The following is a 59,161-nucleotide window of genomic DNA, read 5'->3' as shown; positions in this document are numbered from 1 at the left end:
GCCTTTTTGGCTTTGCGCCAATTTCCCTAGCCCTATCAGTAACAAGTTCAGAATATGTGGGTGTCCAACCCTAGCGCTTTCCAGCCTTGGAGGTAACAACTTCTCTTCCTCTGGACTATTGTTTTTTCACCTATGGCCAGAAACAAGCTGTATGTCCCTATGTGCATCTCACAGCTTCCCAGTGTTAATAAACCATGCTATCTCTCCTGGTGCCTTCCCTGTTTCCCCTCCTACCAGTGATTTCCCAAGCTCATTTTTCGATCAAAGAGGCAATTCAAGCTGTTAAAAAAAAAAAAAAAAAAAATATTATTATTTTAATACAGGATTTCAGGGACCCCCTGCTTCCGGAGATACTTACCTCCATATTGGGTGCGAGTAGTCACTCCAGGGTTCACATTACGGAAAATGTTCAAAGTTCCCGTGCTCCGCGGGCCAATAGGAAGTCGTGACGTCATCCGGTGCAGCTTCCTTTTGGCCCATGTGACGCGGGAGCTTTAAACTGCAGAGAGATTCCGGCGCCCGCTTCGGAGATAAGTATCTCTGGAAGCAGGAGGTCCCCGGAGCTGAAATTAATGGGCTTCAGGTCCAGAGACCATTGCTTCAATCCTCTATAATTATTATAATTTTTTTTAAACTGCGTGGATTGCTCCTTTAATGCACTTGAATGGGCATCAACTCCCATTCAAATAGGAGGGGAAAGAAACAGGTACCGAACTAGATAGAATAGATGGGGAAAAGCAAAGGGGTTATGGAGGTAGAATGGGGGCAGGTGTGAGTTTGGCAAGCAGCGAGACACTCATAGTAAATACAGAAAATACTAGAAAACTTCTAAAGACTAAACCCAATGGACACTGAAAAGCAGGAGCAGATAAGATAATAGTACAGGCTGAAAAAAACCCAGAAATGCATGCGTGCTAATGCAAGAAGCCTGACAGATAAAATGGGGGAGCTTGAATTAATACCTGCAAGGGAGCAGTATGATATCATAGGCATTACTGAAACATGGTGGGATGAAACTCATGACTGGGCAGTTAATTTAGAGGGTTATTCCCCTTTTTATAAGGATTGTTACGATTGTGCTCGCCACAAACCGGGACCGGACCGCGGGTGGGGTTATATAATCACCGACCTTAGTCCGCGCAGACTGATCCGGAGTGCGTAGTTCGTAGTCGTACGTAGCAGGGTCAGGAGTGGAGAAGGCAGCATCGTCGTTATTCAAGCAGGAGTTCGGCAACAGGTAGTCAGGAGTTCCCCGCTTCAGCTTAGGAGCGTGAGCGCGGGAGTGACCTCTTCGTGAGGAGCGGCCTCGGCCCATGACGCCGGTCTCAGCAGGGGGAGACAGCAGGCTGGCCGAAGTACACCGCAGAGCAGCGTCGGGAAACCAACGCTTCAGCACAGAAGTCAGGAACGGGCCCCTGCATGGAACTAGCAGGCGGCCTCAGGAAACAACGCTTCAGCAGAGAAGTCAGGAAAGGGCCCCCGCATGGAACTAGCAGGCGGCCTCAGGAAACAACGCTTCAGCAGAGAAGTCAGGAACGGGCCCCCGCATGGAACTAGCAGCAGGCCTCAGGAACTAGGGACAAGAGCCAGAAAGGTTAGTACACCAGGATACAAGCCAGGGTGGCTTGTGGCAGAGACAGTAACGTGTCCAGGGTAGGAAATTATGCTCGGCGCTGTTTCAGTGCCAACGCCCAGGATATAAAGGGCGGAGATCCAATCACAGGAGGAGGGTGTGTGAGTATTTCTCCAATGATGGAGCACAGGGCAGAAGCTGCAATGAGAAGCAGCACATGTGCCATTGATTGCCAGAGGAAGCTTTTGCAACTGCAGAAGTCTGCAAAAGCTATAATGAAAGCCAGGAGTGGATTCCTTACAAGGATCTAGCAAATAGAAGGGGAGATGGAGTAAGTTAAACTGGATCTAAAACGTATTATAAGGGAAGATGTTTATGAAGGGAATGATGAAAGACTTAAAGACAATTACATGACCCAAATTATTGAGGAATCAACCAGGAGAGGGGCAATACTGGATTTGGTAATATCAAACAATGTAGAAGTAATAACAAATATTCAAGTCCAGGAACATTTGGGTAACAGTGATCATAACCTGGTCTCATTTGAAATAAATGATCAAAAAACAGATTATTAGTAATAGTCAGCATGGATTTATGAAGGAAAGAAAGATAATAAATGCTGCACACTAATAAAAAATCAAAAGGGGATACAACTACCGGTGCTCCTGGTTCAGGATTCTCTGTGTCAATCCAGGGTAAACGAAAGGAAGAAAATCAGGGCTCCATGGATTTGCTCAACAAACTAATTTATTGCCAATAGACTTGACGTTTCGGCCACACAGGCCTTTCTCAAAAGCAGTTTGGCATATGAAGGATAGATCATGCCAAACTAACCTTATTTGTTTCTTTGAGGAGGCAAGTAGGAATTTAGACCACGGTAATGCAGTTGATGGGGTCTACTTAGATTTTGCAAAGGCTTTTGATACGGTTCCACACAAAGGTTGGTGTACAAAATAAAGCAAATTGGACTCAGCGGGTTGTCATAAATGGAACTCTTTCAGGTTGGGCTAAAGTCGTGAGTGGAGTACCTCAGGGATCGGTACTGGGACCCCTGCTTTTTAACTTGTTTATTAATGACCTTGAGGTTTACATAGAGAGCAAAGTCTCTATTTTTGCTGATGACACTAAATTGTGTAAGGTAGTAGAATCGGAGCAGGATGTAATTTCTCTCCATAAGGACTTGGAGAGACTGGAAACATGGGCAGGTAAATGGCAAATGAGGTTTAATACAGATAAATGTAAGGTTATGCATTTGGGATGCAAGAATATACAGGCGACATACAAATTAAATGAGGATATATTAGGGGAATCCTTGATGAAAGGTGAGAGGAAAGAAAGAACCCCTTTAGTGTAGCACTAAGGAAAGTGCACCCTAATTAAAACTTAAATTTTATTGTAAACTGATTAAAATAGACTGTTTGGAGAAACCACATACATAAAACAAACAAACAAATAATAATTAAAAGACGGAGAGGTGTGGTAGGGTGTTTAATGGAGGTGTTATTATATATAAGTACCTCTTTAATCAAATCTTAATAGACCCTAGAATATGGGTGGTCTCTATACCAAAGGTAAGTATGGGTACTCACAGTGATAGGATATCTCTGAACCCCTGTGACCATTACATTTGAATGGGGTAAAGGCAGTTGAATGTATTTGTCTGCTGGATGAAAAGTAAGGCTGTACACATCAAGCAACAATATATATCAATATAAATTCGACCAGGCTATTGTAAGACCAGCCACACTCACTGCAGAGATAGGAGAGATCAACCCTGAGGTCTGAGTGCTTTTGCTGCCCACGGACGCAGTCTATGAAGCACTCAGACGGTACACAGCCCACACCTCACCGATGAGCCGATGTACCCTATGTACGTTTCATCGTAACTGGCTTCATCGGGGGCCAGTTACAGTGAAACGTACGTGGGGTACGTCTGACATCACCGTCACGTGACATCGGCTCATCTTACAAAAGACTGGTCAAATTTATATTGACATATATTGTTGTTTGAGATGTTTTGTGGCTGCTTCACTTCAGCCATTAATGCATACAGCCTTACTTTTCATCCAGCAGACAAATACATTCAACTGCCTTTACCCCATTCAACTGTAATGGTCACAGGGGTTCTGAGATATCTATCACTGTGAGTACCCATACAGTACTTACCTTTGGTATAGAGACCACCCATATTCTAGGGTCTATTAAGATTTGATTAAAGAGATATTTATATAATAACACCTCCATTAATTAAACACCCTACCACACCTCTCCGTCTTTTAATTATTATTTGTTTGTTTGTTTTATGTATGGGGTTTCTCCAAACAGTCTATTTTAATCAGTTTACAATAAAATGTAAGTTTTAATTAGGGTGCACTTTCCTTAGTGCCACACTAAAGGGACTCTTTCTTTCCTCTCACCTATTATCAATCCATTCCCTGTGAGCACCACCCTCTCAGTAACTGTTTGGATAATTTTCCCTCCCTTTGCTTGAGCCGAGTAAACTCTGCAGCCTTCACCTGCATGCAGATCCCCTTGTCTGTTAGAATCCTTGATTTAGAAGGATTTAGGAGTGCTTGTAGACAGCAGGCTTAGCAATAGTGCCCAAAGTCATGCAGTAGCTGCAAAGGCAAACAAGATCTTATCTTGCATTAAACGGGCAATGGATGGAAGGGAAGTAAACATAATTATGCCCCTTTGTAAAGCGCTGGTAAGACCACACCTTGAGTATGGAGTCCAATTTTGGGCACCACTTCTTTGAAAATACATTGAGGAACTAGAGAGAGAGTAAAGAAGATCCACAAAATTAATAAAGGGGATGGACAATCTAATTTACGAGTAGAGGCTAGCTAAAGTACATTTATTTACATTAGAAAAGAGGCGTCTAAGAGGGGATATGATAACTATATACAAATATATCTGGGGACAGCACAGGAGCTTTCAAAAGAACTATTCATCCCAAGGGCAGTACAAAGGACTCAGGCATCCCTTAAGGTTGGAGGAAAGGAGATTTCACCAGCAACAAAGGAAAGGGTTCTTTACAGTAAGGGCAGTTAAAATGTGGAATTCATTACCCATGGAGACTGTGATGGCAGATACAATAGATTTGTTCAAAAAAAGGTTGGACATCTTTTTAGAAAGGAAAGGTATACAGGGATATACCAAATAAGTAAACATGGGAAGAATGTTGATCCAGGGAATAATCTGATTGCCAATTCTTGGAGTCAGGAAGGAATTTATATCTACCCTTATGAGATATCATTGGGTGATATACAGTAACACTGGTTTTTTTTTGTTTGCCTTTTTCTGGATCAATATACTGTAAGTACGGATATAGGATAAAGTATCTGTCGTCTAAATTTAGCTTAGGTTGAACTTTATGGAAGCATGTCTTTATTCAACCTCATCTACTATGTAACTATGTAAATCTGAAGTCTGGAGAACACTGGCTTTACTGCTAAATTATGTGGGCGACCCGGATTCTTATGTACATAAAAGTAACTACTTGAGGACACTAAGAAAATAAGCAAATCAATTGTATTTCATATTATTTTGTTTGTAGGTTCAGCACTTCGCTTATTGGACGGCTCCTTTAGCTGGGTTAGTATAGGATCAGTAGCATTGATACAGATGAGCAGGTAGAAGTTGATACATTGGCCTCTTTAGTATGTAAGATACAGAATGCCGCCTTCGCTCCAATCCTACACCTGAACACTCATTCTAACACCTACATCTTATAGGATAAGGAGCACCACGGACAGGGTTAGAAGGATGAGCCTTTCTGACTTTCCATATCTCCAGGAGCCGAACTGCTGAAAAAACGCATTGGTCCTGTCCCTCAATTGTAAGCCATTGGGGTAAAGCGCTTTCCCCCTCTTTGTATAAATATTCATGCAATATCTATGCCCTAAAAACAAGGGGTGACGGAACGTTTCTAATGAATCCTATTGCTTTAAAAAGAAGAAGCGGAACTGTAAGTTTTGTGGTACTCACTCTGGGTTTGTAAATGTAAAGATCGTGGTACTCTTTCGCCCGTGGTACCGTGACACATCAACGTCTGATTATCTGTAATCACTTTCCCCTGGAATTATCATTCTCCATTACGGATAACGCCCCCGAACTGACGTTACCGCCCATTGAGTTGAGTAGGACTTACCAGTAGGTGTGCTCATTTCTGAAATACTCTTAACCACCCTCCCTGGGGCAACTACAACCACCCCCTCTACCACCAAGAAACTGGGTACTGCTGTTTAACCCTTTCATTACCCTAGCCAATAAGGTAATGAAGCTCTGTTTTTATTTAAATTTTATTAACATAGTATGGAAGCAGGGGGTCTCCGGAGCTGAACCACATTATTTTAAGATCCGGGGACCCCCAGCTTCCCGAGGTACCAGCCCCAATATGGGGGGCTGGTATCGCCTGCAAGTTTAAATGTCCCGGCCATGGGGGGCCTTGACACGGGGCATTTAAACTGGCTGGAGATACCGGCACCCCATGCTGGGCCCTGTACCTCAGGAAACAGGGGGTCCCCAAACCTGAAATGAATGTGGTTTAGCTCCAAAGACCTCCTGCTTCCATACTATGTTAATAAAATTAATATAAATGCAGCGCAGTTGCCTGTAAAAGCTGTGCGGGGGGATGCACAAGCCCCCTCCGCACAGCTCTTCCAGGCTGGGGCAAAATCGCATGAAAAGCAAATTCCAACTCGTGCGGTACGTCATATCTGTACCAAGCTGTATTTACCAAGCGAGATACTGATTACTGAATACTGAATACCGTTTGTCACAAAATTCATACCGTTCGGTAGGAACATGCAAACACGTTCGATGTTGCAGTGATACCATTGAAGCTAACTGAATAGGCCCCTAAAAAATGAAATTACCTGATGGTAACCCTACTCCTGAAATGCCATAGCTTGACTTCTTTGCCCTCTTGCATTAACAGCTGAAGGGCTGTCTTATTTTGTTTTAACGTCCCGGACGTTAAATGAAATGTTAACGTACATTTAATGAACGCTCTCCAGCTGTGAAGGGGTTAATATACTCAAGCGGGACTTTTCTATACATCAGTGTGAAATTACCCTGTGCTAAAAATAAGAACTTAAGCAACAAAAACACAAACTGTAATAATCTGTACAGTAATAAAATATTTTTTTTTTAAACCCCCACAGTTACAAGGTCGCAGATACAGTACAAGGATTTACCTTTTTAATGTCTTTGCTGTCTGACAAATGTCAAATAAATGGGGGTAAGCTCATTGGACCTCATTTTATAAAGGTTATTACAAAATACTGTATGCTCTAACAAGAGTTCAAACCATGTTAAAGGTACATTTATTTATCTTTAGTAAAAAAGTGGATTCGCATTGAAAATAGTTTTTTTTTTAAAAGCAGTGGTATTCTGGGCAGTGCCAATCTGTGTCCCCCAGTAACGTCACACCTTGACCTTTGTTATAAGTTTGACAAATATTTCAAAATATTAAATGCGTGCTGGACTTTGTAAGGCGTTAGTTACCAGTACTGGAGGAGACTGCACCTGGACGTTGCTGAGCAGTTGCAAAATGGGGATAGAAACGTGGTTTTGTTGCAGACTGTAGAATTTTCAATACCTCTCACGCAATTACTCCTCCTTTATATGAAACACTTTCCTGGTTATAAAGCACAGCCCTTTACTGTGATACCCACCACATGTCTGTTACCTTCCTCCTTTGCATCTCCTCATCGCCCTCCTGTCTTCTGTCACTGACCTTTCCATCTAGTGGTCCTAATAATATGACTGTTAATAATCTTGCTGGACCTGTAAACTGTCACCTTCTCATCACTAATGGTCTTCACACACTGCTTTCCACCTGCACATACTCATACACCACCGTATCCCCCCCAAAACTGGCCACAAAGACAAACTGCCTCCCCCACACCTTTACGGAGGTGAATGCCCGGGCCTCCAGGATCCTCAGCTCCTGCAATGGCACTAAAGGTCCCTTCTGCCCCTCTCCATTTACCTCCTCCACCTCCCAGTGCTCCCACGTCTCCAGCCGGTACACCCAGGCATAACCAAAATCATGACCCAGAAGTGCATGCCACCTTTGTCCCAGCAGCAGGGGCTGGAAGACAAGGGAGCCCCTGGAGGGGAGTTGCTGGAGCTGCCGGAACATGGAGCCATCCCAACGTACCAGGGATGAGTCCCCCATGTATCGCACCAAGCAGGCAAAAACTCCGGCCTCCGGCTCTGAGAAATGCTTTACTGCGTACACGTCCCAGGCTTCAGGGATATCAGTGAGGCGCCGGAGATGCTTGTCCTCAAATCGATAGACCACAGGCCTCTGGGAGCCACTGCTCATAATGAGGTGAGGGGAGCCCGACAGGAGCAGTGGTTCAGCATCCGTATCACGGTGCCAGCGGGGCAGCCGCTGCTGAGGGTAGAAGCCACGACCATCCCATTTGTACAGGGTGCTGGCACCAGATTTGGCACTGTCAACCACCATAAAATAGTACTCGCCCTCTACCGTCAAGAAGGGCTCAATGTCATTGGGTTTGCGGACCTCAGACAGGTGCTGGAAGAGGCGGAAGGATGTAGTGCTTCCTGGGGAGGGGTCCCGACGATAAATAGAGGAGCCACCATACAGCTGGGCAACCACAACAAAAAGCTGATCACCGATGACCAGAGGCAGACAGGAGACAATAGAGACACCTAGACGATTGAGACAGGAAATATATGAGAACAGTGTGGTCTGATATTCTATCCAAATTAATCCCCATACTCATAGGGATGGTGCAGGTAAACCAGCCTGGAGTAGGCTCAATAATGGCCTGGTCAGCATCAGTATAAAATGCATCAATGTAATTTTCCCAGGGAATTACAAGTGTTTCCAAGATGTCAGGGACCTTGTTGACATTGAGGGTCATATTTACTAAGTGGTGCTGTGCCAAAGGACACCTTCAAAAGATCGGCAACATGTTAACAAAATGCTGCTATAATCTTTATAAGTAAATACAATTGGGTTGTCACCTATCAAACTGTGTTTACACTTACAGTACATAGTGCAGAAGAAACAGCACAAGGCTTAACCCATCTCATCACTTTCCATGCAGGATTTCCTCGGGGTTACTCAGCTGTGTATGCAGGAAAAGCACAGTTGACACAGGCAGTCTGGCCTCACCTTTGATGCTGTCATGGTGCCTGAAAACATAAGCCACGTGGTCCCACTCCAGGAAGGTGCAACGCCCCTCAAATGGATGAGTAATCACCACGTACTGGTCTGAGAGGTACTGGAAGGACTTCACAGACAAGGACGGGAGCCTGAAGGTCCAACGTGGAACCATCTCTATAAAAACAAAACAACACAGACCTGCATCAGTCATCATAAGATCAAATGCAAGGAAAAGACCAGTCATGTGATATGAACGGAATAGGCCACGGGTCTTTTCTGTCTCTTTTTTTTTGTTTCAAACATTTTTATTATTTTCTGACAGGAGTACATTCACATCACATGGTTGTTTATAGACAGTAAACTTAATTAACATATACATTTAAAAGTGAACAACCCGAAGCATCTCAAGGTTGATTGATCGAGAAGAGGCGATCTGCCCCTAGTATTTTGTAACCTCCTATGCATTTAGATTCTACTATGTAGATCCCGTCCGGGAGAATTAACAGTTTTAGGAGGATCTTAGATCAAACCCCTTATATTAGTACTGTAAAGGATAGGCAGAGAGAGAGAGGGGGAGAAGAGAGAAGAACAGAAGAAGGGGGGAGAGAGGGGATAAGAACGGGGAGAGCTAAGGGAAGGGGTGTAGTTGTCCTCCCCTCCACCTTGTCAAAAGACCCTGAGTAGACATGAACTCCCCCTTAGAGGGGTTAGTGGTCTAATGCAGAGTCCAACTGAAGCATCCATATCTCATTTTTAATCTCTTTAATTATAAGGCCACTGTGCCCAAACTTTCTCATATTGTACTATATTCTGTTTCAGGAGCGCCGATAGGTATTCCATAAGCTTGACCTCGCTTACCTTGCGAAGGACCATTTGCTTAGAAGGGGGTTTAATCTTTTTCCAATTAGCTGCTATTGAGCAGCGAGCCGCAGTCAAAATGTACGAGGCCAGTTTTTTAAGAGGGACAGAGATATCTTCAATGGGTTTCGCGAGTTGGCATATCAGCGGGTCCATCCGGACCTCAACTCCTACCGTCTCCTCAACCAATGAGCATATCATATTCCAGAAAGTCTGGATCTTTGGGCATGTCCACCATATATGCACCAGATCTCCTCTCTGGCCGCACCCCCTCCAACAGAGGTCAGATAGGCCAGGGAAGATCCGGCTCAGCCTACTCGGGATTAAGTACCATTGAAATAGAATCTTATATATATTTTCCTTAGTAGTAGTGCAAATAGAAGTTTTGGCTGCTGCTTCCCAAATATCCTCCCATTCATCTCTGTCTATATCAAGATTGAGGTCTTCAGCCCATTTCAACATATAATTGTGGTTGACGGGACTCCTGGACCGTGCTAGCCCTGCGTAAATCTCTGAGATCAGACCCTTCCGGTATGTGCCCACCATACACATCTTTTCAAAAGACGTTGGACCTTCAAATTTGGATGTTTGGGAAATTGTTAGGAGAAAGTGTCTGATCTGAAGATAACCATAAAGTGGGAGTTTCATGGGGAGGCATTTCTCCTGTAAATCAAGTAACGGAATAAGAGTCCCTTTGTCTATTAGATCTCTTGCTGATTTGATGTTAGCCAAACTAAATGCTTTAAGGTTCCCTGGAACACAACCCGGAGGGAATTCAGGGTTACCAAAAATGGGAGTGAGTATGGAGGGGGAAGACGTCAGTTTATATTTATTTCTTGTTTTTGTCCAAATTTTCCACGTGCATCTCATTGCTCCCAGGCCTGTTCTGTCCGATATTATCTTCTCTCCCCCTCCGGACCAAAGTATTGCCCCGAGTGAGAGGGGAGCGACACAGGAGGACTCAATTTCCAACCAGCCGCAAGACACTGGATCGTTGTTCCAAACTATCGCTTGTTTTAGGTGGGTCGCTTGATAATAATTAATTATATCTGGTACTCCCAGACCTCCACATTCCCGTGGTGCCAACATTACCGATCTAGCCACTCGCGGCTTTTTGTCCTTCCAGATGAATTGGAAAATACTATTTTGAATGCTTTTGAGGTCTGCCAGCGGAACACAGACCGGGAGGGTCTGGAAGACGTACAGTAGCCTGGGAAGGATGTTCATCTTAACAGATTCTTTTCTGTCTCTTAATGGATATGTATGGATGTGGGTAGCGTGAATGAACTGTATGATGCTTCTGTGTTTGTGCTACTTTGTGTGAAGGAGACAGCTTATATATACCATAGGTACTTTCTGTCTCAATGTCATTAAATGTTATTTGGTGCAAGATATATGAGCTATATATCCTTCTGCCCCTGCATCATTATGTGTGAAAGGGACAGATTAGACAAGCCCAATACCGATATATATGAAGGCAGACCATAGACTGAAAGTGTTATCGGTTCCTTCTGACGCTACAGTGTACATTACTTACTGCTGGTAACACAGTAGAAGTCACGGTCTGAGAGGTTGCTGAGACTGCGCCCTGTGTGTTTTTGGGGCTGCTCACATGGCAAAGGAGGCGAGACTGCAATGTTCTTCCCCACCCCACTCATCCACTGCACTATCCATCGTAGCCGGCAGTCACAATGCATGGGATTCCCACGCAGGTCCCTGGAATTAAATACAGGTCACAAAGTACTTGAAGACTCACCTGGGGGCTATTCATAAAACTGCAAGAGTGCAGATTGAGGCATTATCGCACTTCAATGGGAGTGTAATTGTGCCCCAATATTCAGTATTGCAGTTTAATGAATAACCCCCATCTGTCTCTTAATCCAACCCCCTTTCCCTCACTTCCCCTAACTCCTGTGGCATCTCTCTCCAACATCCTCTGCCTCCTTTAATCCGCTACCCCACTGACCCATCTTCTCCTGCTTCCTAAACACTCCAACATCTCGGTCAAAATTTCACTTGATTCCCCTTTACCCCCCTTCCAATTGGGGACGAGTGATTGGGCATATATGATTGTCAGGACAATCAAGTAATATTCCTGACCGAGCCAATTTGGGTTACTAACAACCACTATGATCTTTGGGCTAATGCACGTAAGGAGGCTATTTATAGAACATAGACACTCAGGATTTTGATTCTGATCTGAGGCGGTCAGGAGTTGGATCAAGAGGTGACACAATTCTAAGTGGCAGAATAAGGTTGATCCGGTACTCATTAAGAGGGTTATCATGCTATATTATAAATTGAGTGGTAACATTGTAACTCGTGGCTGGTAACCCATCTCTGTAGGACGTTTAGCAGTTGGGTGATTATCTGATGGTAGCTCATCTCCTCAGTGTCTCTCTACATTAAAAATTCAGTCAGTCATTCTCATACTCTGTCGTGTAATTGTCCCTAACTGCTCTCCCTACCTATTCTTCTCGTGGTCCCAAAGTTCTCCCTACAACTGGTTTGCTCTTCCAGCTCGTTACTCACCGGTATTGGACATTTGGTTGCAGCCATCTTGCCGTGACCGAGTCACCACTGGCGTGTGGCCGCCAAGAGGGTCTTCACCACAGCTGTTCCGCTGCTGGACACTCAGCCGTCGGCCATTTCACCAATAAGCTAAACTAACTAAAGCGTGTTAGCGGTTAGGGTAGGGGTTAAGGATAGGGGTTTTAGGGTGAGGGGGTTAGGTTTTTAGAGTAGGGAATTAGGGTAAAAGGTTAAGGTATTTAGGGTAGGGGATTATGGTAAGGGGTCTAGGGCAAGGGTAGGGTAAGGGCTTAGGTTTTTAGGGTAGGGCATTATGGTTAGGGGTTTAGGATAAGGGTTTAGGGTGATCTTAGGGGTTTTAGGGTGAGGGGTTAGGTTTTTAGAATAGGGAATTAGGGTAAGAGGTTAAGGTATTTAGGATAGGGGATTATGGTAATGGGTTTTGGATAAGAGTTTAGGATAAGGGCTTAGAGTAAGGGGTCAGGGTTTGTAAGGTAGGGGGTAGCTTTAGTATTAAGCGTTAAGATTAGGGGTTTTCAGGGTAAAGAGTAAGGTAAGGTGCTTAGCTTGGCTGGGTAACGGGCAGCGGTGAGACGTCCCTGCGGCGAGCTGAGTGGCCATTAAACACAAGTAGCGACTCGTTCGCATCAAAACAGTTGAGACCAAATGTCTTTGACCATTACTTGTCTCCCATGCCCTCCCATGCCCCACTGTGCCCCCCTGCCCGTTCAGTTGCACCCTTTTCTTACACATGTGTGACCGCTGGTAGATTCAGAAACAAGCCGCGTGGAAGAGACTCAAGATGATTATTTGCCAAACTCCTGCAGGAGTGAGAGATATATCAGTATGTGCTTTCAGATCTCACCATCTGAGCACGCGGAGAACTAGAGACGTGAAGAACATAGGGGCACAACCAGGAGATGCAAACGCCATGCGCCACAATCCCATTCACAGACTGAAACATCCTCAAAACTCACTGTCCCAGAGATGTTTCAGAGGCTGCAAGTCGGAGAGTCCGTGCAGTCTGACTAATAAAAAAGTGTCGAGTTGGCATGATTTTAGATGATTTTTGCACGTGTGTCTTCCAAGAAATATTAATTAGTGTAAAAGCCGTTGTTTTGATTTTATTTTAATTTAAATGTGTGACATTTTATTTTAAAAACGAGGGGGGACTTTTTAAACATCTCTACACGGAGCCATATTTTAATCATCGGACAGCTTTTTCTACCGGGTCGGCTCTTTATCAACATCTCCGGGCTGCAAAACCTGTACAAAAATGAGCACAAGAATTTTCAAAGAAAAAAAATTAAATGACTCAGCTGAAAAACTAGGACAAACAGATCCCAGATTTCTGAACAATAAACATTGCCCGCATTGCCAAAGGAATTCCATTGGACGCAAAATAGTTTATATATATTTTTGGTTGAATAAATCTTTAGCAGTTTTTTGCTCTGGTTGTGTAGCTGGAAGAATTTGATACACACCCCACCCCTATGGTAGATGTGTGTGGCAGCAATATTAAGGCAAGCCAGAAACACGCACACGCAGACACACACGCACATGCATCATCCTGTACTAGGAAAAATTATATAGTGTAGCATTGCTTATCCCAGGCTGTGCTGAAAAGCTGTGTGATGTGGCAGTCAGAAGCTTAGAGGGATCCATGCTAAAATGGATGAGAAGTAAAGAGTGACTCACTGTGTGTGCTCATTTGCATGTCATTACCCAGAATCCCTGGCTGCAGGGGAAGCACTGTTTGCTACGATTTGATGGGGAAACACAGGGTTGCAGACCTGTCTGAGACATGTGAATGCACCACAAGCGGTGTTTTTATTTACTGCACACCGTGGAGGGTTTCTGGCGGTTTTTTTTTAACCACCATAACTTTTTTCATAATAATAATATAGAGCGCAAACTGGAATCTTCACATAAACATAAATAAGTGACTCAGTGCCGCCTGAAGAACGGTCACTATTACCGTGTGAACATGGATAAACAAATAGTAAAGGCGCAAACAAGTGGAATCGTGCTGTGCACCTTGTGAACCGAAGCACTCACAGCTGGTATGTTGCAGTCAATTGTCCCAAATGCAGAATGGATGATGCTATCTGCCAGCTGGAGTCCTCCTCAAAGTGAAGCGACGAGAAGAACATTATTATGTATTATGCTGTGTTCTTCTCACCGTTTCCTTTTCAGGAGGACTCTTTTTCCTCCTTTTCCTTGTCTCCTATTAATTAAGTTCTGCATGAGAAACATACCTAGCAGGCCAGTGATAACATGTATCTCTGAATATCAAGATCCTCCCCGATAGGGCCTGTTGAGAAGGCACTCCACATGAGTGTATTTCTGCCTACACACACAGCGTCCGCCTACACACACAGCGTCCGCCTACACACAGAGCGTCCGCCTACACACACAGCGTCCGCCTACACACACAACGTCCGCCTACACACACAGCGTCCGCCTACACACACAGCGTCCACCTACACACACAGCGTCCGCCTACACACACAGCGTCCGCCTACACACACAGCGTCCGCCTACACACACAGCGTCTGCCTATACACACAGCGTCCGCCTACACACACAGCGTCCGCCTACACACACAGCGTCCGCCTACACACAGAGCGTCCGCCTACACACACAGCGTCCGCCTACACACAAAACGTCCGCCTACACACACAGCGTCCGCCTACACACACAGCGTCCGCCTACACACACAGCGTCTGTCTACACACACAGCGTCCGCCTACACACACAGCGTCCGCCTACACACATAGCGTCCGCCCACACTCACAACGTCCGCCTACACACACAGCGTCCGCCTACACACACAGCGTCTGCCTACACACACAGCGTCCGCCTACACACATATCGTCCGCCCACACACACAGCGTCTGTCTACACACATAATGTCCGCCTACACACACAGCGTCCGCCTACACACACAGCGTCCGCCTACACACACAGCGTCCGCCTACACACACAGCGTCCTCCTACACACACAGCGTTTGCCTACACACACAGCGTCCGCCTACACACACAGCGTCTGCCTACACACATAACGTCCGCCTACACATACAGCATCCGCCTACACACACAGCGTCCCCCTACACACACAGCGTCCGCCTACACACACAGCGTCCGCCTACACACACAGCGTTTGCCTACACACACAGCGTCTGCCTACACACACAGCGTCCGCCTACACACACACCGTCCGCCTACACACACAGCGTCTGCTTACACACACAGCGTCCGCCTACACTCACAGCATTCCGCTTACACACACACAGCGTCTGTCTACACACATAGCGTTCGCCCACACTCACAGCATTCGCCTACACACACACAGCGTCTGCCTACACACACAGCGTCCGCCTACACACACAGCATCCGCCTACACACACAGCGTCCGCCTATACACACAGCGTCCACCTACACACACAGCGTCCGCCTACACACAGCGTCCGCCCACACACACAGCGTCCGCCTACACACACAGCGTCCGCCTACACACACACCGTCCGCTTACACACACAGCGTCCGCCTACACACACAGCATCGGCTTACACACACAGTATCGGCCTACACACACATTCCTAATAGTTCTTTTTCTGTTTATCCTAAGCGGTCCGTCTTTGTTATCCTCTCTACTCACAGGTGGACCAGTGACTTCAACCCTCGGAAGGCATCCTTGGAAATGGATTTGATTTTGTTGTTTTCAATAAACCTGAGAAAGTGGAGAAACGTTAGAGCGACCCTAAAAAGTAGGGTTTATATATTGCACACATCATACATCGTATATTCTCCATGTTGCACGTTCCCAAATCAGGCTTCTTGATCTACATTCCCAAATATATATATATAATCATATAAATATCGCAATCCATGCATAGCGCTTTAGGCATGAAAATAAACACTAGGAAAAGGAGTCACTGCCCCGAAGAGCTTACAATCTAAGTGTTAAATATCTTACCATATAAATGAAAAGCTGACACAAGGTCAGCGAGACATCAAAAGAAAGTACAAGCAGTGGTGCACTCCCAGGCTAATTTCTAATGTGTAATTTTACATTAAGTGACTACATGGAGTGAAGACAAGTGAATTTGAATAAAAATACAAATATTAGAATGACACATGCTGCTGCTCTCTCTATAATAGTTTGCTGAAAGAGATTTAACTCTCTGTTAGAGTGAACAGGATGGTATGTGAGCTACAATTTGGAATAATTGTGGTGATCTATATACAACCATCTGGTCTACGTGTCATAAATTGACAACTGCCGTATATATATTTGTAGCGCTTGACCACCTGTGTTGTTAAGTGCTGCTTATCATTCAATTGTAATGTAAGCTCCTTTGATAAAGTAGGGAACAGGTGCCACGTTAATATTCCTCCAGGTTAAATAAACCGCATTGTGTTATCTCTAACATCCATGTATGCTAGACATTTATACTGCATATCCAATAGAAAGCTGTATAATCACCCCAGCAGACATTTGCCTGCACATTAGCCTATAGTAAGGGGCTTCAATACAGATTGCTTGCACATACAGTTTGGTAATGCTACACAGATGAGCCACATGATGTTAACTCATTATCCTTTACATAGGTTGAACCCCGATAACACATATCACCATAGAAAACTGTGTGGTGAAAACTGCAGCGTTCTGCCATTGAATTTACCCACAGTATAAAGCTTTGTTGCGTGTTGCTTGCTCAATTCATAAAATCAATGCTGCAAGTCATTAGGCAATGGACACAATGATATGTTTTGTGGGATAGCATAAGATTGTCTAAACTGCCATGTAAATGCTGTTTGTTGAACAGCGCAGCTGTAACATCACTGCATAAATTTACCATATGCCCATAGAAAAGCTATCCCACAATCTGCAACATTAGTGTCATTATGTAAGGAGTAACAGCGGTATAGTTAGCTACAATGTAGCGTCTGGAGGCAGAGAGCTCTTCACACAACAACAGACTGGATCTGCATGCACTACGTGATGTGACGTCAGTGTCTTTACTCACTGAGCCACTCTTTCAGCTACTCCAGGTATCCCTTAACCCTAGTACATAGGTTGCACCCATTGCCAGATTTGGGCAATTAGGCGTCACTTAAAGATTAATTTAATAATCTCTGTATTTTTTTCTCAGTAAGCGGTGTGCTCTCACTTTTGTGGTTTATTTTATACTAGCTGAGAGACCCGGCGTTGCCCGGGATGTAATTTTGGGGGGGGGGGGGGGGCGTACGACAGGGTTAGGCTTCCCCCCCCCCTTGACAGCTAGGTGGGTGACTGAGTTGACTGAGTGTGTGGGTGACTGTGTGGGTGGGTGGGTGACACTTGACTGAGTGGGTGGGTTGGTGACTGAGTGGGTGACTTTGGGTCGGTGACTGGGTGGGTGACTTTGGGTCGGTTTGACTTTGGGTCGGTGGGTGGGTGACTTTGGGTCGGTGGGTGGGTGACTTTGGGTCGGTGGGTGGGTGACTTTGGGTCGGTGGGTGGGTGACCTTGGGTCGGTGGGTGGGTGACTTTGGGTCGGTTTGACTTTGGGTCGGTGGGTGACTTTGGGTCGGTGGTTGGGTGGGTGAGTTGGGTCGGTGGGTGGGTGAGTTGGGTCGGTGGGTGGGTGACTTTCGGTCGGTGGGTGGGTGGGTGACTGGGTTGGTGGGTGGGTGGGTGACTTTGGGTCGGTGGGTGGGTCGGTGACTGGGTGACTTTTTCAGGGTCGGTGACTGGGTGGGTCAGTGACTGGGGTCGGTGACTGGGTGGGTCAGTGAGTGGGTAGGTGGGGTCGGTGAGTGGGTGGGTGGGGTCGGTGAGTGGGTGGGTGGGGTCAGTGACTGGGTGGGTGGTTTTGGGTGAGACTGGGTGGGTGAGTGTGAGACTGAATGGGTGGGTGAGTGTGAGACTGAATGGGTGGGTGAGTGTGAGACTGAATGGGTGGGTGAGTGTGAGACTGAATGGGTGGGTGAGTGTGAGACTGAATGGGTGGGTGAGTGGGAGACTGAATGGGTGGGTGAGTGGGAGACTGAATGGGTGGGTGAGTGGGAAACTGAATGGGTGGATGAGTGGGAAACTGTATGGGTGGATGAGTGGGAAACTGAATGGGTGGGTGAGTGGGAAACTGAATGGGTGGGAGAGTGGGAAACTGAATGGGTGGGTGAGTGGGAAACTGAATGGGTGGGTGAGTGGGAAACTGAATGGGTGGGTGAGTGGGAGACTGAGTGGGAGACTGAGTGGGAGACTGACTGGGTGGGAGACTGACTGGGTGGGAGACTGACTGGGTGGGAGACTGACTGGGTGGGAGACTGACTGGGTGGGTGAGTGGGAGACTGACTGGGTGGGTGAGTGGGAGACTGACTGGTTGGATGTGTGGGAGACTGACTGGGTGGGTGAGTGGGAGACTGACTGGGTGGGTGAGTGGGAGACTGACTGGGTGGGTGAGTGGGTGACTGACTGGGTGGGTGAGTGGGTGACTGACTGGGTGGGTGAGTGGGTGACTGACTGGGTGGGTGAGTGGGTGACTGACTGGGTGGGTGAGTGGGTGACTGACTGGGTGGGTGAGTGGGTGACTGACTGGGTGAGTGGGTGACTGGGTGGGTGAGTGGGTGACTGACTGACTGACTGAATGGGTGGGTGACTGGGTGACTGACTGAATGGGTGGGTGACTGAGTGACTGGGTGGGTGACTGAGTGGGTGACTGAGTGACTGGGTGGGTGACTGAGTGACTGGGTGGGTGACTGAGTGGGTGGGTGAGTGGGTGGGTGACTGAGTTGACTGAGTTGACTGAGTGGGTGGGTGGGTGACTGGGTGGGTGGGTGACTGAGTGGGTGGGTGACTGGGTGAAAGTGACTGGGTGGGTGTGTGGGTGTGTGGGTGGGTGTGTGTTGTGTGGGTGGGTGGGTTGGTGACTGGGTGGGTGGGTGACTGGGTGGGTGGGTGGGTGACTGGGTGGGTGGGTGGGTGACTGACTGGGTGGGTGACTGACTGACTGGGTGGGTGACTGACTGGGTGGGTGACTGACTGACTGGGTGGGTGGGTGGGTGGTTGGGTGACTGACTGACTGGGTGGGTGGGTGACTGACTGACTGGGTGGGTGGGTGACTGACTGACTGACTGGGTGGGTGGGTGACTGACTGACTGACTGGGTGGGTGGGTGGGTGACTGACTGGGTGACTGACTGACTGACTGGGTGGGTGGGTGGGTGACTGGGTGGGTGGGTGACTTGACTGGGTGGGTGGGTGGGTGACTGGGTGGGTGGGTGGGTGACTTGACCTTGACTTGACTTTGACTTGACTGGGTGGGTGGGTGGGTGGGAGACTTGACTGGGTGGGTGGGTGACTTGACTGGGTGGGTGGGTGGGTGACTTGACCTTGACTTGACTGGGTGGGTGGGTGACTTGACTGGGTGGGTGACTTGGTGACTGAGTGAGTGGGTGGGTGACTAAGTGAGTGGGTGGGTGGGTTACTGAGTGGGTGGGTTACTGAGTGGGTGGGTGACTGAGTGGGTGGGTGGGTGACTGAGTGGGTGGGTGGGTGACTGAGTGAGTGGGTGGGTGACTGGGTGAAAGTGACTGGGTGGGTGACTGAGTGGGTGGGTGACTGAGTGAGTGGGTGGGTGACTGGGTGTGTGGGTGACTGGGTGAAAGTGACTGGGTGGGTGTGTGGGTGACTGGGTGGGTGACTGGGTGACAGTGCGTGGGTGGGAGACGGTGGGTGACTTACCTTGACCCCGTGGCATCTGGCTGGGGCAGGAGGTGAGTTCGGGAAGCTGGGGGGGGGGGCAAGAGTGGCAGGAGACCCGCGCCGCGCTTCCCTTCCGTCCGGGAGCCGGCGCACGTGAGGGGGAGTCCCGCGCCGCGCTTCCCCTCTCCGGTAGCGGCGCACGTGAGGGGGAGTCCCACGCCGCGCTTCCCCTCTCCGGTAGCGGCGCACGTGAGGGGGAGAGCAGGAGGCCCGGGCCGCGCTTCCCCTCTCCGGTAGCGGCGCACGTGAGGGGGAGAGCAGGAGGCCCGGGCCGCGCCGCGAGGGGGGAGGAGCCTGGAGTTTGCTGCTGAGCAGGAGGGCCGCGGCGCACGGTGAGGGTGATGGTGCGGCTGGGGATGTTGCGGAGCGTGGGGATTTGGGTGAGGTGGGGGGAGAGAGTGAGGGGCACCGGGAGAGGAGGGGGGGTGTGTGTGTGGAAGGTGAGCTGCGGTCCAACTGACGGGGGAGAGTGAGGGTGTGTGTGTGTGTGTGTGAGGGGGGGTGTGTGGGGGGGGTGTGGGGTGTGTGTGTGTGTGTGTGTGTGTGTGTGTGTTTTTGCCCGTCACTCTGCCTCAGGACAATGAGAGGTGCGGGGGCGGGCAGGCCAAGGGACCAATGAGATTGCCGCTAGGGACGCAGACATACAGTGCTTTCAGAAATATATAGTAGATATCTTAGCATTATGAAACAATGCTTGAAAATGATTTTTTTACCCAACTTAATATTATTACCACTGAATATATCCCAGCTCCGCCACTCAGACCCTGTTTTAACCTGTGCAGGTAGTCCTCGTTATCCAACATTTCACTATACAATGAATGGCATATCCAATGCTTTACAATGCAACCCTAAGGGCCGTTTTTCGACCCCGAAATGCGTTATCCGACACCTGAATGCGTTATCGAACGCTCACAGCCACTGATTAACATGGGACTCACTTTACAACGGTTTCACCATCCAACGCAACTTCCAGAACGGATTCCGTTGGATAACCGAGGACCGCCTGTATAGCCTTATCTCACTGTACCTCTATATCCCAGCTCTGCCACTGGGTCTCTGTGTGACCCTGTACAGTCTTATCTCACTATACCTCTATATCCCAGCTCTGCCACTGGGTCTCTGTGTGACCCTGTACAGTCTTATCTCACTATACCTCTATATCCCAGCTCTGCCACTGGGTCTCTGTGTGACCCTGTACAGTCTTATCTCACTATACCTCTATATCCCAGCCCTGCCACTGGGTCTCTGTGTGACCCTGTACAGTCCTATCTCACTATACCTCTATATCCCAGCTCTGCCACTGGGTCTCTGTGTGACCCTGTACAGTCTTATCTCACTATACCTCTATATCCCAGCTCTGCCACTGGGTCTCTGTGTGACCCTGTACAGTCTTATCTCACTATACCTCTATATCCCAGCCCTGCCACTGGGTCTCTGTGTGACCCTGTACAGTCCTATCTCACTATACCTCTATATCCCAGCCCTGCCACTGGGTCTCTGTGTGACCCTGTACAGTCTTATCTCACTATACCTCTATATCCCAGCTCTGCCACTGGGTCTCTGTGTGACCCTGTACAGTCTTATCTCACTATACCTCTATATCCCAGCCCTGCCACTGGGTCTCTATGTTAAAAAAAAGGGGTGGGGGGTTGCTGGATGTTTCTGAGATACTGGTGCAGTTACCGGTGTCACATCTTGGTATTTAAATGGCCAACCAATAGGAAGCCACAACCAATGATGTTGCAGTTTACTATTGGCTTAAGATTTGACAGCCATTCTGCTTCCCCTGAGGGAGATTTAAACCATGTAACGTCACCAGTATCTCAGGTGAAAATAGTGGCATCTGGATCAGGGAGATCACCAGATCCCAACGTGTAAAAAAAATGGGGGCATAAAAACCCAAGTAACAGGAACTGCGCCCTTTTAACTTATCTAACACTTCTGATAACTCTGCCACTGGCTGAGTATAAGACCTTAGGTGCTGTTTAAAATGTTACTTACAGATACTCAAGGTACTTCAGCCCCATAAATGCATCATCAGCGATTGTATCAAAGGAACTTGATGTAAACAAGCTGTGAAAAGAGAGGGGAAACACCGTCAGGAAAACCTATGGGAGACCAAAGAGAGAGGAAGAGAGAAAAAGCAACAGAAGGAATGATGGACACAGAGAGACATAAAAGGAGAAAGAAGGTGAATGGATGGAGCGAGGAGGCAGAGGGAAGAGGCAGGTAATTAGTCATTTGTAATTGCTGCTAAATCCATTCCTCATTCAGGTGGCGTGAGTCCCTAATGATCCTTTATACACTGTATATTCTGGGATATAGCTATTTGGTATATCCCAATAAGTACAGCAAGGCAATATGCCGATTTTGGGAAAATTGGTGATTATTGGTGACTCTCAAAACCGCCACCAGTCTACGTTCTTTCAAACTAAAGCTGTCTCCCTTTTTAATGTGGTCTGTAACTGTGTCATATGCCTAAATGATACAATATGTTAAACTGTGCATGCAATGTCTTTATACATAATGCATAACCCTGTTCACTTAATGTAACTATGTATTTGTAACCATGTATCTGTCATCATAACTCTGTGCCCAGGACATACTTGAGAACGAGAGGTAACTCTCAATGTATTACTTCCTGGTAAAACATTTTATAAATATTATCATGGTTAATCAAATCATCGCAAAACCTTAAAAGCAAAAACATGAATGGGGAAGACTTTTGCCAAAGAAAAGCCCAATGGATTCTGGGAAATCCAAATAGCTAAAGATATACCTGACCCCAAAGAGAGGTTTCAGCCAGTCTCTCACACAGCACAAATAGCATTGTGTCTATTCAATGGAAACTCCCATTATGGAGGGATTGTGTCTGGTAAATCCGGTGCTGTCTATTCACTACTACAACATTAGAGCAATGCTACAGCGAGGGAACAACAGGAAGAGCAGGAGGGGAAATATATATATATATATATATATATATATATATATATATATATATATATATATGTGTCCCTTACAGGATGTGCAGGGTCTGTGAAGGAGAGAAGCTCCTGGGAGGGATAGAAGTGAAGGCGCATCGCCTGAAAGATCTGTGAGAAAAAAGAAAGGAGATATTATGGTTCAATAACTACACAGTGCTATGCCATAAGACAGGGGGGGCTCAAATCCAGTCTTCAAAGGTCATGTGTGGATACTCAGGTGTGTGTGGATACTCAGGCGTGTGTGGATTTTTAGGCGTGTGTGGATACTCAGGTGTCTGTGGAAACTCAGGCGTGTGTGGATACTCAGGTGTGTGTGGATACCCAAGCATGTGTGGGTTCTCAGGTGTGTGTGAATTCTCAGGCGTGTTTGGATAAACAGGTGTGTGTGGATACTCAGGCGTGTGTGGATTCTCCGGCGTGTGTGGATACCCATGCATGTTTGGACTCTCAGGTGTGTGTGAATTCTCAGGTGCATGTGGATACCCACGCGTGTGTGGATTCTCAGGCGTTTGTGGATTCTCAGGCGTGTGTGGATTCTTATAGACATACACAGGCTCTCTTACAGTGAGATGATGTTGGAGGAGTAAGTGCTGGGTATGAAGTTCAGGCCATCACAAAGGACACTATCGATGCTGCAGTTGCAGGGCACAGGGCATATCCACTTTGGCGGTCGTCTCCACTGGGTCTGATACAAAGACAAGAGACCCAAGAAAAAGACGGTCCCAAACGACAACCGGATCGAATGCTCCATCGTTCTTACTTATTTCCTCAGTTCATATCTTCTTGTTTTCTCCTTGTCTCTGCCTTCTCTTTTATCCCTTAAATCTGCCTCTCCCACCTCTCCTCACCACAGTCTGTCTTCTCTCTCTCCCACCTCTCCTCCCCTCTCTGTTTTCTCCCAGTCCCACCTCTCTTCCCCTCTGTCTATCTTCTCTCCCTCTCCCACCTCTCCTCCCCTCTGACTGTCTTCTCTCTCCCACCTCTCCTTCCCTATGTCTTCACTCTCTCCCACCTCTCCTTCCCTATGTCTTCTCTCTCTCCCACCTCTCCTTCCCTCTGCCTGTCTTCTCTCTCCCACTTGTCTCTTCTCTGGATTCTTCCTTTCTTCTTATCTTCTCATGTTATCACCCTCACCCTTTTCATATCTATCTCATTTCTCCGACACCCTTCTCTCTCCTTCGCTGTCTGTCTCTCACCCCACCCCTCTCTGGTGTCTTTCTTCTTCTTTCTCTCTCCTGGGTTCAGGGACGGGACAATTTTGAATCTGCAATCAGAAAAAAACATCAAATTAACTCTAATTTCTTCTATGATATGAAAATTCCAAAGTGTAAAACCCCCTCAGAATATTGTGGTGTGAAACTATGAGCAGCCTTTATATACATATACAGTATTTCCCTTCCTTCTGTTCCCTTCCTTCTGTTCACTGTAAAATGAGGCAGTCTGTTTCTAGTTCTGAGGAATACATCTGTACAAGTATTTTTGCGGGGACCCCAAAAATGGCCTCCATGGTGAATATTTCAAGTTATAATTCAATCCTCTTTTAGTGGTTGAAGCGTGAGGGTGCAAGGAAAGGTGTAACACTACTTTTTTTTATTGTTAAACGCAGAGTACCACCGCTTTTTTTTAAAATGAACAAACTCACATTTCCATTTTCTTTTTAAAGAAAAAACATTAACTTGAAAAAATAAATAAATCCTCTCCCCTTTTTATTAAATATTGCTATATGTTTTACGAATGAATTTATTGAATAAATCAGACACAGTACCGCTACGGTTAGTAAGCTGCGGCCTGTTTTGTTTAACATTTGCTCTAGTATGTCAGATGTAAAAATTCCCTAATGAGTCTGACGTAACTACGTATATTTAATTAACATCACATTGCAATGTGTTGTGGGCAGGGGGGGGAGGGAGGCTGGAACTAGGGGTGCAGGGGGGGCTGGAACTAGAGGTTCAGGGGGCTGGAACTGGGGGTGCTGGAACTAGGGGTGCACTGGGTGCTGGAACTAAGGGTGCGCGGGCGCTGCAACTAGATGTGCAGGAGGGGGCTTGGAAGTCGGGATGCAGGGGGCTGGAACTAGGGGTACAGGGGGGCTGGAGCTAGGGGTACAGGGGGGCTGGAACTAGAGTTGCAGGCAGGCTGGAACTAGGGGTGCAGGGGGGATGGAACTTGGGGTGCAGGGGAGGCTGAAAGTAGGGGTACAGGGGGGGCTGGAACTAGGGATACAGTGGGGCTGAAACTAGGAGTGCCGGGGGAGGGGGGGGGCTGGAATTGAGAGTGCAGGAGGGGGGGGGGGGGCTGAAGCCCCCTGGGTTTATAAATTTTCCATTATGGCAACGTATGTATGTTACTGATTTCTTATGGACAAAATCCCCCAACTAGAAAATAGTTCCTGCGTTCCTGGTTGCGGGCCTCTGGCGGTGAAGATGTGTAGTATATTGTGTTCTTATGATGTATTATTAGTCTCTCAGGCCTACATTTTAAAACACATTTTAACATACAGTATCTTAATATCCAGTATGAGCTCAGCACACGGGGAGGCGGTATCGTGGAGGGACCTATTTATCAGCACACGTGGAGGCGGTATCGTAGAGGGACCTATTTAACAGCACACAGGGAGGCTGTATCTTGGAGGGACCTATTTATCAGCACGCAGGGAGGCTGTATCGTAGAGGGACCTATTTATCAGCACACAGGGAGGCTGTATCGTAGAGGGACCTATTTATCAGCACGCAGGGAGACTGTATCATAGAGGGACCTATTTATCAGCACACAGGGAGGCTGTATCGTAGAGGGACCTATTTATCAGTGTAGCCCTGTGTAATTTTGGGGTTACATGCCTCTCTCCTCCTGTGCAATAATTCCTGTTAAAAGGGCAGGTCTGCCAGGAGTAATCATGAGGTTTGCCCTCATCCCCTGTGATGTGTATTGTATAGTGTAGGAAGTGACATCATGCTCTGTGTCCACTTACAGTGACACAGGGGTGGTGCCTACTGGAGCTATATAGTACGCATCACTTCCTGAATTTACTTGTGTTGAAGTGTGTGTGAGTGTCTCATGCTACTTGAATGAGACTGTCTGACCCAACACAGTGCCAGGGCTCTGGCAAGGATTGTGGCCCACCCTTAGGGGAGAGGTGGGCAGACTATTCCTCTTACTCTATTAGAGAGTAACGGAAGAGCAAGGGCAGCTTCTAGGGCCCTGACTAGGAGTGGTGTCCAGGGACTTCCTTGAGGTGGGCAACCTTTACAGTATGATGTGCGGCTAGAGACCGGCCGCAATGATGGGCAGTCTGCCAGTAAAGATGACAATAAAGGATGTCCAATTTGAAAGAACCTTCTTGCCTGAGAGTGGAGTCATTCAGGGAGAAGCTGCACCCAGAGGTTCTCTTCCAGACTCCTCCCTGCTGTCGTGGGGACCTGGGAGAGATGGAGGCGTTGTACCAGAAGTGAGTAGTTCTCAGCATTACTTCACGAGCCAGTCCTGATGTACTTCCCCATATCACCGCGGAAGACTCAGGAGTCCTGTAAGCCAGCAGGTGCACCACACATGTAACATGGGGCAGTTTCCTCACGTAAGGTGCCAATATGAGATTGGGGGGGGGGGGGGAACACCGTTACATCAGCATACAGGGAGGCTGTATCGTAGAGGGACCTATTTATCAGCACACAGGGAGGCTGTATCGTAGAGGGACCTATTTATCAGCACACAGGGAGGCTGTATCGTAGAGGGACCTATTTATCAGCACACAGGGAGGCTGTATCGTAGAGGGACCTATTTATCAGCACACAGGGAGGCTGTATCGTAGAGGGACCTATTTATCAGCACACAGGGAGGCTGTATCGTAGAGGGACCTATTTATAAGCACACAGGGAGGCTGTATCGTAGAGGGACCTATTTATAAGCACACAGGGGGGCTGTATCGTAGAGGGACCTATTTATAAGCACACAGGGGGGCTGTATCGTAGAGGGACCTTTTATCAGCACACAGGGAGGCTGTATCGTAGAGGGACCTATTTATCAGCACACAGGGTGGCTGTATCATGGAGGGACCTATTTATCAGCGCACAGACGTTTTCTTTGACGGACTGCACCATTTCCTGCTCCATGCCGTCATATTTAACAAGCTTGTTAATCGCTCTCTTTACATTTGGCACAGATTGTACACCCAGAAGGTTTATGCCGCCTGATGGGTTTTTGACAGGAGGAAAATAAATGCACGGTTATATCAAAGCATCTTCATACTTCAACACAGAGATGCACAATTAAAGTAATGCCCTAATTACTCCTGTAGCCCCGGTCTTATTTTGCCTCTAGAGACCCCCCTCCATGATTGCTGAGTGGTTGCGGGTGCCGCCGGAGCCAGCGACGGACCCGCCGGCATGGCGCGAGGGTGCGGGCCGGAGCAGGGAGCGCTCCGAGTCCCCTGAGTCTTGGTGGTGTACCCGGCTAGCGGGGGCCGCCATGACAGGATGCGCGAACGTGCGTGTGATCGCGTATGCGCAGGAACAGTCTGGGAGTTGTTGTGGCGGCCATCAGGGACTCGCGCATGCCCTTAGCAATGTGTGGAGTGTGTAGTCATGTCAGTGTCATGGCTGTCAGTGCTGTGTGCGCTGACAAGTAGGCACAGTGTGTGTGTGTGCAGCACGTTTGCTGCCGGTACCCGGTTGAGTGCAGCACGTTTGCTGCAGGTACAGTGTGAGTGCAGTGTGTTTGCTGCAGGTGTTAGGTTGAGTTAGGCAGAGGGGATCCGGGAGGTGAAGGGAGAGGTAGAGTGGGTGCGGGGGGTCAGTGACCCACCTGCATAGGACAGGCTACCCCGTAGGCCCCTAGGAGTGTTCCATGAAGTCACCAAAGGTTGCTGTGCTGCAGGGACGCCCATAGTGGTAGCGAGCATCACCCTTTACTGTGTAGACAGCTAGGGACAAAGGGACAAGCGTGCGGAGCAGGTTTTGCTGGCAAGTCATCTGGGACCAGACGGCTGGACATTGAGACCCAGGAGGCAGACCGCTGATTCATCTGACCCTTTGCGAAGAGGTACCGGTCACCGCCGTGACCGGAAGGTACTATAACAACAAGTGCACCAACACCGGTCAACAGGCGCTGATCCCGCCTTAGGCTAAACTCTTTAGGAACACTGAGCGAATGGTTAAAGAACTGAGCCTATACCAACACATTACCGTACACGGACACGGTGTGGAGCACGCGGTAGCGGGACTGAGACAGTACTCATTAGGAGCGTGGCGGAGCCACTACCGTTATAAGGACGGTACCAGTTATTAGGGTGTTTGGCATTACTGCTAAGGTTATGTATTAGGGTATGCGGTGTGTGTGAATTGATATGTGTTATTGCTACGTTGCATTATAAAGTGATAAGGTTGCCGTGCATTATCATTATTACAGTAAAGTTGGTTGCATCACATGTGTGTGTATGTATTTCTTGCCCAGGGGAATCTCACATCACGGGGATCCTGGGTAAGTGAAGGCGCTGCGCTAGAATAGTTACCCCAGGCTCCCAGCTAGCGGAAGCTCAGATCTCCTGGAGCCGCAGGTGTTGTACAGTGACCAGTAGTCCCTTTGGGAGGCGTCAGAAAAAGGGCTACACTCCTTTGCTCCAATATTTCTTTTAAGTATAGACCCAAGAATGTGTTTTCCTTCCATTGGAATTCCAGTCCTTGTCTCCAGATGTAGAGACGTGTGAAGCATGTGTACACTTTCCCAAAACGAGTACACTTTGGACGTTTGCCGCCGGGCCCGGGACTGAGTGCCCAGGGTATCTTCCGCATATGGCAAAGCTAGTGGTGTGTGGCTCCCCTACCTCTGGGGACCCACTGGTTTCCGATCAAGTATACCACTAAATCGTAAAAATGTCAGAATTTGCATATTATCAGCAATCCTCACAGCAAAAAAATATATAATAAATCAAAAAGCTGCACACATTTGGTGGTTTTTGCCACGTTTTGCAAAGATTGGCTGTTTTTGCAAAGCCCACGATGAAATTTGCAGAAGTTGTATCAACTCCTTGAGGGCCCTAGTGATGCCTGTCACCACCACCACCACAAAGGCCAGCACTCTGGCGGCCTTTGCGACATCCAGTAGACGCCTCTCTCTTGATCGTTTGGTCGAGGAGATCGCACACGCTTCCAACACTGAAAGGGTTAACGCCGTCCCTATCTCGGAGCCCGCAGCTATTGTGACTTGGTGAACACACCTGTACCGCGCGAGACATCGTTCCCACAGATAACATAACAAACCCAGTCACCAAGCAGTGTGCCTCAGCTCCCTTATGATTTAATGGCAGTGTCGGAGTAGAAGATCCCGCCATGTACCACCAGGGGGAGCCGTGACATTTGCCAGCATGAGAATGTATAAATGTACATGTACATACGTGATGCACACGATCTAGTCAACCCAAAAAGGACAAGGTCTAACAGCAGAGGGCACGATTTAAATAATTTGTTTTCGCCTTTAAAGCTATAGACCAAACAATATCCTACATGTGGGATTAAAATAAATCTGTTCTGTACTATGAAAAAATACATGTAGCATTTTTTTTAAACAAGTCTGAATGACATTTTTTATGTATTATAATGTAACAGGTATTTTTTGTTTCTATAGCAATAATTTACAAAGTCACATCCCCTTCCTCTTCTGAAACAGGCCCTGGCACACCCCTTTTTGAGCCTCGCCCTCTCTCTCTAGAAGTGCACCTATTTTATCTAGTGATTGCCTGGTCACATGATCTTCCCCACAGAACTTTGCATCTTTGGTCCTCTTCTGCTGCACTGACCGCCATTTAGTGAACCCCCGAGCCGAATCTTCGCCGATCGATCACAGGAGAAGGGATCGATCGGCAATTTAGCTAATTACTTATTGTGTGCATTGTATTGATGCACATATTAAAGGAAAAAATGAAAATAAAATAAAAAAACGGCAGCTTGAACTGCTGCTTTAATGCTTGAAACGTGTTGAATCAGCATCTATCATGTGGAGAACTGGAGTTAGAGCATGGCAGCCGAGTCATCCGAGCCCTGCAACTTCCGCCTACAGTCGAGATGTCACAGGAAGTAACGGATGCGGAAGAGAGCAGGCAGAGACCACCGGCATGATAATACCACGGGTCTCCAACCCTTAACCTCTCCAATGCATGTTACTTATGTGCAAAATGTGAGTTTCACATTGTCAATTGATACTTTTTTATTACAACTGTCTCAGACGTACTGTACTACACCATTTGGAGTCTTTTCTTTTACATCTCGGTACACTGGAAGGATAGCGGACGCATCTCTTTGGAGAATCCTCAACATTGCTCTCATCAGAGAGAGATTGAATCTCTGGAATGCCTGACAATTAAGGATCAATTTGTGAGTGGGACCACACGCACATTTTATTTATACACACCATTTGTCAAAATTGGCTATACTATTGTTTTTGGTCTATTTCACATATCCATGTTGTGGCACTCTGCGCTCCCCTTATCTGGAAGACATTGCTCTGCATATTGGCATCATTTGTATTTGAAGAATTGAAAAAAAATATTTTTTTTACCACATTAGCAACGATTGTATTAATTTGTGATCCATACTACAGTTCACTTGCTCTTTGTTTGCACTTCCCTGCTCCTGCATTGACCCTCACAGATCTTGTGCAGCAAATCTTTTGGAATACTTGTCAGTATTACAACCTTACTGGCCTTGGAAATTATTCTGTCTATCACTGAAAGTTCCAGTAATCTCTTACACTTTTATCGGGCAATTTCCATTTTCATCAGGTTATCCTTTCACTATGACAAGGATTCTTAGTAATTTATTGTTCTCTGTTTCTCATTGGATTCTTTGCAGTTGGTTGTTAGCTACAATTAAATCAACATAAGCTTGCATCTCTGTTCCTGAGGTCTTCTCATTGTGCGTCGGTGAGGCCACTGCTCTGGACAGTGTACAGTATATTATGTAAACATACATTTTCTTGGCATATCAGTTTCAACTAAATTATACTTCTGCAATTTTATTATCATTCGTTGAATCCTCAAAGTGCACTCAATTAGTAGTTTACCAAATAATACCATCAGAGGCCTGTGATCTCTTTCTATTAACCCCATCTGGCCGCTAATCTATTGGTTAAATTGTTCACAGGCAAACAATATTTCTAAAAGCTCCTTTTCATTTTGGGCACACCTGCTTTTCGCATCAATAAATTATCTGGAGGCATAACCCACAAGTTGCCAACAATAATTGTGCTTCTGGAGACGTACTGCGCCCAGCTCTGACTGTTCTGCATCTGCTGAAATGTTAAAAGGCTTTTCAGGTGCATAAAGTATGAACCTTGGCTCCTTCACCAATTGTTGTTTAAACATCTCCCTCGATTCCTCTGGCTTTCATTTTTAATTTCCAGGAGTGTCCTCAGTGGTGCAGTGTTTGTTAATAGATTAGGAATACATTTCCCATTCTTGTTCACCCTGTCCAGGAATGGTTGAACATTCTTTATTTTAACTTTGGACAAGGCCTCATTTCAATAGCTAACCCTTTTCTTCTGTCCGGTTTTATCACTCCGTGGGAAACCATGTCACCAATAAATGTTAATTTCCGTAACCTCAAAAACGCATGTCTCCTTATCGAATTTCAAGCCTGCAGCTCGAGTTGCTTCCAAGACCTTTTAACTTCTACACTCGTGATTTTTCTTTAGCTGAAGTCCAAATTACTATCATCCATGGAGTCGGAACTCAAGGGGGGGGGAGGGGGCGAGCGGGGCAGTTGCAGTGTAGGGAAAACAGGTCAGGCAGAAATGTGGAGGTGAGTGGGGAGGAATGAGCACGATGGTAGCGGCAGAGGGGGGAGCAGGAGGGAGCGTGACGGTGACAGCGGAGGTGGTAGCAGAGGGGAACGGAAGTCAGTCATGACTTGCTGCCAGAATGGATTCCCCCTGCTCCACAGGGAGGGTCTTGGGCGGTGAGATGGACTTGGCGAGAGGGGAGTGAGAGAATTGGGGAGGGGGAGGGAGAAATTTGGGGAGGGAGAGGGGGAATAAAATACCTGGGGAGGAGAGAGGGGGGAGTGAGAGACTTGGGAGAGGGGGAGGGGGAGTAAGATACTTGGGAGGGGAGAGGGGTGTAGTGAGGGACTTGGGGAGGGGTTGAGGGGGAGTGAGGGACTTGGGGAGGGGAGAAGGGGAGTGAGATACTTGGTGAGGGGAGAGGGGGGAGTGAGAGACTTGGGAAAGGGTTGAGGGGTAGTGAGCGAGACTAGGGGGGAAGTGAGAGAGACTTGGGGAGGGGAACTAAGAGAGACTTGGGTGCAGGGGGGAATGAGATAGACTTGGGGAGGGGGGAGTGAGAGGCTTCAGGAGTGAAAGAGGCTTGGGGAAGGGAGGGGAGAGGGGGAGGAAGAGACTTGGGAGGTCGGAGTGATACATGGGGAGGGAGTGGGAGAGACTTGAAGAGGGGGAGTGAGATACTTGGCGTGAGTGAGAGAGACTTGGAGAGGGGAGAGGAGAGGGGGAGGAAGAGACTTGGGAGGGCGGAGTGATACATGGGGAGGGAGGGAGTGAGAGAGACTTGGAGAGGGGGAGTGAAATACTTGACGTGAGTGAGAGAGACTTGGAGAGGGGACAGGGGGAGTCCCATAATAGATAGTTATGTGCAGACATTAGTACGAGGGTTAATGGAACTGGTTCAAATAGTTGATTTTCATTCTGGGGAGTCAGGGCAGCTCCTTTGGATAGCGCACATCCACAAGGACAACCGTCGCAACACAAAAGGAAGAAGCGCCCGCTCCTTAGTATCACCGTATAATAAAATAAATAAATAAAAGAGAGAGATTGCAAACAGTGCAGGGTCCTCGTGATGGCGGTAACACTGCACCAGCCCCCGCACTTATAGAGACCCTCTAATGCTTAGAGAGACCCCTGCGCTTACAGAGACCCTGCGCTTAGAGAGACCCCTGCGCTTACAGAGACCCCTGCGCTTAGAGAGACCTTGTGCTTAGAAAGACCCCTGCGCTTAGAGAGACCCCTGCGCTTAGAGAGACCCCACACTTAGAGAGACCCCACACTTAGAGAGACCCGCTCTTAGAGAGACCCTGCGCTTAGAGAGACCCCGCGCTTAGAGAGACCCCGCGCTTAGAGAGCCCCCGTGCTTAGAGAGACCCCGCGCTTAGAGAGACCCCTGCGCTTAGAGAGACCCCGCGCTTAGAGAGACCCCATGCTTAGAGACCCCGCGCTTAGAGACCACGCGCTTAGAGAGACCCCATGCTTAGAGACCCTGCGCTTAGAGAGACCCCACGCTTAGAGAGACCCCGCGCTTAGAGAGACCCCGCACATACAGGGACTCCGCGCTTAGAGAGACCACGCACATACAGGGACTCCGCGCTTAGAGAGACCCCATGCATAGAGACCCCGCGCTTAGAGAGACCCCATGCATAGAGACCCCGCGCTTAGAGAGACCCCATGCATAAAGACCCCGTGCTTAGAGAGACCCCCCCCACGCTTATAGAGACCCCGTGCTTACAGAGACCCCCTCGCGCTTACAGAGACCGACGCTTACAGAGACCCCTGCGCTTACAGAGACCCCTGCGCTTACAGAGACCCCACACTTACAGAGACCCTGCACTTACAGAGACCCCCCTCGCGCTTGCAGAGACCCCCCTCATGCTTACAGAGACCCTGCGCTTACAGAGACCCCCCTGCGCTTTCAGAGATCCTGCGTTTAGCGAGACTCCGCACTTACAGAGACCCCGTGCTTAGAGACCCCGCACTTACAGAGACCCCGGCACTTACAGAGACCCCGCACTTACAGAGACCCCCGAACTTACAGAGACCCCACGCTTAGAGAGACCCTGCGCTTAGAGAGACCCCTGCACTTAGAGAGCCCCCGCGCTTAGAGAGCCCCCGCGCTTACAGAGACCCCCGCACTTACAGAGACCCCCGCACTTACAGAGACCCCCGAACTTACAGAGACCCCCGAACTTACAGAGACCCCTGCACTTACAGAGACCCCCGCACTTACAGAGACCCCCGAACTTACAGAGACCCCCGAACTTACAGAGACCCATGCACTTACAGAGGCCCCCATGATTACAGAGACCCTGAGCACTTACAGAGGTCCCCCATGCTTAGAGAGTCCCCCTCAATTAGAGAGACCCCACCCACTCTTAGAGAGACCCCGCACGTACAGGGACTCCGCGCTTAGAGAGACCACGCACATACAGGGACTCCGCGCTTAGAGAGACCCCATGCATAGAGACCCCGCGCTTAAAGAGACCCCATGCATAGAGACCCCGCACTTAGAGAGACCCCATGCATAGAGACCCCGCGCTTAGAGAGACCCCCCCACGCTTATAGAGACCCCGTGCTTACAGAGACCCCCTCGCGCTTACAGAGACCGACGCTTACAGAGACCCCTGCGCTTACAGAGACCCCTGCGCTTACAGAGACCCCACACTTACAGAGACCCTGCACTTACAGAGACCCCCCTCACGCTTGCAGAGACCCCCCTCATGCTTACAGAGACCCTGCGCTTACAGAGACCCCCCTGCGCTTTCAGAGATCCTGCGTTTAGCGAGACCCCGCACTTACAGAGACCCCGTGCTTAGAGACCCCGCACTTACAGAGACCCCGGCACTTACAGAGACCCCGCACTTACAGAGACCCCCGAACTTACAGAGACCCCACGCTTAGAGAGACCCCGCGCTTAGAGAGACCCCTGCACTTAGAGAGTCCCCGTGCTTAGAGAGCCCCCGCGCTTACAGAGACCCCCGCACTTACAGAGACCCCCGCACTTACAGAGACCCCCGAACTTACAGAGACCCCCGAACTTACAGAGACCCCTGCACTTACAGAGACCCCCGCACTTACAGAGACCCCCGAACTTACAGAGACCCCCGAACTTACAGAGACCCATGCACTTACAGAGGCCCCCATGATTACAGAGACCCTGAGCACTTACAGAGGTCCCCCATGCTTAGAGAGTCCCCCTCAATTAGAGAGACCCCACCCACACTTACAGAGACCACCCCACATGTACAAACGCTACACGCTTACAGAGACCCCGCGCATTATGTGATGACATCACATAATCAAATGATGTACCTAGAAATGTTGGCGCTTACAGAGGCCCCACCTTCTCCCACGGGACCTACTTCTGTAATCACAGTTTAAATGTTTTGGTGGTTGAACCAACAGTTTGGGTCCAGGAGGACAAGAGGATAGGAGCCTCAGGGAGAACCCATGTTCTTATAGTAAAAGTATAGACCAGGCCCCCCTGATTAATTTGAGAAAACGTGGTGTATGTGGTGCTCAATAATTGAACCAGGTTCCGTATGCATATGGTAATAACATCACAAATCCATGATTGGTAGTCCAGTGGTAGTGGAGTGCCCCCCAAATGAATATAACACAACTGAAGGGGAATGTGACTGGTGGAGTCGGCTTAGACATCCACAGTGATGTACACAATATAACCACCCAATCAGTAATAGTATTAAAGAGGAACAATGTCCATGGGAGACAGGATTTGAATAAGGCACTGCAGCACTTTACCTGTACTGTCCAAGGGGCACTCACAAAATCTTCAGCGTGCGATCCATCTGATGTAGATACAGGAAGGAGATAGGCGTATATAGAGCACCGCTCCAGACATCCTGTGGTAACTATCCAGGAAAACAGACCAGGCCACTCCAAAGTAATAACATTACCCCATTGGATTAGAGGCAACTCAGGTAAGTATAAAAAGGCAGTAATTTCATTTCCTTGTTACCTTGATAAAGTACTCCTGTACGAAACGCGTAGGTGCGTTCATTCAGTCCCCTTTTTCCCTGTATGTCTAGCCAGCATTAAATAACCTCTTTTTGTTATTACTTTGGAGTGGCCTGGTCTGTTTTCCTGGATATTTACCACAGGATGTCGGGAGATGTGCTCTATCTACGCCTATCTCCCCCCTGATTAATTATGTTATAGACAGGGATAGTAACCTTGTTAATTAGAATCCCTAGAGAAGACTAAGGGATTCCAGAATAGTTGCTAAGTGAAACAGCATATGACAGAGGGCCTCAGTAACGAGGATTCCCGGATGCCGGCGGATCGGCTCTAACCAAGGATCTGCATTGACATTCGTCCCAGGCTGAAGTGGAAGTTGCAGTTACCAAAAAGGCCAAGGTTTTGGGTTACATATGCAGGACCCGGTAGGATCCGCAATGGGCCTAGTATTAACAAGATAATGAGGAGACATGTCCCAAAGCAATGAGGAGGGGGGGTCTGGATCTTAGCACAGTAAAGATATAAGATATGTACCTCCATTCGAGTGTTAAGAGTGGACACTGATGGAAGAACCGTATTCATGTATGTCTGATGTAAGATACAATGCAACGTTGTCACAATATGAATGGGGCTCCCTGTGCTTGGGGACACAAATAAATTACTACAAAAGTTCCTGGCGCTCATTATTATACAAGCTTGCTACCTCGTCATGGCCGCCGACAGGGGGGCACAGCAGGGACAAGTGCCGGTGGCCGCAGGGGGGCCCAGTGGCCGGATAAAGCAGTTGCCACCGGGCCCCGGCTCTCCCCACCTGCAGGCCTCTTCCTCTCTCTGTCTCACGCTGGGCCCTCTGTCGTCAGCGCGACGGATCTCTCTGATGTCGGAGCGCCGGAAGTAAGCTTGGCCCAGCTTCCGGCACGCGGAGCCATGAGTGGGAGGCCAGGCGCATGCGCTGAAGTCAGAGGGACCGGCGTGGGGTAGAGAAAGAGGAAGAAGCCTGCAGGTGGGGAGAGCCAACCCAGCGGCTACTGCTCAGTCTGGCTGCCGGGCCCCCCGCAGTCTCTGTCCCTCCCCCCTAGGCAGTCACCGGTCCCCCCTCAGCAGCCACCGGGCCCCCCGCAGTCACCAGCCCTCCTGCAGCCACCGGGCCCGGCCTGACCATCCCCAAGGTAAGTCTATTTTGTTTATGTATTTGGGTGGGAGTGTTTTTAAATATATATATATATATTTTTTTTTTTATATATGTATTGTTTTTAAAAAAAATATATTTTGGGTCTTTTTTAGATGCATTGGGCTCTTTTTTATATGTATTGGGTGGGTTTTAAATGTATTGTTTTTTTAGATGCATTGGGCTCTTTTTTATATGTATTGGGTGGGTTTTAAATGTATTGTTTTTTTAGATGCATTGGGCTCTTTTTTATATGTATTGGGTGGGTTTTAAATGTATTGTTTTTTTAGATGCATTGGGCTCTTTTTTATATGTATTGGGTGGGTTTTAAATGTATTGTTTTTTTTAGATGTATTGGGGTCTTTTTTTAGATGTATTTGTGTGGATTTTATATGTATTGATTTTTCTAGATGTACAGTATTTGGCTCTTTTAGATGTACTGTATTGGGGTCTTTTTTATATGTATTGGGGTCTTTTTTTATAAGCATTGGGTGAGTTTTATATGTATTGTTTGTTTTTTTATATGTATTGGGGTTTTTATATGTATTGGGGTTTTTATATGTATTGGGGAGGTGTTTTTTTAAATGTATTTGTGGGGTTGGTATATATTTGGGGAGGTGGGGGAGGTTGTATATATTTGGGGGGTGGGATTTTTTTATATATATTTGGGGGGTGGGAAGTTTTTTGCATTGTTTTTTTTGGGGGGTATATATTGTGTGAGGGGGGGAGGGATTGAATGAGAGTGGGGTAATTGATGGAGGGGGGAGAGTGAGAGGTGAGATGGAGGGGAGAGAAATACATGGGAAGAGGAAAGGAGATAGAGGGGGGCCCAAGAGGTGTGAAATGAGGCTCGCAACACTGCGGCTCGGGGGGAGTGAGTGGGGGGGACCCGGTCAGACCTGCAGGGCCTCGGGAAATCTGTCTGCCGCCCTGCACCCAGCCATATGAATTTCAGCACCCTGAGTCAAGGTAAAACTGCGGAGTAGCCATATACATATCACACTGATGTAACCTCCCTGGGACGCCGCGTTGGGAGGGTTAACATCTGTTTTAGGGACTAATTTTGCTATGAATTGAAGGATTTTGTTTGAAAATCGTTTTTTTAATGTTTTATGTGTATATATTTATGCATTGGTTTAATGGTGTCACGTATGGCACACCTGTGAGCACGTGACATGCATACAGGACAAGGGTTAATACACCGTTCTCTAGCTGGCCCACTTTTCACCTTCACAAAGGTCTCCCAAATGAACAATCTCTTCCCTCAATCCGTCCCCATATACCATCTGTCACGAACAGCACACAAGTGAGCACGTGACTTAGATATGCAACCAGGGTTAATACACACAGTACCCTCTAGCCAACTCACCTTTCTCCTGCGCAATGAACTGTCAATATGTTAATATTAACCCCTTACTCAATTGCAATCATATCTATATACTTCTGCCAACCAAGAATTATGCACAAATATGTAATTTACTATATTTGCCAGGTGTCTCAGGGCCCTGTTTATAATAGAAAAAAACAATGCATTAAACACACACAAATCTGTTGTAGCAAAACGTGTCCGAAAATGTAAATACTCTCTCCAGAGCGTGCAACAGTTCATTCTTTTATTAAGATCTTTTATTAAGCTCTTGAGGATCTAGGCATATGCATTATTGACCATTGCTTCTTTCCACTGGAAAAGATCACCCACTCAATTGGTTCTTTCATTTTTTGTATCACTTGCAGTGATTCCATTCTTGCTAACTCTGCCGTATGTTTATAACATAGGGGTAAAGGGCACTTTTCGACAGAGATGTAAGACGTCCCTATTTATCTGAATTGTTTGCTGGCAAGCGTCCAAGCCCTTGCAAAAAGTCCTTAGATTCCCAAATGAATGACTCATATATCAGTGCAATTGTGTATTGAGAGTACCCGCTTTACCAAACTGAACTTCCCACAGGCAGCCAGGCCTAACATTTAAATACCATCCTTAGGTACTGTGGCAGAATAAATAGATGCTTGTATGTGGTCTTTCATGATTAATGCTTACAATACATCTCCCCTTCACATGTATGTCTATTGTACAATAACATGTTACTTTTATTGTTGTTGGTCTCATTTTTTGGCTTTGCTTTCAGTCTCTTCAATTCTTTTTTCAGATACAATTTTAACATGAGCGCCAGTGTCCAGTTCCAGTGCTTTCAAGGCATGTGTGTTTAATTCAAGAGGCAATCCAAGAGGCACTTAAAAAAATCGTTTTTTGTTTAATATATGCAGCCTTTTATTACCTTTATTGAAAACTAATTACCTAAGCCGCCAATCGATTCGTTCTCCTGTTATCGATCGGCAAAGATCCTGCTTCCCAGGGTTCAATTTCTGTTTCAATCAATCCTTCAGTCAGTGTAACTCAGCAGCTACAATGTATTCTTATATTACTAAGGTAATATTATCTGTAGTTTCAAAAAACAAGTGGATAAGGTTTCAGCGCTCGTGCTGTCAATCAAAACAGTTGATATAATCCGTTTGCAGCTACACGTGAGGAGCCACTCCTCAAATCGCTCCTATTTATTGGGAATTCCCAGAAGGGAACTCCCAAAACAAAAATGCACACAGAGCGCACCACGGATTAGTAATAAAATGATATTTTAATACAATAAATATAGTCCAATAGACCACAAAACAATGTCACAAAATAATATATACAGTCCAATAAAGACCATAAATAAAAAAGTGAACAAAATAAAATACAGTACAATAAAATAAGCACAGTCCCACACCAGAGGGAAAAAAACCACACAGGTGGGAAAAACCCCACAGAAAGTTCTAAATAAGAACAAAGCAACAGGGCACACAAATGCCAGAAAGTACAGCTAAAACAGTCACAGTGAGAGTTCTAACAGCACCCTGGTAAAGAACCACAATGAGGGGAATGGACACTGACCACAAGTGATAGCGGATGGCGTGTGTGCTCACGGAAATGTCCGGACAGCGTGAACGCGCCGCAGATCTCTCCTCCACTCGCACCTTCCTGATAGTTCCCTACCAGTCAATGTGCACATGCGCAGAGCAGCCTCCCGTTACCTCTACGCGTTTCGCACCACGTGCTTCGTCAGGTGGCTGCCCATGCGCATTGAAATACCACTCACAGCCAATGAGGCTGCTCATAAACAAACGGGCACAGCCACTGCATATTAATGCTAAGTATGGCGAGTCTTAAGTGCTAATACAAAGCATATGATTGCCAACAGAACATAAGTTAGTCACCAAACTAAAAAATTACCCAAGGCTCAATATAATATACTAGCTGAGAGACCCGGCGTTGCCCGGGATGTAAATGCGTAATAGGTAGTATTATTTATAAATCGTGGAACAATAGATGACTATTTGTTGGAAAGGTTGGATAATAATGTTGAAAAGAAAGATGGAATAAAATGTAATACGATGTTGTTTTAAAATGGTTTATTGTAAACACACCACAATACAATGTCTATTTTGGTGACATAACAGATGTAAAAATGTGAGGCGTGTGTCCTGCTAGAGTGTGAGGCGGCGGGTGGCGCGTGGGTTGTGAGTGCTGTCTGTGAGTGGGGGCCTGCTAGGGTGTGAGGCGGAAGGTGGCACGTGGGTTGTGAGTGCTGTCTGTGAGTGGGGGTCCTGCTAGGGTGTGAGTGCTGTCTGTGAGTGGGGGTCCTGCTAGGGTGTGAGGAGGTGGGTCAGTGATGTCGGTGCATAGGGGCGGGAGGCAGCAGGTGTGTGTGGCGGCAGGTATGTGTCGAGTGTGGCGGGTGTCTGTTGAGTGCGTGCAGCGGCTGTGAGGCGGTGGGTGAAAGGCAGAGGCGGGCGGAGTAAGGGTGGGTGAAAGGCAGAGGCGGGTGGGCGCGAAAGCAGAGGCGGGAAGGCAGGGGTGGGTAGGCGGGAAGGCGGCAGGAAGGCGAAGAGTGGTGGGAAGGGGTGGAGGAGGGGGGGAAGGGGGTGGAGGAGGGGGGGAAGGGGGAGCGGAGGGGGGGGGAAAGGGAGCGGAGGGGAGGGGAAAGGGGAGCGGGGGGGGGGGGAAAGGGAGCGGGGGGGGAAGGGGGAGCGGAGGGGGGGGGGAAAGGGGAGCGGAGGGGGGGTAAAGGGGAGCGGGGGGGGGAAAGGGAGCGGGGGGGGGGAAGGGGGAGCGGAGGGGGGGTAAAGGGGAGCGGAGGGGGGGTAAAGGGGAGCGGAGGGGGGGGAAAGGGGAGCAGAGGGGGGGAGAAAGGGGAGCAGAGGAGGGGGGAAAGGGGAGCGGAGGGGGAGAAAGGGGAGCGGAGGGGGGAGAAAGGGGAGCGGAGGGGGGGGAAAGGGGAGCGGAGGGGGGGAAAGGGGAGCGGAGGGGGGGGGAAAGGGGAGCGGAGGGGGGGGGAAAGGGGAGCGGAGGGGGGGGGAAAGGGGAGCGGAGGGGGGGGAAAGGGGAGCGGGGGGGAAGGGGGGGGAAGGGGAGGGGGGGGAAAGGGGAGCGGAGGGGGGGGAAGGGGAGCGGAGGGGGGGGAAAGGGGAAGGGGAAAAGGGGAGGGGGGGGGAAAGGGGAGCGGAGGGGAAAGGGGAGCGGAGGGGAAAGGGGAGCGGGGGGAAGGGGAGCGTAGGGGAAAGGGGGGCGGAGGGGAAAGGGGAGCGGAGGGGGGGGGAAAGGGGAGCGGAGGGGGGGGATAGGGGAGCGGAGGGGGGGGAAAGGGGAGCGGAGGGGGGGGAAGGGGAGGGGGGGAAAGGGGAGGGGGGGAAAGGGGAGGGGGGGAAAGGGGAGGGGGGGAAAGGGGAGCGGAGGGGAAAGGGGAGCGGAGGAGAAAGGGGAGCGGGGGGGAAGGGGAGCGGAGGGGAAAGGGGAGCGGAGGGGAAAGGGGAGCGGAGGGGGGGGAAAGGGGAGCGGAGGGGGGAAAGTGGAGCGGAGGGGGGGGGGGAAAGGGGAGCGGAGGGGGGGGGAAAGGGGAGCGGAGGGGTGGGAAAGGGGAGCGGAGGGGGGGGGAAAGGGGAGCGGAGGGGGGGGGAAAGGGGAGCAGAGGGGGGGGGGAAAGGGGAGCAGAGGGGGGGGGAAAGGGGAGCAGAGGGGGGGGGAAAGGGGAGCGGAGGGGGGAGAAGGGGAGTGGAGGGGGGGGAAGGGGAGCGGAGGGGGGGGAAAGGGGAGCGGGGGGAAAGGGGAGCGGAGGGGGGGGAAGGGGAGGGGGGGAAAGGGGAGAGGAGGGAGGGGGAAGGGGAGTGGAGGGGGGGGAAGGGGAGCGGAGGGGAAAGGGGAGCGGAGGGGAAAGGGGAGTGGAGGGGAAAGGGGAGTGGAGGGGAAAGGGGAGCGGAGGGGGGGGAAAAGGGGAGCGAAGGGGGGGGAAAGGGGAGCGGAGGGGGGGGGAAAGGGGAGCGGAGGGGGGGGGAGGAAAGGGGAGCGGTGGGGGGGGGAAAGGGGAGCGGAGGGGGGGGGGAAGGGGAGCGGAGGGGGGGAAAGGGGAGCGGGGGGGTAGGGGAGCGGGGGGGGGAAAGGGGACTGGGGGGAAGGGGAAAAGGGAGTGGGGGGAGGAAAGGGGAGTGGGGGGGGAAGGGGAGTGGGGGAGGAAAGGGGAGTGGGGGGGGAAGGGGAGTGGGGGGGGGGGAAAGGGGACTGGGGGGGGGAAAGGGGATTGGGGGGGAAAGGGGAGTGGGGGGGGGATTGGGAGCCGTGGGCATATGTATTGTCATAATGTATGTGCATGCCCCCCCCTCCTGGTTCGGCATGTGGTCGTTCCCGTGACTTGCCCCCCCCCCCCACCGTGACTGGTGGCTCGCGGGTGAGGAGGGGGGAGGGCGGACAGAGGGTGAGGAGGGGGGGGTGTGAGGAGGGGGGGGTGAGGAGGGGGGGGAGGGCGGACAGAGGGTGAGGAGGGGGGGGGCGGACAGAGGGTGAGGAGGGGGGGCGGACAGAGGGTGAGGAGGGGGGGGGCGGACAGAGGGTGAGGAGGGGGGGGCGGACAGGGGGTGAGGAGCAGCATCGTGCGGTGGATGTTTGGGTGAGTGTGGGGTGGGGGGGGGGTGAGGGGCTCCGGAGCAGCATCGTGCGGTGGATGTTCGGGTGAGTGTGGGGGGGGGAGGGGGTGAGGGGCTCCGGAGCAGCATCGTGCGGTGGATGTTCGGGTGAGTGTGGGGGGGGGGTGAGGGGCTCCAGAGCAGCATCGTGAGGTGGATGTTCGGGTGAGTGTGGGGGGGTGAGGGGCTCCAGAGCAGCATCGTGAGGTGGATGTTCGGGTGAGTGTGGGGGGGGGGGGGAGAGGGTGAGGGGCTCCGGAGCAGCATCGTGAGGTGGATGTTCGGGTGAGTGTGGGGTGGGGGGGGTGAGGGGCTCCGGAGCAGCATCGTGAGGTGGATGTTCGGGTGAGTGTGGGGGGGGGGGTGAGGGGCTCCGGAGCAGCATCGTGAGGTGGATGTTCGGGTGAGTGTGGGGGGGGGGGTGAGGGGCTCCGGGGCAGCATCGTGAGGTGGATGTTCGGGTGAGTGTGGGGTGGGGGGGGGGGTTGAGGGGCTCCGGAGCAGCATCGTGAGGTGGATGTTCGGGTGAGTGTGGGGTGGGGGGGGGTGAGGGGCTCCGGAGCAGCATCGTGAGGTGGATGTTCGGGTGAGTGTGGGGTGGGTGGGGGGGGTGAGGGGCTCCGGAGCAGCATCGTGAGGTGGATGTTCGGGTGAGTGTGGGGGGGGGGGGGGGTGAGGGGCTCCGGAGCAGCATCGTGAGGTGGATGTTCGGGTGAGTGTGGGGGGGGGGTGAGGGGCTCCGGAGCAGCATCGTGAGGTGGATGTATGGGTGAGGGGGGTGGGGTAGTTTTGGGTGTGCTCCGGGGATGTTCGGGTGAGGGGGGGGGGTGTGATGGGGCATCGTGCGTTGTTTGTTCAGCAGCGTGCGTTTGCTGTTCGTGTAAGGGGGGGGTGATGGAGCATCGTACGTTGTATGTTTGGGTGAGGGGGGTTGGTGATGGGCTGCAGTAGCGGGAGAGCTGTGGCGTGCGTTCGTAGGTTGGGGGGGGTGGTGGTTGGGGGGGGGTGGTGGTGGAGGGGGGTGCATGAGGTTGTGGGGGGTGGTGGTGGAGGGGGGTGTTTGTAAGAGGCAGTGTTGCGCTACAGGCGGTGAGGGTTTTGTGGGTTGAGAGGTCGCCCCAGAGCAGTGTTGTCAGTGAGGGGTGGGACAGTGGGGTGAGGGGTGGGACAGTGTGGCAGTGGTGTTGGCCGAAGGCCAATGAGAGTCAGTGAGGGGTGGGACAGTGTGGTGAGGGGTGGGACAGTGTTGAGGTGGAGTGACAGGCCAAAGGTGCAATGCGATTGGCCCTAGGGACACAGGGCATGCAGACAAACATACAGACATTTCAGAAATATATAGTAGATACATACATAAATCAGTATAGTGTATAATACATTAATAATAGTGCAAAAATTAATAATAATGATAACCACTAAGCTATTTATAAGATATATATTAAGAATACAATTAAAGTGCAAATATATATATAAAGTGCATTGATAATACAATTGAAAGGCAAATATATGAATGTCAATATATAATGTGTGATAAAAGTGATAATATATTTTTAGCAAATGTTTAAGACAAATCAATGCCAATAAAAATATAAGGAAAACTCACAGCACAAATGCTTACATATATAATTACATACTGTATATGACACTTGGACCAGACATGTAGTAAAAATTGAATAAAAAATGGATAAAACCAGATTAAACAAGAAAGCAGATAATACCAAAACATTGTGGTAAATTCATAGCTTATCGCAAGAAAGGATTGAGTTCAACCATTTCAGGTATCTGGACTCAAATGTGTATATCCAGAGCTGTTCTTTTTTCAATAAGACCAGATCTATATCCCTTTGTCTTTCTGATCCGGGAATGCACTCTATTCCCATAAATCTCAAGGAGCTGGGATCGCATTTATGGACACCCTGAAAATGTTTTAATAATGGTGTTAATGGTAAACCTTTCTCCACCACTTTTGGAATATTCTTAATACTTTTCAGATGTTCCAAAATCCTTAATTTTAATATCCTTTTTGTTTTCCCAATGTATTGTAAGTTGCACTTACATTGCAGTAAGTATACAACAAGGGTTGTCAGACAATTAATAAAGCTATGAACGGGATAATTCTTTTGTGTAACCGATGAAACAACGTTTTTATCTGTTTTCATATGAAGGCAAGTCTTGCATTTCCTGCATTTATAGTTTCCAGTGATACCAAAACGTGTTGTGATATCACTGGGTACATTCTTTTTATTTTTAACCAGACTCGGGGCCAACAATCTCTTTAAATTTTGGGCCTTCCTAAAAACTACCTCCAGTCTTGATTTAATTAGTAGTCCCAAAATAGGATCTAATTGCAATATCCTCCAATGTTTGCTCAAGATCTTTTTAATTGAGCCATGTGCCGTATTAAACTGTGTGATGAAAGCTGGAATTGGTTTAGAGGAAACAGCCTTCTTAGCACTAGTTCCCACACTGTCAATTCTTGACTCTTGACTGCGCTTTTTACTTTTATATTGTAGGAGAGAAGAGCACTTTACTTTTCTTACTTTCTCAATTGCTGAGTCAACCACAGTATCTATATACTGTTTTTTAATAAACCTGTCCCTCAAAAATATCCAGTGGAATTTTTAATTTGTCAACTTGACTTATCATTATTTGAAGTACTAAGAAAGGGTCTCTCTTTGAAACCCATGATTGACCCTAGAGATTTTGGGTTGTATAAATTGACTGACAAACATTGACTAACATTGCATAGATTTTTCAATAACTCTATCAAAGATATAACCAATACTAATATTGTAATCCCTAGCGAAGATAATGATGGTTTAGGGATGAATGATCCAATACAAGATCTAGAGGATCTTTTAAAAGAGAGTGATCCAGATTTTACAGGCAAGATCTTGCACTGCTGAGGAGGTGTGCTAACCTGCTATAGAAATCAAAGGATGATCAGTATATTAAAACTCATGAAGAATGGCATTACTAGTTGAATTAAACAAAATGTAGAAAGTATTATCTAATTCTACAGAACTGATTTATTTATTTATATTAAAAAAACACATTAGTAGTACAGCTGAACCCCATTATAACGTGGTCCTCGGGGTCCACCCGACCCGACCGCGTTATAACCGCGATTTAAAAATATATAAAAATGGCCGCTGGAGGGAGATAGCTGGGATAACTCTCCCAGCTCTCCCTGAAGCCGGCATCGCAGCGGCAGCCCCACGCAGCACTTACCCGTGCAGTGCAGAAGGCTGTGTGCTCTGCAGGAGAGCTGGTAAGTCTGTAAGAGGGGGGGGGGGGGGAGCGGAGGAGGATCTTACGCAGCCTGTGCCGGGATGTCAGCTGTCTGTGTGGTTCCCAGGAACCAGCTCCCTTCTCAGCTCCCCCCCAGCGGAGGTACGGTGTGTGTGTGTATGTGTGTGTGTGTGTGTGTGTGTGTGGTGATGTGCAGGTAGGGAGGATGGGATGTGCAGGGGGGTGGGGTTGATGTGCAGGAAAGGGGGATGTGATGGGCAAGGGGGGTGATGTGCAGGCTGGGGGGGTGATGTGCAGGTTGGATGGGATGTGATGGGCAGTGGGGGGTGATGTGCAGGCTGGGTTGGGGTGATGTGTAGGCTGAGGGGTTATGTTCAGGCTAGGGGGGGTGATGTGCAGGAAGGGGGGTGGTGTGCAGGCTGGGGGGTGATGTGCAGGAAGGGGGGTGGGAAGTGATGTGCAGGGGAGTATTGTGTGTCCGTCCATCCATCCGTTAGCAAAAATGCTTTAAAAAATAAAAAAACACTTGGCCTAGGGATCAAGGGTCCAGACAGGACAAAGCAGTTCAATAAAGCATTTTTATTTCAGCCGAAGCCAGCAAGCACAGCACCAAGAACACAATCAGAGCTATACTCACCAAAACAGGGGGCGTACAGGGGGAATCCTAGCTAGCTAGGTGCTGGGCGTCACATTGAAGGGTTACCCAGGGTTTGCTTCCACACTCTGTTGGGGTAGGGACTATCCAGAGCTCTCTGGTGCAATTCGCGGCAGAGCCCTTTCACATCTGCAGCTCTCCGCTTCTCCGGCCCAGCTACAGTTCCGCAGCACGAAGCACTTTTTAAATCTCCCACTTGCAAGGCGCTCAGCTTTGTGTTCGGGTGTCTCCGACAAAAACACTGCATAGTCCGTCTGCACGTCAGGATCCAAGTGATCTCTGGAGCGCTGATCAGGCTCCCCTTATCTGGCTACCTTCTGCCATAGGTAAAGGGGCTGGCGACCCATCACAGCATGGATGCTGCTCATGGACCAAATCAGGAAGCGAGGGCCCATTTGCATTGGCCAATCAGGGCTGGGGGTGGGGATGATTGAGGTAAAGGGTTGTGGAGGGAAAAAACAAACGGGCCAATGGGAACAGCGGCTAGCAGAGGGACTCGGCAACGGCTTCCCCCGGCCGACAGGATATCTCCCGTTGGGCGGGCACAGTTCTGGCTGGAAAGGCAGCTATTTGCTCCACTTTTCGGGGGGGTGGCCCCCGGCCCGATCTCCACCCCTGGACACTATGTCCTTTCTCTCCTGCACCTCTCCTCCTCCCTCCAGACCCAGCAGCAGCCCTTTTCCCTGGACATGCGGGCTGCACCAGGGTTTCTCAGCCCTGCATGTCCAGAGACTCTGGCTCTGCTTTATAGTTACACCATTTTAAAGCGTTATTACATTTACACAACAGGAATAAAAGAATCACAGTACAGGGTTCGCAAGGGGTTACACGGTGCATTAAAACCGGGTGACTCCGGGGTCTGGTAGCCAGATGGGCCCCGGGGAAGGACGGCAGGGGCCGGGACCGGGCTTTACCTTTATTATACTGCTCCCTAGGGTCCTTTTCCATCTATAGGGTACACAGATTAGCCACATAACCTTCTATAGGCGTTATCTCTTATAGCAGGGACTTTCCTTATATGTGCTTCTGATTTTTGTTGTGAGTATTTCTGACTGTCCACTTTAATACTGAGGACATGAGTCCCGGTTTAAGGACACTCACTTTAAGTACACTCGTGAGTAAGTACATATCGCTCAATAGGAAAACTGCAGCTCGCGCATGCGCCTGTCAGCACGTCCTTAACAGCAATACCAGCTCCCTACCTGTAACGAAGCTGTGCGCAAGCGGGGAGACTATAGAGCCTGTTACACGTGCGTTATTTACATCAGTTATGCACGTATATGACGATTGCATTATAGTACATGCATCGATAAGTGGGAAAAAGGGAGTGCTTCACTTTAAGTACATTTCCGCTTTACATACATGCTCCGGTCCCATTGCGTACGTTAATGCGGGGTATGCCTGTGTTACATACATGCTTCTGGACCCATTGCGTACGTTAATGCGGGGTATGCCTGTGTTACATACATGCTCCGGTCCCATTGTGTACGTTAATGCGAGGTATGCCTGTGTTACATACATGCTTCTGGACCCATTGCGTACGTTAATGCGGGGTATGCCTGTGTTACATACATGCTCCGGTCCCATTGCTTACGTTAATGCGGGGTATGCCTGTGTTACATACATGCTCCGGTCCCATTGCGTACGTTAATGCGAGGTATGCCTGTGTTACATACATGCTTCTGGACCCATTGCGTACGTTAATGCGGGGTATGCCTGTGTTACATACATGCTCCGGTCCCATTGCTTACGTTAATGCGGGGTATGCCTGTGTTACATACATGCTCCGGTCCCATTGCGTACGTTAATGCGAGGTATGCCTGTGTTACATACATGCTTCTGGACCCATTGCGTACGTTAATGCGGGGTATGCCTGTGTTACATACATGCTCCGGTCCCATTGCTTACGTTAATGCGGGGTATGCCTGTGTTACATACATGCTCCGGTCCCATTGCGTACGTTAATGCGAGGTATGCCTGTGTTACATACATGCTCCGGTCCCATTGCGTACGTTAATGCGGGGTATGCCTGTGTTACATACATGCTCCGGTCCCATTGCGTACGTTAATGCGGGGTATGCGTGTGTTACATACATGCTCCGGTCCCATTGCGTACGTTAATGCGGGGTATGCCTGTGTTACATACATGCTCCGGTCCCATTGCGTACGTTAATGCGGGGTATGCATGTGTTACATACATGCTCCGGTCCCATTGCGTACGTTAATGCGGGGTATGCCTGTGTTACATACATGCTCCGGTCCCATTGCGTACGTTAATGCGGGGTATGCATGTGTTACATACATGCTCAGGTCCCATTGCGTACGTTAATGCGGGGTATGCCTGTGTTACATATATGCTCCGGTCCCATTGCGTACGTTAATGCGGGGTATGCCTGTGTTACATACATGCTCCGGACCCATTGCGTACGTTAATGCGGGGTATGCCTGTGTTACATACATGCTCCGGTCCCATTGCGTACGTTAATGCGGGGTATGCCTGTGTTACATACATGCTCCGGTCCCATTGCGTACGTTAATGCGGGGTATGCGTGTGTTACATACATGCTCCGGTCCCATTGCGTACGTTAATGCGGGGTATGCGTGTGTTACATACATGCTCCGGACCCATTGCGTACGTTAATGCGGGGTATGCCTGTGTTACATACATGCTCCGGTCTCATTGCGTACGTTAATGCGGGGTATGCCTGTGTTACATACATGCTCCGGTCCCATTGCGTACGTTAATGCGGGGTATGCGTGTGTTACATACATGCTCCGGTCCCATTGCGTACGTTAATGCGGGGTATGCGTGTGTTACATACATGCTCCGGTCCCATTGCGTACGTTTATGCGGGGTATGCCTGTATTGAGCATCCCCTTGTTGTGAATTCAATTCTTTTTCTTTGACAGTTTCTGCTGCCCTGTACATCTGGAGAGTTTTATCCTCGGCTTCACGGAGAAGTCTCTTTCAACACGTTTCGTTAGATGCCACAAATGATTTGATCTCTGATCAGAGACCCTGGGAATTCACCAGCGTTTTATTCATTTAGGGACATGTGCTATGGTTTCAACACCTTTTTGGCATACAAATATTCCTTCAAATTGGTCGGCCTCTCACTTAACTCCCCACTTGTACCTTCTCCCAAACTTACAATGACTGTAAATATCCAAATCCTCCTCCCCCACAACATGTAAAAATATCAATGATTTAATGTTATCATGTTTCTACTCAGCTCCTCTGGCTGCTAAATACTTTCCAAATCTCTGCCTGAACTTCCCCCAGATCGCTGTAACATTGCCAGATAGCTGCAGAACGGCTGGGGGCTGCTATATATCCATTACTTACAACAGCCTCTGGGCCCCTGTTGCTTGCTGCTCTGTTTGTGCTGTCTGTGTTCTGCTTCCCGAAACTTGTTGGGTCCATTTCTGCCATACACTAAAAATATAGCCACAAGTTCACCAACAGAAAGGCTGCGGCATTAATTGGCGATATCTACTGGCTTCCAGAATGAGGCCATATTTTCTCCACCTAATATAAAATCTACAACAATGGCCGCGCTTATAGTGCCCGCGCCGGCGACGCTGTGGTCGCTGAAAAAAATCAAATTAAATTGACTTCCAGCGATCGCGACCAAGCCGTCGCGCCGCCCCTACTATAAGCGCACACGAGGGATTCGATGCATTTGTTTTGCTGCGACATCGCGTCGCTGTCACCGGCACTCTAAGCGCGGCCTTACTCATCTCTGAAGGGCCCCCTGGGTATAGGTACACGGGTGCAGCGTTCAGCGCTGTAGAGGTTAAAAGCACATTATCTGATGGTATAGACTTTGGAGAAGACTTCTCATGCGCTGAAGTATAATTCTTTCGTCACAGACTAAGGAACTCCAGATTTATCTCCCTGCCATGGTTAGGATTTAGAAAACTTCTTTTCTCTCCTAGGAAACAATAGTTTTTGGCATGGCATGACTAAGGCACTTACAGAGCTGAAGGAATACATAGCAGTAACTAATCCCCGTGTCAGTCATTCCGGAAGCCTTCCTCTCCCTGATAACAAGGGGCCTATTTTAATAATTGTGACAAACCGCTTCTAAGGCCCCAGTGTGCGCGCTATGCACGTGACGGGGAGCCCGGCGGCGCTCGTTACCTGAGTCAGTGCGGACAGGTGGAAGCCAACTCGCGATGGGGGGGGGGGGGGAGGAGGGGGTGTGGTGGGGAGTCACGCGGCTGGTTCACCCTCATTGACTGCTCCGACCGATGTGGCCAGCGCTCCGTCGCCACAAGAAAAGACAAAATCCTTCTCTTCACAAAGTGTGGTCGCGCAGCGCGAGCTCTACATGCGCGTGCAGGCAGAAACTGGACCCGTCCCCATACGCCGTATCTCACGCAGCAGCTAACACTGGGGACTCAAAGCAGGCGAGGGAGGAATGACAAGTTTCCTGCAGAGCCTGAGTGTGCAAAGTGAGTGAGCAAAGCGGACCTTTCTTGCCATTAGTCATTAAGGTGTCTATTTACTAAGGTGGCAAAAGTGGTGCCAAATCAGTGCAAATTTATCAAAGAAAGCAATAGGAGTTTTTCTTTTGATTAATATGGTGCTGATTGTGCCAGTTTTTGCAGCGATTTGAAAGATTTTAGTAAATAAACCCTGATGTTTCCGTTTTAGCATTACGATGTCTTGCAGCAAAAAGTTTCCCGTTACTATCACCTTGTATCCTGCAGCAGATCATCTACAATAAAGTTCCACTGATTATTATCATTTATTTATTGCAAAGCGCCAATATATTCTGAAACGCTGATTATTCCAACGCATGCCGTAAAGCTCATTAAAAACAACAGAAATGTTACACGTTTCAATGTTTGACCCCTAATTGTAGAGAAATGTGTAGGTTCTTCTAGGCCACATACTGTAACGTTACCTCTGAGCAGTAAAGTGGCACATACAGAACGATGGAATCTATAAAGCAGACAGCTTCTGATGCATGCTGGTTATATTGATGAAGGCTGAGCGTGCTGACTTACTCTTCTGTTTATCAGAGAGACTCCCTGATTATTAGCTGTGAAAGGAGCCTTTTGTATGGCGGCACTTTCCTATAAGAAGACTAAGTGACTGCTTGGGGCCCCCACTGGTTTGGACTTAAGCTGTCAGATGCTGCAACCCTGCCAGCCCTCCCCCACCCTACACCACCAAAGGGGCCCCTCTCCAACCCCTTAACAGCTCACCATGGCTGGAGTTCTGAGCCCCAGGCTATGTTGAGTTTGCTAATAGCCCCCAAAATCTAGAGCCGTACTTAGCTCAGTTAAAACAGTGAAAGATTAAGAGATCAACCCAGTTTCTAACTAAACCATCCTGAGCTTCTACATGTTGGCATACATTATAAATCAATTCTTAGAAAATTCTACAGTGGCAGACACTATTAAGAGGCTTGTCAAATATTTCTTACATTGACTTCAATCTTTCTCTAAAGTCAAACGTGTTGGAATAATTCAAAAAGGAAACGTATACGCAAGAAAATGGAGTCTCCAAGGTTGCACAGACACTGTTTGAAGTTGATAAACACACAATCCCAGCCAGCTCTCTCTCTCTATATATATATATATATATATATATATAAACAAAAAGAAGACAGAGAGCGCACGCCCCACAGTGTAATACTGTACATTTAATATAGGGAAGGGAATGGTGGAGGGTTTAAAAACACTCACAAAGTATAAGTGAATAAAAAGCAATTTGTGATAAAAAATCCCCACCGAGGCAGGCACCGTCTCGTAATGCGTTAGCAGTCCAACCGGAATACTCAACAATGCACCCGACAGAGTTCGTCCTCTGAACGATCAGTTGAAGTCCTCCACGCAATGTGGTATTGGAGTAGGCCTCAATACAGCAACATACACGCTCCGGCCGTAAAGCGTGCATGCGACGTAATGACGTAATGTCGTAATGTACGTCCCTGACGCGTTTCGTCACAATAATGCAACTTTATCAAAGGGAATGTTCGTGAACAGCGATGGCCATACATATATACTGGAGTGTCTCAAATCTGATTGGTACATCAACTTGTAATGATTCCGCCCTTAAAAAGAGCACAATTATAATTGGAATCTATATAAATTGAACTCTACAAAGAGAGAATAAACGAGGCACCCCAGTATTTCAATAGTGACATATTATAAACTACAATAATAACAATAACAACATTCAATAGTAAGGAAAACTATACCACTGTAAAAATAATAAAAATATATCATATTAATTAATGTTCATATATAAAAAAAAAAGGCTAAAATTGAAGTACTTCAAAATACGTCAATAAGTGTGTATTAACATACAATTATCATAAATTCATATTGAATAATAAAACATAAAACCTAGCGATATCAACCCAAAAATTATCTAATCTCTGTGTGCACAGACATATATATATATGCACATAATCATGCACAAACACAAATGTTGCATGCGCAAATCATACATACAGACAATATGCGTGCGCACACAGAAACGCGTAGGGCGTGGTCTGATTGTGGCAGTCATTTGCCCATGAACATTGCTGCTATTGGATGTGAGACGTAAGCTCCTGTGTCTCCCACGATCCTGCTACCGGCACAGAGGATTTCCAGTTGCTGGTTCCCGGAGGGACTCTTTTCGCCGAGCACTCTATAGGAGGGATTCCACTTCCGGCTATACGAAGGAGGGTCATGGGAGGACGCTGCTGCCTCGGACCGAGAGGACCGCGTTGCTGGCACATGAGAGACAATCTCATAAATGCTTTAATTTGCAGTACTCTTGTGAGTGGGCATTTGTTTGATTTTATGTTCCTTTAATACATATTTTATTACGTTAATGCACTAGGTGTGCGCCTGTTTTTTTCTTTCTTTTTTTCATATATATATATATCAAAAGGTCAGCGTGGCCAAATGTAAACAACAAAAGACAAAAATACTCCATGCTACAGCCAATGTGACAAAATACATACAGTAGTTAAATACTTCAATGTTAGTATTCTCATGAGTAAGGGTCATTTAGTTAAACCTTTGGAAAAAGCGTTATAAGCCTGCAGCCACGTCACGGCATGACCAGTATGCAGCCACGTCACGGCATGACCAGTATGCAGCCACGTCATGGCATGACCAGTATGCAGCCACGTCACAACATGACCAGTATGCAGCCACGTCACGGCATGACCAGTATGCAGGCACGTCACGGCATGACCAGTATGCAGGTCCTAACACTACCTGTGAGTATTCTCTTTTACCTCTGCAGGGGATGGACAAAGAGCTTCAACCCTGGGAGGAGGGGCCACTAACCTCCAAACAACTGTTTGAAGTTGACCTCTATCATGACCTACAATGATATAAATTGGGCTGTGTGTTTAGTTCAGTGGTTCACTGACTTTGCAGCGGGGGAACCTAGTTTTAATACCATTGTCAGCTCTCTTTGAGAAGTGTGTTTTGACACAATGCTCTGAGTTGCGTCATATATGTAGCCCCCATTCCCTATGATTAAGGGAACTACGCGGGCTGATATACCTGTTTGCTCACAGGAGGCCTAAGCCTCCGCCTCTGGGAGCCTGGGGTGAGCTCTTTCTCCTCTCGGTACAGAGCCTCCACCTCTGAGGGATCCCAGCGTTGGCGGGATAACCACTCACTGGAACCAATCACAGTAATAAGTGATACACTCACGGGTATATAACAATGTTTACTGACACACACATATGATAACACTAGTAATAACAATAGTAACTTCCAAGATACACCCAATATAATACACAACATCCCGGTGCGTGTCCCCCAAAGCAGTGAGGGTGCCCTAGGCGCCTAAACACCCGGTGTCCATAGAACAGTCCCCACCCAGAGTATGAGGTAGCGCTACCCCTGTGTATATAGTTGGTACACGTAATACCTTCCTGGGCACTCCTGTACCCAGGTATCGCTGATGAAATATAGATCAGTCAGGTCACACGTCGTGGGGCCTCCAATAATCCCCTCACGCCTAAGGGTGCAGATCCGCTTCGTGGGTGAGCTCCAGCAGGAATGTCTCACGTAATGTCTTTGATGGGCCTGTGACCCAGTCCCAGACCACAGGACACCGCGTGGCCGTCCGGTCACCGGTGTCACACACTACTATAGTGTAATGGGGAAGAGTCCCTAGCTGGGGCTATCCCTACAAGACTCCGCTGGGGTGACTCAGGGCCTAGCTGGGGCCTAAGGGGCCAAATCTAGGCCTAGTCCAGGGGAGTACTGCTCCCTGGATGCTACCTAGTCCTTTGCCTCCCTCCATCAGACTGATTCGCTGGCTCTCGCGTGCACAGAATATCCTGCTTCCCTGCTCTGCTTCAGCCCTATTGGCTGCGATGCCCCATGTGGGTTTTCCTCCCCTAGAGGATCCAGGGACATGTAGTCCCGCGAGCCACATGTGCGGAGCTACCCAAGATGGCCACCGCACTCTCTGACTGCGCATGCGCGAGCACTAAGATGGCCACTCCCACCTCCCGATTGGCGCGGAGCTCCAGCGGCACTTAAATAAGCCAGGCAGCTCTCCTCCCACACCGGAGGTAAAAAGGGGGGACTTGGCTACATATGGAAGAATATTAGACTTCCGCCACTTCAGATATAGTGGATTTCTTTTAGCAAATGAAAGGAGAAAAGAGAGTCGCAGAGACGCAGAATGTGATACGTCTCCTTATACTCTGTGCATCATGGAACTCCTCCCCAACTCCTCCTACTGACTCTCCCCAAGGTGCAAGTCGGGGCAGAGACGCAGAAAGTGATACATCTCATTATAATGTGTGCACCATGTAACTCCTCCCCCCCCCCAACTCCTCCTACTGACTCCCCAAGGTGCAAGCTGGGACAGAGACGCAGAATGTGATACATCTCATTATAATGTGTGCGCAATGTAACTCTCCCCAACGCCTCTTACTGACTCCCCCCAAGGTGCAAGCTGGGGAGGAGACGCAGAATGTGATACATCTCATTATAATGTGTGCACCAAGTATCTCCTCCTACTGACTTCCCCCAAGGTGCAAGCCGGCGCAGAGACACGCAGAATGTGATACATCTCATTATAATGTGTGCGCCATGTAACTCCTCCTACTAACTCCCCAAGGTGCAAGCCGGCGCAGAGACACGCAGAATGTGATATGCCTCCTTAAATCTGTGCATCATGTAACTCCTTTCCAACTCCTTATACTGACATAGCCCAAGTCACAAGCTGGGGCAGAGACGCAGAATGGGATACATCTCATTATAATGTGTGCGCCATGTAACACCCTCCCCCCAACGCCTTCTACTGACATAGCCCAAGTCTCAAGCTGGTGCAGACTGGGAAAACGTGGAGCAAAATACTTTGATACAAGGGTCAGGATGGAATTGATGTGGTTTTGCATCAATATTGCCTTGATAAATACACCCCTAAATCCTTCTATCTCCCTGTGCCTCGGATTACATTTCATTGTAAGATCATTGTTCCATCACAAATCTATGCACAGCGATGAGTACATTGTCATAATACAGACTATATAAGAAAAAAGAAAACACTTATTTTGTTTAACTCCTTTGCTGCTGTATGGGCCCGCAACAAATAAATACACATATAACGAGTATAATATATATATACACACATATACAGAAAGCACTCTGTTTACATCGAAGTAACGCAGCACGAGCAGCAGCACAACACTATGTTCAAACATTATATCATGCAACAATCCTGTATATACATTGGAAAACCGTATACACATCAGGGAGACTATAATCTGCTAGAGAGAGAGGAGGGTGAGAGAGGGAGATAGAGAGAAAGGTATGAGGGGTGAGAGAGGGAGATACAGAAAGGTATGAGGGGTGAGAGAGGGAGATATAGAGAGAAAGGTATGAGGGGTGAGAGAGGGAGATATAGAGAGAGAGGTATGAGGCGAGAGAGGGAGATGCAGAGAGAAAGGTATGAGGGGTGAGAGAGGGAGATATAGAGAGAAAGGTATGAGGGGTGAGAGAGGGAGTTATAGAGAGAAAGGTAAGAGGGGTGAGAGAGGGAGATATAGAGAGAAAGGTATGAGGGGTGAGGGAGGGAGATATAGAGAGAAAGGTATGAGGGGTGAGAGAGGGAGATACAGAGAGAAAGGTATGAGGGTGAGAGAGGGAGAAACAGAGAGAAAGGAATGAGGGGTGAGAGAGGGAGATATAGAGAGAAAGGTGTGAGGGGTGAGAGAGGGAGATACAGAGAGAAGGGTATGAGGGGTGAGAGAGGGAGATACAGAGAGAAAGGTATGAGGGGTGAGAGAGGGAGAAACAGAGAGAAAGGAATGAGGGGTGAGAGAGGGAGATACAGAGAGAAAGGTATGAGGGTGAGAGAGGGAGAAACAGAGAGAAAGGAATGAGGGGTGAGAGAGGGAGAAACAGAGAGAAAGGTATGAGGGGTGAGAGAGGGAGATATAGAGAGAAAGGTATGATGGGCGAGGGAAGTCATGCTAAGAATATGATTACTTACCATCAGAATGGGTTTCTCACCTCTGCTCTTCACATCGCTGTATTTGTCATTCTTTTCCCATTGTTTTGTTCTATCTTTCCCACCACTCTGTTTTTCCTTAAGTGTGAGTGCCCTTTATGCCTTTTACATCCCTCTTTTGCTCCTTTTAGTTGTACTTCCCCTGTATCTCTCCCTTCCTTCCTTTTTCCCCACCTGATGCTCTCTCTGTCCCTCTTTTTATCTGTTCTATTTTTGTGCTTCCCACGTTCTCTCGCTCGCTCTCTCCCACTTCTTTCCTCTCTTCCTCTCTTCGTCTCTGTCTCTGTCTCTCTCTGTCTCACTCTCTCTGTCTCTCCCTCTCTCCCTCTCTCCCTCTCTCTCTCATCTGTCAGTAGCTCTCTGACACAATGTGTTGTGTGTCTGCTTCCTTGGGATGGGTAGGAGGGAAGGGCCGGATGATGTGTGTGTTTTTGATTTCCGTATTTGTGTGTATGTGTCACTTTATCTCTCTCTCTATTTCTCAGTTTAGGTGAGAGTACGTTTATGACATGTCCTTTTTGTATCTGTTTGTGTGTCAGATTGTGTCAGATTGTGTGGCGGGAGGCGGTGTTTGAATTGTGATGGTATTTCGCGAATAACACTAATTTTTTATTTACACACCTGGAGTACTAATCTATAGTTCCAGATTAGAAAGTGAAATTTATTCAACAAAGGTGTTCTCTATTTCTGTTTTAAAACATAAATATCGTATGAACCTTTCAAAAATTAGATCTAAGCAGCTTTGCCTCAGTGTAAGCAGAAAAACATCCAATATCCTACATATGTGTTATTTTTTTTTAATAAATCATTTCTGTAGTATTAGATAATATTTACTGCATTTTTTTTAAATTCAACTCAATGCCATTTTTAATTAGTTTGAATATAGTGAGCCTCCTTTGGTTGCTATAGCTGGTTTTCACACCTCCCCAGCAATGCAAGATTGTTGGCAACAAATTATCACAAACCGCAAAGTGCTGCAGGAGACTGTGACAGCTGTAACCTGTAACAACAGACAACGTTTCATTTAGTTATATAAATTTACATTGTAGCTGCTGAGTTACACTGGCTGAAGGATTGATTCAACAGTAGCCATTATGTGAACCCAGGGAGCAGGATATTTGCTGACTGATCACAGGAGAATGGATCGATCGTCAGCTCGGGTAATTCGTTTTCACTAAAGGTAATCAAACTCTGCATATATTAAACACACAAACAAAATGCAAAATAAAAAAAGGGCCACGACTAATGCAGCTTTACAGGTTTAGAAATGAACGACATCACTACTTTTTAACGTACTTCAATCACTGAGAAAATACAGAGGAACTATGTGAGTACCTGGGAAGTCTCTCCTCCTGCATCTCACTATGCCCTCCCTATTGCTTTTTCTGTTTACTGTGTCCTCACTCCTTTGTGAATGTCTCTGTTCTCTCCAACTTCCTCACTCCTCACTGCACCATTATTTATACACCTTTCTTCCATCAACTTCTTTACCCCACAATAAAAAAACACTCACACAAATCCTCTATTCACACCTCTATCTACTCCTTCCTGCTGCAGGAGATCTCCCCTAATCCTGAACCCAGACATACACACCTGATCTCACCCACGCCTCCCTGCCATCTCTTCCCCTGTAAATTGTGCTAACCCTCTCATTTTAATACTGACTAACCTTAAAACTTGCCCCACAGATAAAACATCCCAATAGCCTGCACTCATGGCTATTGTCCCACACCCACAGTCACTCCTACCACCCATTGTGGCCAAGCACAGCCATCTACAGCACTTATTTCCTCACCTACTGTCTCTGTAAGTTCCCCATCAAACCTCTTAGATTGTAAGCTCTTCGGGGCAGGGATTTCCTTCCCTATTGTCTGATTTTGCTGCACTTATTGTATAATTATAATTCCCTGTACTGTATTCTTTGTGAAGCGCCGAGTACACTTTTGACGCTATATAAATAAAGACATACAATACAATGTGAGGGAAGGAGCTGTATTAGGCTCTGTCCATA

The 59,161-nt window shown here is 48.3% G+C and overlaps 1 protein-coding gene across 1 annotated transcript; it reads right to left on the bottom strand.

Annotated features, from left to right (window-relative positions):
• Positions 1-6,764: 6,764 nt before the first annotated feature.
• On the bottom strand, positions 6,765-57,524 carry LGI4 (leucine rich repeat LGI family member 4). Its single transcript, XM_075606166.1, has 9 exons — positions 57,133-57,524; positions 23,409-24,109; positions 22,882-22,953; positions 21,863-21,934; positions 15,772-15,843; positions 12,860-12,931; positions 11,116-11,294; positions 8,730-8,894; positions 6,765-8,260 (listed from the first exon to the last, which is right to left on the bottom strand). The coding sequence occupies exons 2-9, from the start codon at positions 23,594-23,596 to the stop codon at positions 7,401-7,403; spliced, it is 1,680 nt and encodes a 559-aa protein (XP_075462281.1). The 5' UTR covers positions 23,597-24,109; positions 57,133-57,524; the 3' UTR covers positions 6,765-7,400.
• Between the last annotated feature and the right edge of the window lie 1,637 nt (positions 57,525-59,161).

The sequence above is a fragment of the Ascaphus truei genome, chromosome 6 (assembly GCF_040206685.1).
Source record: "Ascaphus truei isolate aAscTru1 chromosome 6, aAscTru1.hap1, whole genome shotgun sequence".
Taxonomy (NCBI): Eukaryota; Metazoa; Chordata; class Amphibia; order Anura; family Ascaphidae; genus Ascaphus; species Ascaphus truei.
This window is presented reverse-complemented; position numbering and strand designations above follow the sequence as displayed.

Excerpts from the sequence above, each read along its gene's own strand:
- LGI4 (XM_075606166.1), bottom strand. The coding sequence starts at position 23,596 with ATGGAGCATTCGATCCGGTTGTCGTTTGGGACCGTCTTTTTCTTGGGT. Across the intron at positions 15,844-21,862 it reads CTGAAGTACCTTGAGTATCT|GTTTATTGAAAACAACAAAA; the intron begins GTAAGTAACATT and ends CCACTTTCTCAG. Across the intron at positions 12,932-15,771 it reads TTGAAGTCACTGGTCCACCT|GAGTTTGGCAAATAATCATC; the intron begins GTGAGTAGAGAG and ends TCACTCCTGCAG.